We start from the raw sequence: 72,089 nt of genomic DNA, 5'->3' as shown, positions 1-72,089 counted from the left end.
TAACCTACCAGGTAGTGCATGATGTTTGAGTGTGTAACAAAAATAAATAATCTATTGTACTTCTGATTAAAGGCAATGAGACAATATCACTGAGAAAGGAGAGTGAGATTTAAGAAAGTGACTTCATGTGAAAAAAGATGGGGTGTACATTCCAGAACAACTTTATATTTTGGATGCAAAAACATTAAATTTGCTTTGTATACTTACTAGATGTTGCCTATGGCTTGTTGTCATTGCTAAACCAAACAACTTAGCAATACAACATCTTTGTCATGCTAGAGGAGGAAGTAGGAGATTTATTTATAAGAAATAAATTGCATGAAGCTATAAGAGAAATCGTAGGGCTTCCAACATGTAACATGCTGGAGAGAGATTGTTTTATGTAGCTTTTAGTGTGCATATGAATGCACAAAATGTGTTTTCCTAATGCATTTTATTTGGTTTTCTCATTAATTGAAAAACACGTCTTTGGTGCTACGTATTGCAATCTTTCAGTTTGCAGTTTATAAGTTTGGTTTTTTTTGGTTTTTTTTCTAATAATCTTTCAACAGAAAAATCTCTGCTCTTATAGGATATACAAACCTGTGCCTTCTCAGTGCTAATTGTTAATTATGGTTTTATGGGTTGTGTGCAATCTTCTGTGTAAAGATTTCTTGTAACATCCCAGTGAGCCACTTCACATAAATTAAAAGAAACATGTTAGAGGTGGATATGATATGATTCCGGTTTGCATTTGAAAACATGTACCTTCAGTAGAATTTGTGCTGGGCTTTGAATGGAAGAGTCCACTCTCATGAATTTGAGAAACATGGCAGGAGTTAAAAGGAGACTGACAGACATGTAGACTAAGCTGTGACCTGAACTACAGTTTAAGGACTTTTTTGATGTAATGTAAGCTGCATAGCCCAAGAGCCATCTGTATTCTGAGCTCAGTGAAAGTTTCTTTCACCATTTTTTAATTTTTTTTTTTTTTTGGATCAAGAGGCAGATTTAGTGAAATCAAAACATTTCAAAAACATGTTTTGCCAAATCTTTCCTTGACAAATGTAAACATTCCAAAAATTCCCTATGACTGACTTTGACACATTTTTAAAATTATATGTTGCCAGTTGAGAACTGGAATGGTTTCACATTTTAGAAAAACACTTAATTTTATTTATGGTCATCAGAGAAAAAGTACAGCCTCAAACTCAAACCAAGACACTGTGATTTTCTTGACTCCATGGGTTTTCACTAGAACTTTTTCTATTTGTTTAATGAAAAAAAAAAAGATCCAAACAACAACATTTAAGCTTTTCTATGTGTGAACATCTAGTAAGCCAAAGGAATAATGTTTTCATCCTTCTTGACAACCACTTAACAGTTTCACTTCCCTTTCCTCCATGGGTAGGCAAGATATGTAGGTGTCAGACCAGAGGAGTTCCTGCAGAGCTCTCTGCAACATGTCCATGGGATAATTGACCTTGAAAACAAGAGCCTTTGACTAAGCAGTGACATAGCTGTGGAAATCTCAGGCTGGTGAGACAATTGCATGCCAGGATGATCAGATGTAGTAGCAGTTCCTCTTTTTTTTTTTTTTTTTGTTTTTTATTTTTCTGGGAGGCCCTTTAATAATGTGATAATTGAAAATAGAAATGTTGTAATTTTTCTTCCTTTTGTGTTCTGTAACTGCTGCTTCTCCCCTCCTCCCCCACCAAAAAAAAAAAAAAAAAAAAAAAAAAAAAAAAAAAAGAGAGGGTTAAAGTTATGCTAGGATTTTGTGCCATGGATAAAATCCAGGCCCCTCCTCTGCAACTTCAAAGGAGCCATTTGCAGTGGAATGAGTGTCATTTGGTGGTGGAAGCAGGAAGCTATTTGAGCAAGAGGCACGACATAAATGAGACAAGAGGTGGGGAAGCAGGACTGGCATAGAAGGATTTCCACCTAGGAGATCACACAGGCTGTTTCAGCTGCTGGGATACAGGAGGCAATTGCAGGACACTTGCTGCCGTCCTGGGAGGGGAGTTCACTTCTCTTGGCTCTGTGCCCTCTTTCCCTGCAACCCCCTTAAGTGCTGAGCCTGGGCACAAGAGCTGATGTTCCAGTTCAGTAATAAGCAAAGGGTCATCCCATTGAAACTAGGAGTGTCCCAAAGTTCCCTTTCTCTTGGGAAAATCTGACTTCACCTCCTGCCCTAGCTTATACAATTCTGAAATAAACCACAGAGCCTCACTTGTGCTCTATATAGTTTAATGAGCCGAGAAGAAAAATGCCTTTCCTTCCCCCCGAGAAGTGGACCTTTACTTTCAGAAAGACAGAGGGACTTAGTCTTATCGCATTCATTGCTGCATACAAAAAACTTCACTATACAACCCTTTTCCATCCTCACTCTTTTGTTTGTGTGCAGGTTTTTTGGGTGTAATTTATCAAAGTTCTGCTTGCCTTATAGTGCTGCAGGCCTCATTTGGATACAATGCATACATGCCTTACTTCAGTTCCTGTAGACAGTGATGTATTTGATCTGCTGGCCTGAGATATGCATTTCTTTCAGAAACCCTAATGTAAACACTGGAAGTAGTTTATGGCTGTGAATCAGCATCCAATGACCATGATGATTTAAGGCTATAAAGAAGTGACATAAAAAAACCTCCTGCACTCCAACTCAGAGTCTTAAGGGGGTTCTCTGTTCTATTCTTGAAGCTACAACTAGAAATACTATAAAAAAAGTTTCTGGATTTCTTTTATTTTTCTTCTCTTTTGCTTTTGTTTTCTTTTTTTTTTTTTTTCCAGTTTGGTCAAGCTCAGGGAAGTATTTTTCTGCTGTGTTGAGCTTTTTTTCTGTGCAGCATACTTGGAGCTGAAACAGAGTCTTGCTGACAGGATTTAATATGAGGAAGTTTTGCAATATGCTTTACAGCTGGTGTAAAACTTCTTGGTGAATGTCAGAAGGTAACTGCTGTGATAAACTAGTTAGGTATTGTTGAGCATTTGAATAAGCATTTGAATATTTGAATAAGATGCTTTCTCCTCAAACAAACACTTTATTTGATACAGGTCTCTTTCAAGACATCCACCTTAACTGTTAAAATCTACCATTTAACCAGCAAAATAAATTTATGTGCACTCTAAAGAAGTGGCAGAGACAATCCTTGAGAATTTCATTCTGTTTTCAGTGTTCATCTGCAAATAAAAGGTAATCAATTGCTTCTTTTTGTTTTTCAAATGAATTTGTCCTAAAAATCTGAACAGGTTAAGAGTGACACCGAGCAACTAGAAGAAAAGGGTGTTGTGTTTTGCTTTGTTTTCAGAAGGATTTGAAAAGTGAAACCTGCTTTTGTACATCTTGTTAGCACATTTCACTGTAGTTGGCAGTTTGTCAAGGATGAAAAAATATGTTTGTTTTAGCTGGCAAAGCTGCTTAGTGTATTGGCCTGAGCAGAGTTCTGAGCATCTGGATACCTGGAGTTTATTCCCAGCTGTGCCACTGCTTTGTTGAGTGACTCTGAGCAAGCACCTCTTTGCCTCCCATGTAGTTTCTTGTGTCTAGTCAGCTGGTGAATGCTTGGAGTAAACACCTTCAAGAGATTTTTATCTGTACAGCACCTAGCACAGCTGACTCCTATCTCACTTGGGATCTGCAGGTGCTTCAGTCATGCAAGCAGTAGCAGCAAAATTATTTTCACTGTGTTTATGAGAAGAGAATGAAGTAAAAGATAAAGGAAAATATTTCCTTTGTTCCTGGTTTTTTTTTTTTTTTTTTTTTGTTTTTTTTTTGTTTTTTTCTTGTGTGTGTGTGTGTGTGTGTATGTTCTTAGAGTCTTTCAAAGGCTGGGAAAGACAAATCCCTGATTAGCTATTATGTAGCCAGGGAACACCATGCCCTACCCTGTGACTCTCACTGTGTGCCCTTGCAGTCACCACAGTCAAAACAGAATTATTGCTTTTTCACCCTTCTGGACAGGAGAGGAGTTGAGCAAAACCAGGGACACAGCTGAAGAACAATCAGTAATAAACAGAAAATAGCTACTGATTGTTTCAGTTTCTCGGTAGTTCTTGGAACTCCTATAGCTGCTTCTGGGTGTACACAACTAAGCAGTTCCTTGTGCACCTGAGCTAAATCCTGAAATCTTGGAGGATTATTTCCTCAGTTTATCCTGAGGATGTGTTTTCTGAGCTGCAGATTTAATTCAGATACCAAAATAAACAATTACTGCTTCAAAAGTGTTATGTTGTCAATGATTCCAACAGGATTGGTTGGTTCACTATTTCAAATTAAGCAATAAGGGCTTGGAAAGATACATCTAGGCAATTATTCCAGAAAATTTTGGACAACGTCCTGTAATAATATTAATTATTCAGAAATAACAATCAACTATTCAGGTGCAAATTTGGATGATGTGTAGTAAACAAGATGTGAGATTATCCACAAAATGAGTATCAAAGGATAGTATTTGTAAAAATATTCTTAAATGTTCTTAAATCTATATTAACCAAAGTGAATTAAATCTGCACAGCTAATGTTTTTTTAAGTTTTCCCTGCCTTATTCTGAAGTTTTAGTGTAGGCTACCATTTCAGTGTAGGCTTTTTCTAATAAAATGTACATTGGCCCTTTGTTATACTGCATTATTATTTAAATATGAAATTATAAAGTATATTTAGGAAAAAAAAAGTTAAAACTAAAATGCAGTAATCAACCAACTGTAGCTTTCTGTGACCTGTTAACCTTGCTTTTACATGCTCAGCCACTTGCAGTCTATTTTACTAATTCAAAGAATTTACAACATGTCTCTCAGCCATTTCCAGGAATTTGAAAGAGCTTTTTTGTTTATTCCCACTTCCAACAGGCTTTTTCACAAAATTCTTCAAAATATACCAAGACTTTTTCTCCTCTGAAACAAAACTTTAGGCACTTAAAAATAACAATCCTTTTTAATGGGCTAATTAGTGCATCGAATTATTGCTCAGGCTCTTTATCTGAGACTTTGGGTAAAATCCAAATGGAAATGAGCTTGGCCGGTGCATTTTAACCTACATTTGTCCGCCTCACAAAGTCACCACGCGATTTAGCCCAGTTGGCAGCTCTGGTGCAGGGACAAGCAGGGCTGGCATAGCTGAGATGCTTCAAGAGGGGAGGACTGCAGCACTCTGACAGGACTGTGGATGCACTCTCACGGCATTTCCTCCTCTGTGCGTGCTTCTAGTCCCTGCTCCCACTTCCACCCTGGCAGCAGCATCCGCTGGGCTTTGGTTATTTGAGACTTGCAATAAGATTGTTAGGAAAACAGTAAAAGCATCCTAAACATGGACAGGCTGCAAAATGATTGACAGCCCACTTCCAAAGCAGAGGAGGGATTCTCGGCTTGGTCCCATTATTTACAGCTTGTGCCAAGCCAAGCAGTGCTCACAATCCTCTCTTGGCAGTGTGGCCACCCCGGCAGGCCATTCCCAGGACATGCAGTCACAGTGTGGCAGTGGTGTGAGCACAGTGACCGATGTGTCCTGTTTGAGCTCCTGGTCTGTGCGGCGCGCAGGCTCTCTCGCTCTGGAGTAAGGGTAGTGATAGCTTGGCTGCTTTGGCTGCTTCCCAGGACAGCCCTGATGAGGAGATAAAGTATGTCAAGGAACCATCCTGTTACAAAGCCATAAAATAAATAAGCAAACAAACCAGGATATTTTATGTTCTCAGATATTGCATCACAAAAATGGCTGGAGAGAAGATTGTCTCTTGAGCCAGCCCTGAAAGAGGGGAGTTATATGAACAAAAAAACCTTTTAAAATTCTGACCAAAGCCACAATTGCATAATCTCTATGAGGTATCAGAGACATTGGAGAAATTTGTCTTTCAGTTACAAATAATTGTATTTTTTTCACTTTTTTTCTGACACCTGATTGCAAGATCCTGTGATGTGTATCTCACTGGCAGCACAGTCTTGGATAAGCTTGATAACTTGTAACACAATAAAATCAGCAAATCAGCAGGCAAAACAACCAAAAAACCTGTCAGTCTATCAGGGCCAGGATGAACATCCCTAAATAATGAGGCGCAGAGGAGGGTAGACACAGATTTGCAAAGTAGCAAATAAACTTTTACAGAGCTTTGAAAGCAGCTTATATTTTTAAGGGAGAGAGGTGAATAAAATCAAAGCCTAAAAGCATTAATAAATTATATCTCATTACTCAAGGGAAGAAAACAGGGCTTGTGCAACTATATTTTCTCAGAAAAAAAAATACAGATAAGCATTATCTATTTTATGAATTGTGAAATATTTGGTAGAAAAAAAAATGCCTCATGTTTTTATTTGTCAGTGAAGGCTTATAAATATATTAGCATACTTTTATTTAGTCAAAAAGTATACTAATATATTTATTAGTATACCCTGTAGATTTTTGTCATGCCCCTAAAAGTGTCTTGCAAAATGTCCATGGAATATGGATATCATTGACAAAAATTGAGTCAATCCTTCTTATTTATTTTTAATGCATCCATTTTTCTTTCCACTTTAGAAATGTACTTCAGGAGGGACACTTAGTCTTATACAAGATAGTGAGAATATATTCCCAAAAGCAAAATAAAGATAGAAATAATTTCATTTACTTTCACTTTATTTTCATATAAAACTACTAGTGAGAATATTTCCAAGTTGCTTCTGTTTTCCATTAAAATCCCTCTAAAGAAGTAAGTGCTATGTTTTTATATTATATAAATTGTCCTTTCATATCTAGGGCCAGAATATTTGGATAACAAATTTCTGCTGAATTAAAAAATAGTACTGACATCTGTATTCCTTTTAATAGCTACCAGCATTCTGCAGGTTTTACAGATCTGACATACACATGGGAGATGAAAAATAGAAAATTAAAAAAAATACTATTTTAAAAGAACAGCAGCGTTGATACCTTTATTTCAATTCAATGAGGGCAAAAGAAAACTAATTCTTGAAGGAAGCAATTTCATTATTGTTTCAATTTTTTATTAAATTATATGTCAAAAAGCACCTGGAAAATCACATTTCTTGTTCAGCAAATTACATCTTCTGGTTAGAAGATGTGCATTTGGAGAAAAACATATTTATCTCTCACTTATACCCAGTACTCTTTTTCTCTCATGCAACACAGCCAAGACAGGTCGTATTGATATCCTTGTTCATTTTTCAGCTTCATTAAAAATATTAGTGCAGGCAATGCAGGGTTTACTTAGCTAACACCTCCCTCCCAGGACCAGCTACCTTTAAAAATCTTTGTCAGCCTACCTTGTCAGTAGGGTGCTTGAAATACTTGGATTAAGGCAAGGTAGATGTCACAGCAGAGGTGGTCAGGGAGCTGCTACATAAAACCAGGCATATTTTTCCAGATCCTTTACTTTTTACAGTATTTCTCATTGCTCACTCCTTACACTTTCTTTGCAGTCAGGATCATGGAGCAATGCAGGTTATCCCAAGGAAGTGAGGGATGCTTTACTAGAGGCACAATGGGCTCCTTAGGACAATAGTCCTCTCTTAGTGAAAAAAGTACCATGAAGCTTTCATGTAGCACCCCTTGCAGCCCTATTTTCTGACATTCTGGGACTGTCTCATTAGTATTGTGAATGCCTACAAGCAATCATTTGTATCCAGCACAATTTTGCCTAGAGTGAGAGAATTGTTAAGGAAGCTGAGTCAAATTATAATTTAGGTGTGTATGAGCAGGTTACACATCCAGAACTGAGAAAGTAGGCAAAGGTCTGCACCAGACTGAAGAAATGCAAATCTCATTTAAGTGTGAGATACCTCTCTTTTTATATCTAGGTGGCTGACTAGTACCAACTGTATAAACTGAAAGAAGACCTCTTGGTACACCTAGCCAGAAAAAACACAGGACTATTCATGCAGCCTCATGTCCTCTATGGAAATCCAGTATTTCCAGCACTGTAAAATGGTTTTGTGTAATCTAGTGAATTATGGATGATGGCAGTTACCTGGATATTGGGAAAAGGTTCAAAACTAGCTTACAGAAATCCCATTAAGATAAAACCTGGAAGGAAGGAAGAAGACATAAGACTAATTTAATTGTTTTCATTGTGTCAGTCTCAGGAATGTTAAGCTTCAAGCAATAGTAAATTGCTTAAAATACAAACATTTAGATGAGACAACATAAGAACTAAACAAATAAGAAATTACTAATCTCCTGGTAATAGTGGCAAGTTTTGTGAACAGGTTTGCTAAGGTTTAAAGATTTATTTTCTATTATTTCAAGAATCAGATTTAAGGCAGAATGTACCCAAAACATTTGTGCTTTAGAGGTTAAAGGACCATTCATAATATTGCAAAGAGCAAAACATTGGTTCTGTGGCTGTGACTGTCATTGTTTAAAACATGCTACATTATTATTCTTTTTATAATCCACAGAATTTTACCAAAATTCTATTATACTGGTTGTTTGCCAGCAGGGACAGTAAATTATTTAAACATCTAAATAGTTGATTAAATATTGTTTTGCTTCTTTAATAGATGCTTTCTGAAGTGACAGCTGTAATCACGGAGATTTGTCTGGATCTTCACTCTGATAAAATGAGCACTAATGAAGTTGTCGAAAAAAGGATGGGTGCCCTTGCACCAGAGTAACATGGACCAGTTTGTGCCACTGTATATCACCCAGAATCACAGAATTAGGTTGGAAAAGACTTGAGAAATCACCAGGTCCACCTATGACCAAACACCACCTTGTCAACTAGACCATGTCACTAAGTGTCACATTGAGTCTTTCCATAAACACCTCCTGGGTTGGTCACTCCATCAGCTTCCTGGTTAGCCATTCCTATGTGTAACCACCCTTTCTGTGAAGAAATTCCTCCTGATGTCCAAATGAAATCTTTCATGATGCAGCTTGAACAGGCTCTTTCACCCCATCACTTGTTGTCTGGGAGAAAAGGCTGAACCCCAATGGCAACTACCTTTCAAGAAGTTGCAGAGCATAATGATACCCCATAGCCTCATTTTCTACAGGCTTCCTCAGCCTGGAGAACTCACAGCCCCAATTCCCTGAGCAGCTTCTCACAGGGCTTGTCCTCCAGTCCCTTCATCAGATTTGTCATATATGGTGCTTTGTGGTCTATGTCTGTGGTACAGTCTTTGCAAAGGTGTCAGCTGATGCAGAGAAGAGATGTTAATTGCAGGATGTTACACATGGAGTCAGTAGTAGTGCCAGAAATTGAAGGCTTCACATGGTCAAGTACTTAGCAAATAATTGTACAGAAAATTTCAAAGCTTATTTGAAGTTATGTTAAATCTCCACTTTTCATGCCAGACTCACAGTACCTTGCCTATCAGACTACTCTTTGTCTAGTCAGCAAAAAGGCTGCAACGTAACCAGCAAATCCTATTTCACAGGATGCATTGGCAACAAACCAACAAACACCTCTTCTCTGCAAAATTTACACATCATCATTTGTCATTTATGCTTTAAGAAATATCAAAACTGACACCAAACCAGAAAGTTATGGCTCCTTATCATGATCTCAGTTTTCTCAGTACTTCAAAACAGTTGTGTTTTAGCACAGTTGTGTTTAAATAGTCTTCAATAATCCTTTAATAAGCTGGTGTTTTTTGTTTTCCTACTGCAAATCCTAATAGAATGGTTTAGCTGGGTTTATTCAAAAATGAATTTGTGACAATGCAAACAAATCTACTTCACATACTTCCTTATTATCATCATAAATTCTGTATCATATGATTTGTACTCCCTAGGGGACAGATTCTCAGGTGATCTACATGGGCAAACTGTTTACTTGAATATGATTTCAGTGACTGATATCAACAGAGAATCTTACCTATATATTAAGTTGCATTTTCTTTTGTTGGTTGCTTACCTAAAGTCATACTTCCAAGGCAAGGAAACAGTAATATGGGGTTGAGTTAATTATGCAGCCAGAACAAATAAGCTGTAAGAATGTTGGTTTAGATTTGACATAAGGTAAAAGTTCTTCACTGTGTTGATGGTGAGACACTGGAACAGATTGCCCAGAGCCACTATGGATGCCCCATCCCTGGCAATATTCAAGGCCAGGTTAAATGTGGATTTGAGTAGCCTGGTCTAGAGGTAGGTGTCCCTGCCCAAGGCAAGAAGATTGAACTAAATGATGTTAGGCCCTTTCCAACTTAAAACTTTCTCTGATTATATACGGTTTAAGCTGTAAAATCTGCCCTTTGGAGAAGAGCTGCTCACAAAGAGTGCAGCAATGAAGAACATTTCTCTTGGCAAAGTTCCTTTAGTAAACCAGAAGTGCTGGATTCAAGTCAGAAATTGCTTTTTGGAGGAGGTCCTGTGGTGTCTATTAAGCAGGATACATGACCAAAATGGTCCCTTGTGCCCTCCAAGTCTATTCAATTGTTGTCTGAATTAATGATAATTGTGAATAATTTATGCAGAAGTATTCTTGCAAGAAGGCAAAAGCAGTTAGGAATAACTTCTCCAAAACTAAGCTGTAAACAAGGGTAATGTACACTCAGCTTGCCTGCTCTTTGTCAAAATTGATGTGAGGGATGAAACTTTGCACCTTTTTGCAGGTGTCTTTATGAGGCAGTGCCCTGTTAGGATCAGCACTGCAATTAAAAGACCCTGCCATATCCAACTTCAAGATTATTTTTGGTTTTGGTTTCCAGTAGCACTCTTAAGATACTGAGTTAAACTCAGTTGAGGAAATCAGAATTCATAGTAGTCTTTATGACTTTCTCTGTATGTTCAGGTATTATCTTTGACTTTTAGAGTGGTATGGATTTGGAGGATTTTTTTTTTCTCCCCCAGAGTATCTGCTACTTGGCTTTGTTGGAATATGTGGGAGGTTTAGAGTGAAAGAGAATTTTCCAATGTTTGCTTCCCCTGAAGTGTTAATGCATGTTAGAAAATTTGCTATATTATGTAAGTTTCATGTCTCTCACCCCCACTGAAATATAGCACAGAGGCCTTGATGATATCACTAATGATGAATTTGGTCTCAGATCGTTATCTAAATGTATTATTCTGCTGCTTTCCAGCCTTACTTGAATAGTAAGTAAGCTGGTTTCCCAACCCACCCAACCCTTTCTAAGTGACTTAAGAGAAAACAATCTTGCTGAGTTTGCTACATTGCTTCAGGGAGGGTAAATTTTATAGACCAAATTATTTTCTATTGGCCTAGACAAATCCAGTCTACAGTATGCAAAAGAGAAAAAACCCAAGCAAACAAGGATGTCTAAAAGGCTGTGCAGGCACCTTTAACCATTTATTAACCTATTCTAGCTATATAGGAATATGATTTTGGGTCAAGATCTATTAATTTAAAAATACAACTTTATACTTCTAAAAATAATCTGGCTCCCATCAATTTTGCATTTGATCTTATTAGCAAGAAAAGAGAAGGAAAACTGAAGCTTGTTGGATATCATACAATTAAGTTATTTAATATTATTATGAATGAAGTTACTTACATATCACATGTCAATATTTTTGTGATGGAAAGCATGGATTTTGGGGGACTGCAACATACAGTTCTAGTCAGTTCCCTAGAAGTAGGAACTGAAACTTTTAAGAAAAAGTAGAAAAATATCAGAAACTCCCGTGGCTCTTCTGTGTCATGAAGGCCATATCCTGGTTCCTTAAAACGCATGAAGCCCTTTGGAAGACCGGGATCCCCTCAGCTCACACTTCCAGTGAATCCAAACAGCGGGGATTGAAAAGGAAGGTGTTTGCAGCACTGTGAGGAGGCGCAGCCTTCTTCCTCTGCTGTGGGAAGGAAGATCACTGGGGAGATAGCACAGAGAATGAAGCAGTTGGTGGGGAGATGTGGATTCAGTGCATACCTCAGCAAGCTCTTTCAACAGGAAATGAAAGCTACCCAGATAAGGTGTTGATTGCCTCACTGACACTGCCCTGGGCTGCAGTTACTGCAGCTCAGGCTACGTGCAGACTTGAAGGGAACTTAAAAAAATTAGCTGGGAAAAAATCCCACCACACATGAAAATCAATCCCTTTTGTACCGTTCTTGCCACAACTTGAATCTAGAGTTCAATGATTAACCTTAAAATGTTGATAGCTTCGCAAACAATCCCAACAACTTCAGGAATTCAGCAACTTCATACCTCTAACCAGGGAACAGTTGTGGCAAAGACATGCAGATAACTAGCATCAACTAGGTCCACACAGAAAAAAAAAAAAAGAAAGAAAGAAAAAAAAAAGCTTAATTGCTCTGTTTTGAAGGCGGGGGTTGATTTTTTTTTTTTAACTTTTTATATATACATCTTGTAAGGCAATACTACACTGCATTCACAAGCAACACTTAAATACTTCAGAACTTTTGGAATTATGGCCCTAAGGAAAAATAAGGTAAAGAAAATCTGAATTTTACCAGTCCCATAACATGATACAGAGAGAAGTAAACCTCAAATAAGAAATCAAAATGATGAAAAATATTCAGAGACATAATGTAAGTAAAATGTTACAAAATATAAGTAAAAGTTATGAAGTAAAACACTGATTGAAAGACAGCTGAGTTCACACTGTCATATTAAATTGTTGAGTGATAGGTGATAAAAGATCAAGTTCATGTCATTTTTATTACTGCAAGCAGAGAACTTAAGATCATGAATCTGACCAAAATCATCAAAGAGTGCAAAAAATCACAGGATAGTTTTGAGTTATTTGGACAGTGATCTACAAATGTTTCTCCCATATTCCCCTTGAGAAAGCCAATTAATAAAAACCAAATGATTTTGTGGAGGAATATACAATATGGAAGATTCTATGCAGGCTCAACAAAATAAAGACAAAATATAGAGAGATAAGAGATAGATTTATTAGTAGAGATAGATTTATTACTATTACACTCCTCATGAGTATAAGTCCAAGCTGGGAAAAGAATTTTTGTAGGATCACTATGAATATTAGTTTCTGTTATTGCAATGCTGTGAAACTACTCTGAGTCTTGACTCTATATTCTTCTGGGTATAGTTAGAAACTAAGATCAATATTCTTCTGGGTATAGTTAGAAACTAAGATCAATAGGCACATCTCTACTAGTATTATTAGTTCAGAGAACATATGAACCTTAGAAGAGCGTGTTCTCTTTGTCCTCACCTATTGCACTTAAGCTCTCACAATGGAACTGCCTTGGAAAAAGCAAAATGGGTTCCTCTGGGGTGAAATGAAACCAAAAGATGTGCTCCTCTAATGTCTTTTACTTCTCATCTGAAGTCCCTGAAAATCCCTGAAACACCTTTAGCACAGATGTTGAACCTTCAGCAACAAGTGTTTTGCTCTAGAGATATACACTACCATACCACTCGTTCCTGTAGGACCCAATGGAGTGTAGCTCTTTTCACCTAAATTTAGATATATTGATGCTGGCAACTCAAAGGAAATAATGACTGCAAATGTATGATTTATCAATGGGAAATATATAGACTCTACTCAAATTAATCGTATTCTAAAAGCTACCATTTTCTCTGCACAAATAATGAGAAGAGTCTAAATAATGAGGTTCTGGGTAGAGGTTCACCCAGTGAACCATGGTCAGTTTGAAATTATAGTATTGGGCAGAGAATAGGAAATAGATTCGCAGTAAAATGGCTTGACTGTTCTGGGACCCACTTAGCTGACCTGTACTAGAGATGGTGCTTGAGCTCATATTTTTCAACTCCTTGTCAAATATTCCATTTTACCCACAGTAATTATTTAATTGGCTGCTTAGTATGGTAACTTAATCTTTATTTATATTATACTAAAAGGTTTTTTTTTCCTTTGTATTGCAGGCCAGAACTGACATATCTCTTTATTTTGTATCCATTAAGAAGAATGTTTCAATTTTTTCCAGCATTGAAAATACTTGCTCTCTTGAATTCTTTTCATCACAGTACTTATTATGAACATGTTATTAATTGAATTGCACAATCTGTACTCCATGATATCAGTTTTTATTTGTCAAGCAGTATTTAGTGAGGTCTTTTAGGAACAAAAGACAATCAAGTGACCTGGACGCAGTAAATATAAATACAAACCTTAACTAGGAAAATAAAACTGTGCCTGAGTTTAGTTTTGAAAATTGTTGCTTTTCAGTTAATTAGAAAAATATCAATGATACAGTTCATGACTTGTTTTCTGTTTCCATGTGTCAGAAATACTATTAAAAAGTGGTATAAAAATATTCATCTTGTATCATGCTAAGTGTTTTTTCCAAACTTTCTGAAAACAATGACAACAACACTTTTAAAGGTATATATTTATTTGTTTGTTTTTTATGTGCAATGAGTCACTGACTGAGGAATCTTATTTGCATTTGACAGTGTGGCAGTAGGTACAAGGACTAAGTAAAACTGAAAAAACAAGGTTTTCATGCAGAGTTTAAAAAAGTGCACTGGGAAATACAGTTGCCTAAGACTTGACTCTTCAGTTAAAGACCTATTTTAGTAAATCCATTTTATTAATACGCACCCCAATGCCTGGGCAACCTCTCTGTGGTGCTGCAGAGGCGGAACATAATTTTAAGAAATGCAGCCAATTTTTTGGGAGGAGAATACCTGCAAAGAAATGAGGCATAGTTGGGAGGATTCTGTTTCAGGTTTTAAGCTGAAGAAAGCTAAGAAAACCCACAGCAGATGGATAATGAGTGTAATCATATTTAGCATTTCTCACTTCACAAATTCAATAGCCATTTTGTGCCAGGGAACCTGGATATCCTGTTAATCCTGCACATCTTTCTCTTTCTTTCTTTCTCTTTCTCTTTCTCTTTCTCTTTCTCTTTCTCTTTCTCTTTCTCTTTCTCTTTCTCTTTCTCTTTCTCTTTCTCTTTCTCTTTCTCTTTCTCTTTCTCTTTCTCTTTCTCTTTCTCTTTCTCTTTCTCTTTCTCTTTCTCTTTCTTTCTCTTTCTCTTTCTCTTTCTCTTTCTCTTTCTCTTTCTCTTTCTCTTTTTCTCTCTTTCTCTTTCTCTCTTTCTCTTTTCTCTTTCTCTTTCTCTTTCTCTTTCTCTTTCTCTTTCTCTTTCTCTTTCTCTTTCTCTTTCCTCTTTCTCTCTTTTTCTCTCTTTCTCACTCTTCCAGTGATTGCCAGCCTGATTGAAACAGTGTTGTGAAACTACAGTTCCAAACAGACTGTTGCTCTTTCTGGCTATCCCACTGCAGAGAAATTGGAGAGACCTGTTTCTTCTGCCACGTCTGTTTCTATGCCACCTGATGTACTTCCCAAGATCTATTTTAAATGTAGAGCTTCATAAAAAACAAGTCAAAAGCTTTCTTAGTGATGAAAAATTGAGAAAAGAACCAATGTTCACTGATGAGTCTTTAAAAAAATGTCTATCCTGAGATCCAGGTATTATTTTGAACGGCACTCAAGCTAACGCTTCCATGTCATCTAAAGAAACAAGTCCAGCTTAACATAGTTTCCATTTCAAGAATAATTTCATGATGGGCAACACCATTTTTGTGCACTTTGCAAAGGTGTAGGAAGCAATTTTTATGACTGATTCAAAGTCTGTTTTAAAGGGCATTTTTTGAAAGAGGCATCTTTGAAAAGGTGTACAAAGAATTCACACATTCAAGATGCAATGTATTCTGAAAGTATGAGCTGCCAAATGCAAGTCCAGATGGTGAAAGCAGTACTATAAATGGCGATTGAATGGGGACATTTGAGTAGTATAAAGAAGCATACACAGAAAAAAAAAAAAGAAATTTTTGTTCTAAGAAAAAGGAAGAAAGACTTTCTCTTTCCTTCCACTAAAGCATGAGGCAGCATCCCTAGAACACCAAAATGTGGTCAATATGGGACATGACCCATGGAATACGTTTCTGTAATGCAAGGTGAAATTCTCTGGCTCTATCTGCTGTTTACTCAATTCCATGCAGAAAATAAAAAAATAAAATAAAATAAAATAGATAATAAATAAAATGGTTTGTATAAACACTAAAATAATATTTGTGTGTGTCATGGTTTGACATGGATAAACAATTTTCTTGGAAGGAAGAGGTCAGTCCAGTCAGGGGTCAGGTTTGGATACTGACACTCGGGGTGACCAATTGAAGGTGGACACGCCTCTGAGAACACAGAGGGGTTAAAAGCAGAATTCCCAGGAGGACTCGCTCTCTTTAGTTCTGGTCATTGGAGAGTGCAGACCTCCCCTGCCCAGCAGTGAGCTGGGTGGGGGAGGGGAAGCCATGTGGCCTGGGAAGGTAGGCCAGGGGATGAAGGGTCTGGAACCGAGCTGGGCCAGCTCCTGAGGACGGAAGGGTGGAGAACATCTGAGATGCCTTTGTTTCCCTGCCCCAAACCTAGAGGGAAAGAGATAGAGAGCCTGCAGACACCTGGGAGTTTGCTGGCAGAGGAGAAGGAGAAGTGGGGGGAAGATGCCCAGCGTGGGAGACGGGACATGGAGTCCTGGGCCAAGATTTCAGCCGTCCGGGAGTTCGGGAATTTTAACCGTTTCCTGGGAAATGAAGGCTTTGTGAAATATTACTCCTCCTCAATTTGAAGGAAAGGGAGACAGCCTGGGACCGCAGATGTTAGGGAAAGAAGGTTCAGGGGAGATGATGGAGTGGCTGTTGGCTGGACCCTTCTTAACCATAGACTGAACCAACTTCTCCTCCAAGAGAGACTGCATTTTAGGGGGATGCAATGGTGAGCCAAGAAACTCCTTCAGCAACTACCAGTTCAGGAATGAACAGAGAAAAGCTGAGGAAGGTGTGATGATTCCCTCCGTCTTCAGAGAAGAAAAGAAGAAGATATCTGTTCTTGGACCCTCGGCCCCAGGGGAAAATGGGGGGGCCTGTAGTCCCAAAATGAGACACTGGACTGTTGTTCCTGTTGGTCCTTGGCAAAGCATCCTTAAAGGAGCCCTATAAGCAGTCTCTGTCCATGCATGGTGGTGAGAGTAGTGTGACATGGAGAGGAGAGTGTCACACTGGCCAGTGTGTCTGGGCGGTGCCATGTGTGACATGGAAACACAAGAGGTGGCAGCTGTGTTTCCTGGGGGTCTGTGGTGCAAGGGAGACTCCTCTGTCCCCTGATGGACTCAGTATTGATTATGTGGAAGGGTGAAGACTTGATTAAGGGTCCAAATGTGTCTCACTGTGGTTTGTTGGAGTTGGGTGGTGGAAGGAGAAATGTTTTGAAAGGTTTTAATTTCAAATTTTGTGCGTGTTTTTTTTCGTTTCTTTTTTCTTTTATAGTAGTAGTGGTAGCTTAATAAAGTTATTTTTTCCCTTTGTTATTAGCTTAGGCCTGCTTTGCTCTGTTCTCTATCGCATTTCACAGCATTCAATTGAGAGGTTACATTTTCAGGGGGGCGCTGGCATTGTGCCGGTGTCAAACCATGACAGTGTGCCACCAGCTGAGGCACTCAATCTCCACTCTTTCCCCTGAAGCTAACTGTGTTTTATTCTGGTTTATTTGCTCCTCAGTCAGAAGTGCTTAATAGTGCGGCTTTCTACCTGTGTCAGACCTGTGTAGGAGTGTTCTAGGACTCAGAGTCTTTTCTTCCTGATGTCTTTCAGTGCTGCAGATGCATATTAGTATCTAAAGCAATCTCTTCACCTGTGCAATAAGAGAGCTGATTCTACAAGCTTTTTAAGTACTTTAATCTGTAAGAACATTAGCTTCAAAGTGAGCACCTTGGCACTTGGATTTGGAGATACACTTCAGAAGATTGCTAAATTTGCTCAAAACACTCAATCTAAATGAAAGAAATGTCTTGGTCTTGAAGTGCACCTTATCCTGAGAGTGCTGACATTTGCTTTAACACCCAGCCTACCTTTGGGACTGTGGATTGCTGGTTAGATGTCACATAACATCTAACATCAGCTTTCTTTACTGAACATATTTGAGAAGGACTTGAGGATTTTTCTTCTTTTCTGCCTCAAAAATGTCTTTAACTGCTGTTCCTGTGTGCAATGTCCCAGAAGTAAGCCAGAAACAGAGAAAGGTGACAAGTATCTTGCAATATTAATAGTAGCAGCTAACTTTGGTCTGATCTGTAAATAATTTTCCTTTAGCTTGTGTGGCCCTTTTGCTCATGGGATGTCTGAGAATGCTATTCTTGTTAATACATAAGGTGTAATAAAAATTAAATATTTAAGATGTCATTTTACTGTTGGTATCCAGAGAAACTAATATTTGAAGACTTCACTGTTGCATAAAATATTGATCTTTATATAAACACTATAGAAAAGAAGCACTTTTAAAAAATGTTTTATGAAAGATTGACATTTTTAGTGATAACCTTGTTCAAGAGAAAAAAACTGTATCAGCATTTGAATTGCTTGGTTAAATGCTCTAGGAACAAAATGCATTTATAGTAGAGAGTAAAATAATCTTTATTTAAATACTGCAGTTATATATAGCAAAATGTGATGTCTGTGAGTCAAAATTTCTCAGCAAAATAAGAGGATTTCCTCACAAAAGTTTAGAAAATTATTTACTAAGTCAGTGAAATATAAGACATCTTTCTTTTGTATGTGTTTCTTTTATATCAAATTAAGTTTATTTCTTTTCTCTTGAGCAAGACAACCTTCAAATTAGTTAAGAATCAAAACAAAAAAAGTAATTTTATCTTTTAGATAATAGAGACCAGTTTCTTGGTTAATTTAATGTGTTTGCAGGGTGTATTGTTAAATATGGTTCAATAAAATAAATATAAATTATCTCAAGATTATATTTTTTCATATTTCAGATTACATCTCTTTTGCACAAGTTTTGACACAAATTTCTGATATATAAACAATACATTTTGTCTCAGTGGAATTGTATTTATTATTTATATTTAAGGGCTTAAAATCTTCATTTGTACTACATCCTGATATTCCTTCTTACTTTACACAGCAAATACGGCATGAGTAACAGTCACTTTGGTTGTGTATGTCAAGACTGAAAATTATATAGCTTAAATTGACCATAAGTTTACAATTAGTATAATAAAAAATTCTCAGTTGCATCTGGACATTTTTTATATAGCTCTAAAACCTGACCACTATCGACAAGTTGAAACACATAGAAATTAAAATATTAACTTTGTGTATAGTCATTTTACAGAGTGAAACTATAAATCTCTCCTCTCCTCTCCTCTCCTCTCCTCTCCTCTCCTCTCCTCTCCTCTCCTCTCCTCTCCTCTCCTCTCCTCTCCTCTCCTCTCCTCTCCTCTCCTCTCCTCTCCTCTCCTCTCCTCTCCTCTCCTCTCCTCTCCTCTCCTCTCCTCTCCTCTCCTCTCCTCTCCTCTCCTCTCCTCTCCTCTCCTCTCCTCTCCTCTCCTCTCCTCTCCTCTCCTCTCCTCTCCTCTCCTCTTCTCCAGCTGTTCCACAGATTCCTTACAGCCTTCTGGATCCCAGCCTTCAAATTCTACTACTTCCCTACTTCATCTTTATTTCCAGCTCCTGCACTGTTGTCATTGGTTGCTGTCAAGCCACTTGCAATAAAAAAAATTACCAATAAAAATCCCTTCCAGTCTTTCGGGAACAAGCTTCAGGATATGAATCCCAGTGAGAATTGAGTCAAATTGAATTCCCCTTGAGGCTTCTCATTGAGAATAAGTATTGCAGGCATCTCAAACCTGTCTACAATAGAAGGAAGTGAAAGGTGAAAGAACGTCCCATTTGTTCTTTAAATGATTTTAAAAAACTGTTTTCGAGTGATATTAAGGAAACTGTGAGCCTTATTTGTACTATGGAATGCTAGTGAAAGCAGTACTGCACTCCACAATCAGCGTCAGCTTGCTCTGGTGACCCCCTTTCCCAGCTGCAGTCAGGCAGGACGTGCTGAATGCCCACACAGAGATGACCCTGCCTGGGTGACCCAGGGCCCAGCCCAGACAGCATCTGCATTGCTATTTGAGGGGCCTTTGCTTCTCACTCTGAATAAAAAAAATCTGGCACATCTGTAAAGTTTTTGTCAACACAGATCTTTGTGCTGCTTCCAGGAACCCAAAATACCCAAGACTGGCACTGCATATCTCATGTGTTGTGTCAGCCAGTTTTGACTATCAAGGGATTGCAAAACAAGAATGAAAATTAAACCCGAAACTGCTTCAGTAGGCAATTTGGAGAGACATTCCTCTACTGTTCCCTTTTTCATTTCTTTGCTTTGAACAGTTGTTCCAGTTGATGGTAAATTCCCAACCCCCAGCCTCTCTACCAGATATCTAATATTGGGTCTTTTTTCTTAAAACAAAAAAGCCTTTATGCTTGTAAAGTTCTGTATTCAGAGTGCTAAACACAAGACTGATCACTCTACTATATTCTTGTATTTAATAGCAGGGCTTCTGTCCTTTAATAATTTATTTCTGAAACATTTTACTTATGTACCATTTCCTTGTCTTCTCTTATTTATTTAATTTTTTTCCTTTTTTTTTTTTTTTTTTTTTTAATTTCTCCTTCCTTATGAGAGTAAGGTGAGGGCAGGATATTCTCATCCACCATTTCAGATTCTACTGTGGGACAGAACCTGTCTGTAAACTGAATCTCCACCATCCTCTTTCCCATGCAGATAAAAAGTTGTCTAGTGCTTGGGTCTATTCCTGTCTGCAGGAAGACCATTGCATTCTTTTCCATGAACCACAGTCCATTGTGAAAGAGTTCAGAAAATGAAAAAAAAGGCACAGAAATATTTTTATTTAGTTATCTGAAATAACTCTAGAAGAACCCTGTCCTAAATCACCAAAAGCATACCCTAGATCTGCAAAGAAAAAAAAATAGATTCCAAAACAACAATTTATTGCAAATAAAATTTTATAATTCTTAAGAATTAAAGTATAGTGCCTTTCCATTATTCCAACATTCCATTTGATTAAAAAGTGAAACATTGTATCTAAAAAAATATTTAGTGAAAAAATGGCTGATACTGAAGCTTGTGATGAAAATAAGTGAACAACATTAGACTTTCTGGTGTGCAAACTGAATTTCAACTGGCATTTTAACAGAAGTTCATTCATTAATTAACCTTGTTTCTGAGAACAGCAACCTGCAGCAGTCAGGTTACCTCTGTGAATGACGAGCATGTAGCCTATCCAGAAGTTATCTGAGTTAATTGAGATTAATTTCTTGTGAGCAGAGCTTAGGTCCCCTGGGGTCTCATCAGAATGATGGTACTTCTGATTTATACTCTTGTAGCGTTGTTATTTATAGAAGGAAGTTCCTCAAAACAAAATCAGAATATTCCTTACTTCCCCTGCATGACAGCTGCTCTACTCAGCAATATGTGTGTAGTTTCTCTCTTTCTCAGAACCTTAAAATCCTTTACTTTATATGAATCCAGAATTATTAAATGTAATGGATCATCAAAGGATACCTATCAGCAAATGATATCACAAAATGGTGTTGAATTCTGTGTTAAAATATGAGATGTGGATTGTTTGGTTTTTTAAAAAAATTTTCCCATTTGTCACAGAATCTCAGAACTATTTAGGTTGGAAAATACCTCTGAGATCATCGAGTCCAACACATGACCAAACACCAACATGTCAACCAGACCATGGCACTACGTGTCACATACTCTCTTTCCTTAAACCTTCAGACATGGTGACTTCACCATCTCTGTGGTCATTTCATTCCAAAATCTAATCATCCTTTCTGTGAAGAAATTCTTCCTAATGTCCAACATAAACCTCCCCTGGTGCAAGTTAAGACTCTGTCCTCTTGCCCTTTCACTTGTCTGGGAGAAGAGGCTGACTCCCACCTGGCTGCAGCCTCCTTACAGGTGCTTGCAGAGAGTGATAAGTTCACTCTTGAACTTCTTCTTCTCCAGGCTAAACACCCTTCAGCTGCTCCTTATCAGGCATGTGCTCCAGACCCTTCAGCAGCTTCCCTGCCCTTTTCTGTACTTGCCCCTGAACATTTTCATGCCCTTCTTGAAGTGAAGGGGTCACAACAACACAGGACACGATGAAGATGGCAAATGAAATATTGTGTTATGTAGTTTGACTCAAATGGGAAAATCTGGCCAAAAAGCCATGGATCAGAGCAAAGGTGATTCCTAAAGCAGCCATCAACACATATTTTATGCAGGTCCCAAATGCAGACCTTTGCATCTCTTTTCTTCCACCTTTATCCTCCACCTTTTCCTCCACCTGGAGTTATCCAGACAGCTCTCTCTTTTATCTTTGCAATGTTTCAGAGTTTTTGTGGAAGGTCACTGGCCTAGTGCATTTTTCCTCCTGCCTGTGAACACAACTGTTCAGAATTGCTATTCTACTCCTGAATGTTTCAAGGCATGACCTCAAGTTGCTTTATGTTAGGTATCTTGAAGCTTTTAATTTAGGAGAAAAAATCCTGTGGGAAAGCTATCCAACCTCTTTTGCAACAGGTTGCATCTTCTGTCTTTGTCTCTTCTTACTACTGGGAATTTAAAACATAATGTGGAGACTCTTTTAGAAGTGTGAAGGTTTATCTTGAATCAAGAGACACTAGGCATTTATAGAAATGGTAATAAACAGAGAAGAATGTGGATCTGGAGAAAAACAACAGAATCTGGTAGATGCCCTTTCTCAGAGATGTGAAATGCTGGGACTCAAAAATGACTATGGACCATAGATGATAAGAGGGCATATAATTAAAACACAACATGCTAATAAGTGGATAATGTCTCCACAGAGACTGTTTGTGTGTGTGTGTACACCCACCATTCCTTGCCTCTGTATTTTTTAATCTCCCAAAGGAGTATAAATACCTTGAAAACTTGAAAATTTTTTATAGCATGACACATCTTATCAAGAGGAAGAAACTTTGAACAAATTAGTTTTTCTTGTAGAGACATTGAATGATATATAGATGAATCTTTATTTTTAGCTGATCTAACCTCACAAGAGAAGAAATGCAGAAGAGAACTAACTCTTCTTATATTTAATGTAATTTAAGAATTTTTTTTTGGCACCACTACAAAGGAGTAATCCTTGGTATGCAAGTGTATGCTGGAGTTTTTTACTGGTATTTAAATCTGGAACAGGAATCTGAAAGAAGTTTGCAATCTTCCCTCTATTGAAATCAAACCCTTCCCCTAAGTCTATTCACCCATTCCAAGGTCTTCTGGAGCATGGGTGTGGGGAAGTTTCTAATTTCCTCAACTCTTTTCTAAAGCAATCTGTACCACTGCCTACAAAAGAAGCACATGGAAATCACATGCAGACAGAGGAGAAGTTCTACTAAATGTCAGGGACCTGGTGCCTTCACCAGACTTAAGACTATTACTTGCTGTTCTTCCTCTAAAAGGGAAGAGTTCCCTATTGCTGGCAGTTTGCAGTATTCTTGCTTTTTTATTAAAATATCTTTATGAAAGAGACCTTAGACTTCAATACCTGTGCACAATCTGAGCATCAAGGCTTTGCAGAGAGACACAGGAGTCCTACCTTGGATCTTCCTCCCTACCACTTGTATTTGAAAGTAGCATTTCTTTCATTCCAGGACTATAAACTAACATCCCAGGCATCACTCTGGCACCAGAAATCTGCATACTCTGTAAAAGGCTCCAAAGAGGCTTCCCTGTACCAAAAGACAGTGAGATATTGGCCTCTTATATTGAAAGGCTTCCTAAGGAAATAATAGTTTCAAACATATTAGATGAAGAATTGCTCTAACTTGCACAGGTATTTTCTAGATCCATGTGACCAGAAGTCAGGCCAGTTCTCAGATAGAATTTGCACAGACTGATTGTACTGTAAATGTTTGATTTGTTTGTATTTTTTCAGGAAAGGCACAAGGCTTGAGTGAATGCAGTGTATCAGCCTTTTTAAGATCTAAAAGCAACTCCTCTGAGGTTCAAAGCTTTACTTTGATTTTTTGTGTATAATATTTACCTAAGTTCTTGTATCTTGGAGCTACCAATGCAACCTCTTGCAGTTGCCTTAATTTCAAAATTTGGAGGGGTATTCATGTAGTGGTGGCACAATTCACCAGAGCTTCAAAGGAAATCAGTAGTTGAAAATCCAGTATGTAGAAGTCTTTTTCTAGGAAGAAGTAAAAGACAGTGGAAAGGTCTCACACATATCTCTACTGTTTGGATTTGGAAATGTCTGAAACTGGACATTTCCCCTGTATCTAAGATTTCAAGTGCTGCTCTAAACTAAATTAAAAGTCTGATATTTTTCAGTCCATCATTATTATCTCTTGTATCTTTTATTTTTATTCATGGAAATGAGATACATTTATCCAAATAAATGAATACCATTCTTTGTTACCATTATGATAAAGCTGGCTAGATATCTATCCATATGAGTGAGGATGAGACATAGTTTTCCCACAGTGGTAAAATAATATTTGTCTTTTGGAGTACAGTGTGGTACCCACTGACATGCATCACAAAATGTCTCAGCTGCTTTCACAAAAGAGAGAAAAAATTGTTAGACCTCCAAGTACAAGATAAATAAGAAATATAAATATGGGAAGAAATAAGAAGCAATTACCAGGCCCTCAGTCTTAATATGTGCTGTCTCCACAAAGTCCCATTTGTGGCCTCAGAAATTATTTCATCTATTTTAGTTTGTTTTTAAAATACAAGCCACAGAGAAAGGAGCTTTCCAGCACTCAAATTAATGTATAGAATACTGCAGTGGTAAAAGAAACTATGCTAGCAATGTGTATGTAAATTTATTTCTGTCTTTGAACTCTGTTTATACATTACTCTTGAACTCAGCTGCTAATATTTAGCACCAATATAGTTCTTGCTTACAACATTTTACTGCCAAGGGAAAAAAAATAAAGGATTTCCTTTTCTTTGCAAGGGCTTTCAATAAAAGAGGGAGAAAAGAGACTGCTTTTTTTGAACTTACCTCACACATAACTTTTTTTCATTAGCTGTAAAATGTCCACATCTGCAGTTAGAAACAAAACTGATAGATTTCAGTGATCCGAGGTGATGCTATTATAAGGGAAATATCAGCAATTCTGTGATTCAACATGTACTTTTCTTGTAAAGGAAAGCCAAAATGAAAATATTCTGCATCGGAGTTCAATAAAAATCTCCTAATTTTCAAAGACATATTCTCTTGAACTTGTCAAGAGAAGTAGTACAAAACCGCCTTGCTTAAATACTGTTGCTTTTTGGAGAACAGAAAATTTTTCTAACATCCAGATCAATGTAGTATAGAGCCTTAGTCAATTCATACTGAAATACTTTGAAGTTCTTACACAAAAGCCAGCTGGTGGAAGTGTGCAATAAAAAGAACTTGCTGAATTATTCATTGCGAACAATCTGTGTTACGAATTTACCCTCCCACTGCCCACCTCCTTTTCAGGGGTTGTCGGCAATGCAGTCCTCATCTCTGTGAGTATTTGGCAAGTGGTTTATATTAATGTATTTTTATATGTTCCAAGAGTTGCTGGATCCCTTGAACATTATTATTTACATTGCTATATTTTGTGACTTACAGCATGTGAACGCAACATCATATAGTAAATAATTTTATGGTAGTATTTCAGTACACTGATGGGCTGATTGACATTTCTAAACCTAGAGATTCATGAAAAACAGAGGCTGTCTTTATAAAATGAACTGATATATGATTATATTTTCTGGCCTGTACTTATTCCTTGAAACTTTAGGCAATAAACTAAGGTGGATGAGATGCATAGGCATCATATATAGACCCTTTCTTCAACTGAGGGTGAACAGCTGGCACTCAGAGAGGCTGAGGCAGGTCTTCTGTGTAAATATTGCTCTTTGGAAGTGCCTATGTATTTATTATATTGGGAGCATAAAGAGTCTGTGGGATAACATCATGTTGAAATGATGGAAATCCCTTGTTTGAAACTCATCCTTATGTAAAAGAGACAGAAGATTATCCAATGCAGCTAACAACAGATGACTTCTCTCTAAGGTTACCTTTACTGTCAGTAAGGAAGCATAAGTCCTTCAAAAAAGCAAACCATTTCTTCCTGAGTAGATTTATGATACAGCTAGATGGCTTATACCCTAAAGGCTTTATTTCTCATGGGGGCCTGTGATGGGAACTTAAATAACCAGCCCATATCTATGTATCTATACCAAGGACATCTACATCCATTCAAATCAATTTCTTATATGGATCTTGCCCACTCAGATTAGCACTGATAAATAGTAGCATCACCAGCCCTTTTTTTTTGCTGCTGGAGAAGAATTTCTATGGATAACACAGAGTTTTAGGTGTCATTGGTATTTACAAAGCATGCTGAAGTATTCAATGTCTCCTATTTCATTTTTCAGAGTTATCAACCCAAAAAGCATAATGAAGATATATAATGCTATCTACTTGCTCTGCAGGTAGATTACTACATCAGGAACCTACTTACATATTTCTTAAATAAGTCCTCAAAAAAACATCTTTATTCTTCTAAGAAAATTCAGGCTAAATGAATGCCTCACAGCTTAATAGATGCAACAGAAGGGTGACAAAATATCTGAGTGATAAAATTTTTGTCCACTGAGTCACAAATAATTCAGTATAAGCTTCCTGTTAATGAATTTAATTGTGAAATGAAGATAGATCTAGCCATCAAAGTACTAAACAACCTTTGAAACAGCCTTCCAAGAGATTATCAGTGATAAAAATGATGGAGTTTGATAGTTTTATGAACAAGACTACATAATATTGTGTCTGTTTTAAGAAGAGGCTGGACTTTAGAATCTCATTCTAATAGTGTGTCACTGGTAAAACCATTATTAATTCTTGGAATCACTGCCTGTCAGAAGTTTGAGCAGATTAAAGTAGCACTTTAACTATATGGAAAACTCATGTTAATTCTATTTGGTCTATTCACCTTCAAGAGTGAGCTAGCTAGATAAAAGTGTCCAACTGATTGTCATGCAAAAAAGCCACTTTCCTCTGAACACCTATCTGAGTCACTTCGGTGCAACTGTGCTATTTCTACACATGCTCATTCCAGTTTTTCAGGAATTCAAGTCTTGCTTTGGCTTATCAGCATCAGCCTGTTCATTCCTTTTACTATGCATATATTCAGAGAGGCATGAAAATGCTCAGTAATCTACATCAATTTCAGAAAGAGATATATATATAAAGGTATCTATATATGTACAGAGGCAAGTGATAAGAACTATTTGTCATATGAAGAATAAACCAAAAAAATTTCTATTAGTTAAAAAATTGTAGGTCATAGATATAGGTTCCAGGAAAAGGATCATTCACTGTTTGGAGACAAGATCAAAGTATGACCTTAAATGACTTCAGGTAATCTTTTTGTCTTTGAATTCAAAATCTATTTACTTAGCATATGGTCCAGTACAGGGGTGATGGAAGGAAAAGAGGGGAAGAGAAAATGTTATTTTATTTTTATCTTCACTTTTCTATTCTGTATTTGGCTGGTATATGACCTTACATTTTCATTTACAAAGTGCAACAATTCCAAGAGTAAAAGTCATTAGCCCTAGATAATGAAAATCTGGAATCACTCTGGCACAAAAGGCCTTCTAAAAAGTTGGAATGGTGAACACAGATTTTGCTGGCTTGTGATGTGTTGATCCTTTGCCATCAGGTGAATTTAATAGAGTTCAACACTGCTTTTGAGAGATTTGTGTTGGCTTTTCCTATGGAAAGTAGTCACGATGAGGATTATGTCCTCAAATATATGATGTCTTATCCACAGTGAAGAATGTGTTCTACCTTTGGCTATGCTTTTTGTTTAAACTTGTCCCTTGACTTTCTCAAAATAAATGGAGGATATGAAAATTCACTACGGGTGTCTTGCTAAACTTTATAGCCAGCTAAGACCTGCCAAAACTTAACTTTAATTTGGGGGTTCTTAGCTACTAGGACAGTAGTGTTGCTAGGGCTGAAACAGTGTTACATGGTATAAAATGTTTCTGCCCACAGGATGCTGGAGAAAATACAAAATCAGTAGCTTTCCTAATATTCCTCTCTCTATCTCTCTGACTTTCAATAATGTTTAACAGATTCATTCTTCCATCAGTCTTTACTGACACTAAAGTAAAATTAATGTGTGTTATGTGTGGAATGCATCAGAATCAAAACAATTTAATTTTATGTCCACCTGATACTAGTAAAGAGGAAATTATATTCAGCTTATGGTTTGATGAGCTATTCTTTAAAGATTTGGACTATGTTTTTCTTTTGAGGATTTCCTAAAGAAACACTTTCTACTATATTGATCCTTTGGTAAATTTATGATATAAAAATAAAAAAGGAAAAATTTACAGTTTAGACAAGGCTGTTTTCCAAAATAAATTTTTCATTACCATTATTTACAACTGGATTGATATAATGGGATTTGGGGGTCAGCATTGTCCTTGGGTAGGGTTTGCTTCTCACAGAGATGCTGCAGCAGACATGTGACCCCACCTTGCACAGGGGCTTTCTGAGATCTGCTTTAATTGATGAGGAGAGTATTTTTAACAGTCCAGTGGTAAACACATTCTCACTAGCCTGGAAAATTTTGCTGCTGTAACAGCCCAAAGCAAACTTGTTACTGTCTGGTGACTTGAGCTCTTCCTGGTAGCTTGTCTCCACCAAGGAAGACTTATTGATGTATTACCCTGCATTGAAGTCACAGTTGATATGTACAAGGCAATGACTTTCATATATCTGCTTTATGAAATAAATCCCTTTCACTTTCTAAGTACACATTTTCTGTAGCTGATATGACAGCTTCAACCACAGTTATTTTCATTTTTCCTTTAGAGACGTGGGAATGTGTACACAAATACTGCTACAGTACACTTGATACACATTCATAAAGCATCACAGAGAAAAGATGATTCAACAGGGCTGGAAAAGAGAGAAAGTTACAAGTGACAGTGTGAAAAAAACTTGTAGAGATGAAGGCAGTTTTAAGACATAAAAAATTATTTTATCTAAGATCATTATTTATCTTAGAGAGAAAAGCAGAGTCCAAAAGAAATCCAACTATATTTTATTGCTGGGAACTCTTCCCTGTTTCATCAGGATGAAAACTGAGGAGATGAGGACATGTCAGATATTGCATGTGCACTGTGGGTTCTACAGCACAAGGCTCTCAGTAGGACTGCATTGTGCTCAGAACAGAAGGCCCTCCAATCAGAAAGCTGTTATAATACAGCTAAGATTCTCTGCAGAGAATCTGAATCCACAGAACCTTTTATATATTCCCCACTGGTAATTCATATTCTACATTTTGCGCAGACAGCATGGCCAAAGCCACGTGTTCTAAAATAATTTTGCAAAAGCCCACAAGTTTGCAGTAAAAACCATAAGATTTAATTAGTAAACTTTAATTCATTTGCCTTTAAAGCATTTAAGATAGAAATGTTTTTCTCTTTGTTTTAAGAGATTTTTCAGGTGGTCAAGGAATATCAGGTTTAAGAAAAATGTTAATTATCATGGGATATGTAACAAAGTTCAATTAATTTGTCATAACCACTGAAAATAAAATAGATCTGAGGAGGATAAGTGACATGAACACAAAATTTATTAGATGTCCAAATAAACAACCTGACTTTTGACACTCTGCTTCCAAAAGTCTCCAGCTGCAAACTAGCCAATTAAAAGGTGTTTCTATTTTCCTAGATAGATTACAGAATGTCTGCTGATACCTTTGTTATTTTTTTTTTAAATTAGATTTCTGTGGTGGTTTCCTTGCTATATTTTCTCTTTCATTCAGAACTCTTTTTGCCTCCAGTTTTTTGTTCCACCTGTAGTTTCTTGCACAAGTTGATTTGCTTTTATGTTGTATTTTCTGCTGAATACTTTATAGCACTCTGCTTTAGCATTTAAAAGTAACATTTTTAACATATAAAAAACCTTGGGTTAAGTCTATCAATCCTTCAAGGAGAAAGGGAAAATCAGAAATCCTCACTGATCTAGTTTAATATCATCTGCTGATAGTCCCATTCTTAACAAAACATGCTTTATTGAATTTAGGGTATGAAACAAACAAACCCAAAACCTCAGCACCGTGAGCTACCTTTTTTTTCAGATATGTGAGGCACAAATACATAAAAGGCAAGACTATTCATGACCTTATTTGCATTCTACTTCTTTATTTTAGTTTGAAGATATTAAAATTAGATATCTAGAATGTCTATATTATGCTTGTATTATTCAGTAGTTTCTTTGCATTGATTTATATTACAAATGTGTTTGTGAAAAGATTTAACAAAAGAATAAGTATTAGACTTTAATTTGAGCAGTGCACTTGAGGAATCATTAGGAAATGAGATAAAGATAACAGAAAAGAGAAGAGAATTACTTGGCATTAGGCTGGCCCAGTAAAAGATGCAATTTCATTGATGGGCCTACAGGGTACTATGAACAAAAAAACAAATTTAGCTAAAACTCTCCCCGTATAGCCATATATATACCATTTCATCTCTTAGTGATATTGAAGTGCATTATACTATCTGCCTTCCATCTTCTCTTTAATTTTAGTGAGAATATGGAGCACATCATGTCTCATAATAGTGATAATGACAGATAGAGCTCTGAAAGTAATTGTATCCTTGAGATGAGATACCCAAAGGTAGAATCTGAAGAAGTGGTAAGAGCCTGAAACAAACCTAATACTGTATCTTTTAAACTGTTCTCTCATGGCCTCACATCTTGTTAATACAACAGGAAATATCTCACCATATGGTGGAAGCTAACCTCTACTGCTGTGTTTAGTCCTTAATTTTCTTTCAACATGAATTGTAAGACAACTGTGCTGTCTCTATGGACATGCTTTAGTGAATAGTGTAAGCATGAGTGTAAGGCTGGGGTTTACAACTGTGTGTCCTACTCTAGATGCACTCCAGGGCACTGCAGTCCGCGTCCTTCTCTCTTTTAAGACCCTCAGCAGTACTATACAGGGATTTCTTTGCAGAGAGGTCATCTGCAGCATTTCTAGACTTTCCAACCTGCACAGGACAAGGTTTGTTTCCAGCACCATCTCTGCTTCTTTGGGACTATTAAATGCAAAAGAAATTATAACCTCACCTGGAAGATAGGATCCAGATCACTGAGATAGTACTTGAAATATTTAACACTCAGCATCATTTGCACTCATCAAAAATGGGGAATAAGTCACAATCAGGGCTTTCCAGAGTAGATGCACATGGGTTAGCAGGGTATTGCACAAATTGGAGCACGTGGGTTAGTCGGGTATTGCACATCTCTCCCTGGTATTCTGGTTTAAGCTCTCAGTAGGGAAAATGAGAAATTAAACTACAAAAATCTGAACTAACTGGAATGGGTACTGGAAACTAAGCTAAAGCAAGGCCGCTCTGGCAGCCCATATGTATGTTAAGAGAGGGATTGCAGGAGTATTTTCCTTTGTTTCCTTCCCAATAAATTGGACCAGGCACCCAACACATGGTCCCCCACAGCAGCCAAGGCGAGAAAGTGGATGCAGGCTCTGTGCTATTGCATGCGGTGAGGTAAGAGCACAACACCATCCTACACAACTGAGCAAACCCAGCTCCTGGACACTCCAGCCAGCCTCTCATCTCCCATAGCCAAGCTGGCCCTGAGAACCAAAGTCTCCTGGTTCACAACCTGAGCTACCTGGCTGCTGCAGGATCCTCCCGAACACTCAGTGGGAGCAGGCAGGGGTGCCTGCACCAGACTGCAGTAGGTGTCAGACAGCAGTGCTTTCAGTTCTTGTCTCTGCTCTGGCCAAGAGAAACTGAGTTTCCTTCCCATAGCAGCATCTTCAGGCACTTGGCTGGGCCTGTCTTCATCAGCAGAGTGAGCCTAATGAATTTTCATGGGTATGGCAGCTCCTTAGCTATGGCTCTCTGCCTTGGGCACTGCCTAGAACAGGAGCATGTGAGTTACCCTTTTATTCTGGCATGGTTCAAACCAGCAACTTTCATTCAATAGGAGAGTGAATAAAGAAATAATGCAAATAAATAAGTCAATTACTTGTGTCACTTGAAGTAATTTCTGAAGGAGAAGATGGAGTCATTTCATTATCTGGCTTCTGCCACATTGAAGATGGTTTAAATTTCAGGAAATGAGGTTCGGGAGATGTGCTTGTTCTAAGTGCAGTTATATTTGTGACACTCCACTCAAATATATTATTACATTATTAATCCAGATAATTTATACTGATTTGTTGCTCTTTTTTCTTCAATTGTGCGCATCTTGTGAGCTGACTATCTAAAATGAGTAAAGCAGATGGAAATTCTATTGACAATACAAAGAGTTCTTAGTTAAACCTTATGTTGCAGCAAACAATTTTTGAAAATCATACTGTATAATAAAATCACAGAGATGAAGAAAAAATGTCAGAATAATGGTACAAAAAATTAAATATGTCTGTCCACTTAACTTATTAAAAAGAAACACTAATACTTTCAAGACAAAAAACCTTTTGAATCTTTCATATAAACCAAAGATATTTGTAGTCCCCTTTAGTTCAGTTAAAGGCTAATCTCTTTTAAATCTTCACTCTTGTCCATTTTTTACTGAGGCAGTAAAATCTGATTATTAACAAAGGTGATGGAGTGCTTTGGCAACCAGCTGCTATAGCTCTGTGTCAAGCAGAAAAGGAACTGGCTGAAAAGGCTCTAAGGAATACAAGGAGAAACCCGTGCTAGCATGAACACCTGACAATATTCAAACTACTTCTCAAAAAGACAGATGGTTAAGGGAAAAACTCCACCATAGTCATGTAACAACAAAGAGGAGACCTAATAAGAAAACGTCTGAAGTCATCCATATGGGTGGAGAAAATGAACTGCATTCAAATGGAAATATAGGGAGTAAGAAATTTTCCAACAAAAAACCTAGCTGGAGCTAATGCAGCTGGAGCCAGCTGAGCTCTCCTGAGGAGAGAGGAGAATGAGTCCCCTTGGTGGTAGGGTAAAGCCAAAGAGTTCAAGTGAAGGTTATGGAAACTCCTGGACACAGCATCTCAGGATGCAGCCTGTGTTTGAGAAGTGTGCAGCTCAGCATGGGACACAGAGAGGCAAGAGATTCTGCCCTGCGCTGCTATGGTCTTCATCTGACAGAGTGAACTCACCCTGTCTTCCAACATATGGAGCCCTCTGAGACTGGATCCCGCAGGCTCCTTATTGGCTCTGGGTAAGCCGAAAGCTGACAAAGGCTTTATCTGTGAGCTACACTGACACCTCCCGATGGTGCCTTTGGGCTTGCCTCCTATTCCTCCACCACAGTGGTCCTCTCCCTCTTGAGCCCAAGAGGATGACAGCGGCAGAAAGGAAATCAAGGACGTGTTAGACACCTGATGACAGTCCCCACAGCATGAGGGGAGGGAGCAAAACAAGCTGTGAGATGATCCCCCTAGGGTGAGCCACATCAGAAACAAGAGCCTCCAACAGAGGATACTGCATGCTTGTTTCTCTGGTGGGGTAACTTACAGGTATTGTAAGTGACAAGACTCCTTCACTCCAAAATGAGGTTTTGATTCCCACTCTACAGGATCCAGACTGATGAGCTTGAAGGAGAGGATAAAATTTCCTCTAACTCACTGATCCACTGAGAGTTCTCCCTGCCAAGGAATGAGAAAATCCAGTTATTCTTTCATAGGAATCTGCACCATTATGCTGTTTTGATATGAAACAGGTTGTAAGTATGCAAAGCTGCCAAATTTACTACAGAAATACTCTTGATTTCTCTCAATGGAGACCACTTTCCTAAATGAGAACCTTGCAATTACTGTGATATGAGCAAAAAGAATAAAATTCTGCTTTGGTTACACATCACAAAATGTTGCTGCAGTGGTAAAAAAATTTGCAATGTAAGTAATTCTTAATATTCATCATTGCATTGGCTGAAATGTTTTATATGTTACATTACATTTGCACAAATATTGCTGGAATATTAGATTTCAGTCTTAACATCAGAGCACTATCTTCTTTGTGTCTGTAATTTTTGGAGCACAGTGGTTGTTAATTCACACTCTTGTGCATCTCTTTTGATAGCAGAGAGGCTCATTCATGTCACTGTCTTGTCTTGAATTTAGATTGCTTATATGTGTTCATATTTTCAATTTATATTATTATATCCACTCTTGCTCTATTCTTTGCTCATTAGGGACCTCTGAAAACCAGCTTGAGGAAGTTCTGCTAAATGAATCTCATGTCCTTTGCAAGAGCTCTGTGAATGACATGTGTAATTATTGACAATTAACAAGATGCTAATTATACCTTCAAATTATAATCCTACTGAGCAAAATAAAAATCCTTTATGGAAGGAAAAAAAATGTTAAAGGCACAACATTATATTAAACCAAATGACAAAAAGTTTGGCAACTTCCAACAGTATAAATCAAACAAACTGCTGAACACATTGTGCAGCTTGCCAGAATGGCTCTCTGCCAATTAGCTTTTCCTTGCATATTCAATAAGCTGGGGGAGGGGAGTGGGCAGAAAAGTGAAGCAGGAAGAAAATTTCACTGGTGTGTCCCTGCTCACTCAGTAACAAGAAGTCCTAAAAGCTGTAACTATTTAAACATTGCAGTGTGTGTTGTCTTACAGTTCCATCAAATTGACAGAAGGGGTTTTTCTGAAGGGTTTGAAGCTACAACCACTTTAGCAAATCCTTTGTTTGCAAGAAAAGCAGCAAGAAAATGCTTCCCTGTGAACATATCTTGGGTCCAGTCTTGTAAATGCACATAATGCATTTGTTTTTTTCAGGAGTTAGCATAGGCAGTTTTGGGTCTTTATCTGCACTCAAAGAGGGAAATTTTTGCAAAAGCAATGCAGCTAGAATTAAAACTCTAAGTTCACATGCTCTCAATTTTCATTAGTTATGTTACCTCTGGTACAATTTAGCCTAAGTATCTTGTTTTTTAGTTATCCTGGATCAAGTCAGTCCTAAAGGACTTGTTCAGTTCTGTTATCAGACTAAAGTGCTCACAAAATAAAAAAAAAAATATGTCCAATCTCTTGAAAACTTAAAAAAAAAACCCAAAAAACAAAAAAAACCCAGAGCAAGCAATGAAAATACCACCTACCTCCCCCCGCCCCAAAAAAAAAAAAAAACAACATTGGTTTTCTCTAAAAAAAAAATAAAATAGTATCCCTACCACAAGCTAAACCAGAGATTTCAGGTACAGTGACAATTCTCTAACATGCTTGGATACTTTTATGGTAAAAGATGTGATGTAACTTAAGGAAAAAAAATGAATTTACAGAATTTTCCCAATAGGGTAGAATTATCAATAGTCTGCCCTGCAAGCATGTCTGCAATTTTGGGCAATAAATGTCAGAGAGGGAGAGGACAGATTTTGCTGTCTATATAATTGTTCTTCTGCAAACACACAGTGGGGCTCAGTTTGGGTTTTGTGGATTTTTTTCGTTTTGCTTTGTTTTCCTTTGTTTGGACAATTTCCTAAAAGCAGGAATTGTTTTCAATCACTCACTGAGGTGTATTAGGTGATCTGGTTGGCCAAAGTAGGGGCTGGGATATGTGCCATGCGGCTTCTGGAACTGTTTTCAGGTAATGAATAGTGATCTGCAAAAACTCCAAGTGAACCCTTTGCAAGCATCTGACAGGCTGGAATTCACACACAGCTGATTTGCCAGCCTCCACAAAAGGCTCATTAAAAAGTCGATTTGTTTCCAACAAGTTCCCTATCCAACTGAAATTTTGAAATTCAGAAATCCATGGAAATTTTAAACTCTATTCATTGTTTTACTAAGAGGAGTTTCCAACCCAATGCCTAATTTTTTTAGCTATTAAAAAAAATACTGCTTCCTTTTCTACTGCATAAAAAGTTACAGCAATTTTTTTTTCTTAAGTAAAAGTAGAAACTACTCAGAAATTACTTCAGAAGACATGCCATCAGGAAAGCAATGGGAAATTGGATGACAGCATTTGTCATATTCCATCTGTACTTAACTTTTCATAACCTATCTTATCTAAACATGGGAAGGGAAGACATTGTTTAATTTAGGCCTCATACTACAACCATTTAATAGTCATTAATTACTTTCTTCTCTAAGAGAACGCAGGGAAAAGCAGACTCATAATTAATCTAGATTTAAATATCCAAGAAAAAAGACATCCTGATCTGCCAGGGCTGTATGCAGCACAGTAAAATGAATCCTATTTCCCTGCAATCGTCTGCTGGAAACCAAAGGGGCTGATCACTGATGGTTGGCAACCAGATTCTTTTCTGTACCTCCCACACAGGAACTTCTCTAAGACATCTTTAGTGTCTATTCTTTTTAAATCACTGTATATATCAATGGAATTTTCCAAAACATGCTAAACTCTTCTGCTTTTCCTTGTTTGTTTGTTGCTAGATTATCAGTCTATTCTTATGTGGATTGATAATGTAGGACACTGTGTTACTACCTCTTTACAGACCTGTAAGAGAAAGAAGTATCCTATCTTGACTTATGAGACTGTGCCTCTAAATATTCAAGAAAGAGCAAATGCTCCTGCATCCTCTTGGTAGAAAGAGAATGATTTTGTCTTCTAGACAAAACTGGTCAGTGTATGAAGATGCTGAGCTGTTTTTGCAAAGAAAAAATACTTTTCAGAAAGTCAAGTGTTCCCAGATGGCCTACTGCAACCAAGTGCTATGAGCTCCTTAATCTCTTCTTCAAGAATTACCTGAGGAAGACCTGTCAAAACCAGGACATTTAAAGTAGTGCATTCCATACACAGAAAGTCTGAAATCTTTAAATAATCTTTTCAAAAGAAGAGGAGGAGGCATAGGAAAGTAAAATGTATGAATGAGTTCAAATGTCAACAGAAGAATTACTAACATGAATTTGTAAACATACTCAACTGAAAATAAATAAGTTTCTTCATAAATTCTATTTGCAGAAAAAGGAAGTGTACATTTTCCCCCAAAAAAGGAAATAAAACTGATGCAAGAACATAAAAAAACTTATTTGGTTAATTTAAGGAACTTCAGAAGAACAAGAAGGAAGAATGAAAATATAGTTACATATAATATATTAATTGGGCAAGACATAAATCAAATTAAAATATTAAGCAGAAAATGAAAGAAAAAATATTACACATCATCCTGCTAAACAGCAACAACAAAAAAAAAGCCCACTTCAACAAACTCCATCTACTAAAACAATAAAAATTGTATTACCAGAAAGATTCATAGAAATAACATGACGTAATAGCATGAACCAACACAGCTTTAGTTATATTACATAAAATGACAGAATACAATGCCACAAAGAACTAAAACATGCGTTGTGCGTTTCCTATGATAATGTGTGGTGAGTTGGAAACACTTTTCTCCTTAACTTCTTGTTTTCTTAATAACTTCCACTTTTAAGTTACCAGTAGATTTTTCTCATGGCTTCATTACTGGTCCGACTATGGATATACCCCTTTTCTGAAATATTTGTGTATTTAACCACCTAGTGAAGAATCAACAGGGACATTTAAGGATGTTTTTCCCAGAAGGAAGTATACTAAAGCAAGCCACCCTGGTCAAGCTCATGTATAAACATAAGGATGAGTATATAACTTTTTACGGTGTCTGCCTAAAATGACAGAGCAGTAAAGGAGCTGTGTCAGATTTCCATCTGGAAAGCATCTTTGCAGAAAAGGTCTGGGGGTTCTGCCAGTCCCTGAGGTAGCGCAGCCTCATGGCAAACAGCCTCCTGGGCTGTGCTCGGTGCAGTTGCCAGCAGGCGAGGGAGGTAACCTTCCCTTCTGCTCAGCACTGGTGAGACACACCTGGAGTACTCGACCCAGTTCTGGGCTTCCCAGTACAAGAGAGGCATGGACATGCAAGAGAGAGCAAAGGGCCACTACACTCCTGGAAGGATTGAAGCAGCTCTCTTTGGAAAGGCTGAGAAAACAGGGGCTATTTATCCTGGAGAAGAGACAGCTCATGAGGGAGTGATGGTGGGAAGTAAAGAACAAAGAACCAGACTCCTCTTAGTGGCACCCATTGATGGATCAAGAGGCAATACATAAAATCTGAACCACAGGAGTATTTATATTCTTTTTAACTGAAAGCTTGGTCAAATACTGGAAGAGGTTGCTGTTGTGGCGCGGCATGCGCTCCTCTCGCCGCGGCACTCCGAGCCGTGCCAGGCTGGGCGGTGAGGGAAGAGAACGGGCGGCCGCTTCCCCCTGCAAGCTCTGCAGTTCAGTTCGTGGCGCGCGGGGACAGACGAAGGCGACACGGGACTTGGAGGGTGAACGGGATGGTTTTATTCAGTGAGCCCCAAGACCCCCTCGGGGGCGGGAGCAGAGGTTTTATACAGAACTCAGGAGGACGGGTGTAGGAACAGTAACCAATAAGGGAATAGCAGGGGAGGAGTTTAGGGCAGAACTAACATATCACAAACCTATCAGGGGAAACAGGGGAGTGGAATAGTACAAATGGATCAATAGAGTGTTGAGCCTCACTAAATAGACAGGGAAAGGTCTGGAAGCTGAGGAGGGGGCTAGGATGAATGACAGGGAAGGTTCCAGGGAAAGGGGCAGGGAAAGGGAGGATTGGCAACTTGGAGATGAGGGGGTTAGGGATGGGGGGGGTGAACAGATATTAAACAAATATCAAATGAAAGAAAAACACACCACCGCAGGTTGCAAAAAAGATATTCTGGGGACTTCATCCTAGGACATATTAAAAGTATGTTTGAATATGGCTGGCTATGAGCAACTTGCTCTAGGTGACCTTGCTTGAAGGGAAGGATTAGATGATCTCTGCAGTTGCCTTCCTACATCAGCCATGCTGTGATTCTGTGATAGTGAGTTGAAAATGAGAGAGACTTAGAGAGGACAAAGTCCTACTAGGTGAGTTCATTTTTGCATGTGTATGTAGGTAAATTTACCTAAAGAGTAATCAACTGTAAAGGACTTTAACAAGTTTCTTGCTTTTGTAGAGCCTTTCCATTTACAGAACTGTGAGCTAACAGACTAGAAATAAATTCAGCCAGTTTTCATAAGCCTGAAAAACTAGATACCTGCTTGTGGTGGGTTGGATAGACTGAATTTCTTTTCAGATATTGTAATAACAAACTACCATGAAAACTAATAGCATGCTATTTTTAATCTTGAAAAGGAAGAAGCAGCAGGAGAAAGAAAAAAAGAAACAAGAAAACAGACTCATGATGAATCCAAAAGTGTAGATGAGTGATAGAAAAAATCATACTGCTCTTTTTGGCTCAGAATAACCTTTTATATTCACTTGAAAAAGGCTGCAGAAAAGGTAGGTTTGTGATACTTCAAAGTCCATACAGGTGACTAATCCACCTATATACCTTATCAAGACAGAAAAACAGGCGTACCCTCTTTCATACCAGCTTGCAAGCATTGTACGCAAACAAGGAAAGCTTTTTTTATGAAAGGGCAATATAGTCATAGTTTAAGATAACCAGGTCTAATTCAGTAATTTTAGAAGCAATCTTTCTAACCTTTCTTCATCACTGTCAGAACCTACCTCAAAACAGTTCTTTTACTGCATCTTATTAAGTGCCCAGTGAACATCTTTCACCAGCAGGAAAAGGACAAGGACATTTGGTTTTATCTTCAGCGTGGCTGATGTCAGACTGTTTGGTAAACCAGATTCACCAGACTCTATTCCATTCCCATCTATGTTGTATTTAATAGGATATTTATTTTATCTGTTCTGTTTCTCACCATAAAAGTGGTATATTTGCAAACAGTTTTAGTAATTAATGACTGCCCTTTCCTTGTCTGTGGAAACTAATTTCTTCCTATTTAACAGTAACTCATGAGGCTATGTACTAGGAGCACTGGTTGGCAGCTTATACAAAGTAAGTTGTCTGGCATCCCACTTTTTATTTGCAGCAGACAGCTTCTCCTTCTCTGGTTTGATCTGGATTTTGGGGAATGCTTGGGTGGAATTTGCTCCAGTTCCTCCCTGCAATCTTGCAGCAGGATTAAGTATGTCATTCTCTTAGGCTCATTTCTGTAAACACTTAGGCATATGTTTAACACTTGTGAGCAGTTCCACTGAGACCCACAAGTAAAGTCCAAGTGACAGAGGATCAGGGTGTGATTTACAAGGGAGTGTATAGAATGGCTGTTTAGATCCCCCTCTAATCTAGCAAGGGTAGGTGTTGATTTATGCTTCTTCTGAATGGCCTTATGAATTTTCCTCTCCCAGTGCTTTAGGTGGTATTTTAAATACAGAATATTTTCCTCTTTTATGCTGAACTACTAATTAAGCTAACTGAACTCAGTAGCTGACTTATCTATACAGGGAAGTAACTGGTAAATTCAAAATAGAAGGAGAGAAATCCTAATTTTCTAGATTTTGAATGAATATTTCACCTTCAGACAAAGGAATGGTTCAGTGGAAAATAGCCAGACTACTTACTCAGTCATATGAACTTCTGCAGTGACTGCTGAGTAATCTAGTGCTGGCTGAACCAGGAAAAAGTGTTGACCACTAAGAATCAGATATCAATTATCTCTGTATGCAAACACCACATGTAACATTCCTCTGTCTCGTTGTCTTTTTCTCTCCCTTTGCAAACAGTGTTTCTCCTGACTGCTCACTCATTTCCGCATGCACACCCGTACCCTGTGTATGCACACCACTAGCCAGACCTCCTTGGACTTCTAGTTCAGCACTGCCATCTTCATCTCATAGAACTCCCTGTCAAGCCTTGACCAGTGGACTATTCTGGCATGATATTTAACTAGCACAGAATCAGGAGAAAGTACTGAAAGGAATGCCAGGTCAAGTAATACAACAAATAAATATTATCTTCGGACACAAAAAAAAATTCTGAATCTGCTGGTGCCTGAAGAGCACCAGCAAAAAAGAAAAAAAAAAGGAAGTAAAAAAGAAGTAAAGAAAAATTGTGAAAAAATAAATACACAATGATTTTCTAGAAAATAACAAGGAAGATTAAATAAAATACTTTGAAAATATGAAAATACATAAATAAGATAGGTAAGGGTAATGTATTTCTTAGCTATGAGCAATATTATACAGCACCAAAGCTACTGGCATAATTTAAATTATTTCTGAAATGTCCAAGGTGACCAAGGAAGCTTAATATACTGGAATACTGAAAAAAATAGAAACAGACTGTTAAATAAACTTTGCAATGTACATATACACTCGCAGACTCATCTGTTCTACTTAAAAACATCCTTTCACCTCTAAAAAGAAATACCTATGCATTTCCTCAGATTTCTCAAAATGCTGTTCAAAAACACCCACTTTGAAGTTTGCCCTAGCCAAGTGAAGACAGCTAATAACTTAGCCACCAGAAAGATAAACATGAGGTCAGAACAAAGAGTGTACATTTTTTAAAAGGAAATGGATATGAGGCTTGCACAAGATTATACGCTAAAATTAAAGGCTTTTTATTATTAAGTTGAGGGAGCTGAAAATAGTTATGGGTGCTGTAATGTTTAGGTGGTAAGATGTGTAAACTGAGGTTGGTTAATGCTGGCTCCACAAGTGGTTTCCTTGATTTGAAATTATTGTGCTGATGGGAAGTGCACTTGAGCAACCTAACTGTAAATGCAGAATTTTGGGAGATTTGGGGGTTTCTTAAGGTTATTTTGTCTTCTTTTAAGTTTAGAGAAAGTATTTTTTGAGTCTCAAATTTTTTAAGCTCCTGATTTCCACATGAAACTTTCCTGTACACCCACTGTGTTCCTTCCCTTTCTACTTGAAGTTATATCCCTTTCCCCTCTGCCTTGAGCAGTTTCCTTTCCTCATAAACTGCTCTCTGACACCATCCTTCCCTATTGTCATTCTTCATCTTTCTCTGTATAACTTCTATCCACTAAAAATATGCCGAGCTCCACATGGTCTTTCCTTGCTGTCTCTATTCCACCACTGTAGATGTCACAAAATGCAGAATTACAGGTAGAATTTGAGTGTTAGAGAACCATGGGCAGAGAGAGAAAGAAGCCTGAAAAGGGAGTAGTGGTATGAAAAGTGAAAGGTGGTAATGGGAGCAGATCTTTAGCCTGTAGGAAACTGTCAGGCTGTAGAAAGCTTTCTTCTGTGTGCAAAATACTCCTGCCATATCCCACTTATCAAAAATATTATTTTTTTAAATAGAAAAAAAATTATTCCTGAATACTTAATTCCTTTACCACACCATTCACTTGAGGGCATGATCTAGGATGAAGAAAGATTAGGCAGCCTTTTATTAGAACATTGACCACAAACCACCCTTTCCAGCTTTCAAACCTTCAAAGAGTTCTAATATTTTACTCATCAAAATAATTTCCAGGCTATACTTTACTGCACTTATTTCAATTACAGTCAATCCTAGTAACCTCAGCCTGCCAAAGATTAATACTCAATTACTTACATATTGTTTACATTGATAACATGCCTGTTACTGTATTTCCTCAATAATAGAAGAAAAAATGGGTTTTGGGATGTTGCCTTAGTCTGTCAAGTCAATATAAATGTGGGATATTTTAAGGCTGTTTACACTTGATATCATCTTTGCTATAAGAGATCTGTCTTAGTTCTATTTTTAAGTGAGGTTTATACTATAATTCTAAGTGCTTTAAAAACATGCTACTGGAAGTTATCTGGCAGCTTGTACAACATCATCTGCTATTAAACCATAATATAATTTACTGTTCAGAGTAACTTACTTTCTTAACAAAAATGTCTCAAGAATGCGTATTCTCATTATTTTAAACATATACACAAAATGTTGTTATTGGAATTTAGAAGCTTAACAAGTTCTTGTTCAATCAAATGATTCTGGAAAGGAGACTATATCCTGCAAACACATCCATGTTTAAGTAGTGTACCAGCAGGTACCTTCATAATTAAATCTCTTCATTCTTTATTAACAGTACTCCTGTCAATCTCTGGAAGCCCTTCTGTAATCATAAAAAATAGAAAAAAATAGCAAATGTTTAAAGGAAGTTTTTTATTGAAATGCAAAATAGGGCTATGATAGTTGAAGGTAACCAACCTCATGGATCAAGTGGTGGGGAAGTCTACAATGCATTATTTTAGCTTTGGCACAGAAAAATTTATAGAAATATGTCAATATGATAAAAAAGATTCTGTGATCCTCCCAGAGATACAGTCCACTCTGAAATATAAAAGAAAAAATAAGAAGGTACTACCTTTGTGCTCTATACACACACCCCCTGTTTATAGGCCAGATCATTCTATCTGAACTCTTGACATGAGCATTACAGCTGTCTTGAATATTTATCTTTTTTTTCTTTCTATAAGGAGAATGTGTACTAGCCTCAGTGCTTCCATAACACCTCTGATCAAAAATTTATACATGCACAGAGAGCAAGAATATTAGAATTACTTCTGTTTGAAACTTTGGGAATATGGGACTGGACAGGACATTTACATTCCAAACCAAATGCACCCAAACACAGGTCAAGTTAGATGTAATTTGAATTCCAAAAGCCACAAAACAGCTTGTTCAGCAATAAGTGGGGGGAAAAAAGAGAGTGTCTCTGATGTAATCTGATAGTGTTACTAAATACAACCCCCCACTCTCTGCTTAAGCACTGTTGATATTGTGACATGAGCTGACAAAAGCCAGAAAATTCAGCAATACACTGACACCTCATTCTTTGCTCATGGCTTTATGAAGAGAAGGAGAAACAGATACCAAAGCATGAGCTGAAGACACTATCAATCAGCCCTAGTTTTCTGGCCTTATTCAGTTTGCATCACAAATTTAATGTTATTTAAACACAAGCTTCACTGTAGTGAAACTTGAGGGAAAGAAGATATTATGAAGCAAACATGCTCACATTGCCTGGAGGACAGAAATAATTTTAAAATATGTTTTCTCAAACAGAAAATCAAGTAATTAAAAAAAAAAAATATTTTTTCCAGTTCTCCCCCCCGCCCCCCCATCAGTAAATTCACTTATTATACAAATACTACTTGCTAGGTTTGCTTCTTATGTTCCCTTATTGTATAAAAGGCAATTTTGGTTCAGGGTCAAAGCTTTCTGTATTTACAGTATTTGTCAATTTATAATGGTTTCTGTGAACATGGTATGGTTTATTAGTAAAAATATTAGTTCATGAATTAATTGACTGTATTGAATACAATCTATTTTACTAATCCAGCTGTCCCATGTGTGTATTAAGCCATAGATAAGATGTGTATTATTAAAAGTAAACTAACTTGCTCATTCCCATTCTGTTCCTCAACCAGCCTCCCCCTTCCAAATTCCTAGACATGCTTCTCTAAGCTAAAAATGAAGTATTTGTTGTAAGCCTGCACTTTATTTAGCTGTATAGGAAAAATTCGTATTTCACATAATCCAAATGATATTTTAACATGTCCTAGCTTAAAAAAAAACAACCAAGCAACCAAAAAAACAAAACCCATAGAAATTATTTCTCCCCTTTTATTAGTATCAGCTAGAAAGTCACCTAGTTTCTAAGCTAAATACACTCCACACAAATTTAAGAGCTTTCCTCGTCTCCCCAGACAAGCCTCTGAGCGATAGTGCCATACATCCCTGCTGTATTGTGCTTCCCACAGTTATCTTTGCCTGAACTAGATTAAAGTGGGGCAGGTAAAAGTAAAAACTCAAAGGGTTTGACCTCTGCTTTTGGCCTCACTCATACACCCTCTTGTTCAGGCACAACTTGCACTCTCGCAGACACACCCGTGCAGCATTCAACAACAGAAGGGGCCTGGGATTATTCCCAGTGGGCATTTTGGAGGAGGCTATCAATTTTTTGACTGAGAAGAATTAATTAAACTTGTACATGCCAAGAGTATTGTGCAATTTGGCTTAATGACAGAAAGGTGCAATCCAGTTTTTAGTACATATGTAACTTAGCTTATATATGATCCATCCATACAGTATTCTCTTTGCCTCAAACACCACACATGAAGAGGAAGGAAAGTATCATGGATAATTTTTTCTGTTATCTCATTGCAGAATTTATATACTCTAATCTTTCTGATTCCATGAGTCTACATATTTGAAAAAATAGGCAAATTCGATTATATAGCTTATGTAATATAATGATGGAGAAAGTACCCTCAGGTTGACCTCAGGAAGGCACTTGGGGAAACCATCTGGCTCAAGTCAAGCTAACTTTGAAGTCGCATCTTTCTCCTCAGGACTCTGCTAGGATGCTGCTAGAATTATTTATGGATTAAAAAATAAAATATTTTTATTCTATTTGAAAATGCCCAGGCAAATTTTACTGCCAAAGAGTAAACATTATATCATGAATCCTTTTACATCAGGATAGACTAGTTGCTTCAATGTATGTGCCAAAACCTTTAAGTTAAGAAGAGAGGTACAAAACCACCCAGCTGATAGCAGGGCTCATAGAAGAGCCAGGAAAGACCTTTGGGCCTGAATTCCCTTAATATAAAAATGTTCTCTCTCAGTTTTCCAAAAAAGCACTTTACCTCTAGATAAAAAAAACACAATAGGGGAGAAATATCTGAGGGAAATCATGTGAGATGTGTTCCTTCACACAGGAAGGACAAGGTACTCTGAGGGAGAATACTTGTGGGAACTGTTCTTGGCTGATACTTTAAATGTGAAATTATCCCTCAAAGTGTCTGATACTATTCAAAGTTCCAACAGGACACTGATGTAAAATATAAATGATATAAAATGAAATGTAAAATCAGTTTTCCTCAAAATCAAATACATTTTCCTGTAGGAAAATATGTATTTGAATGAGAGATAGGAATTTTGTTTTAAAAAGGTATTTTTCTCCTAAGAAAAAAAAAATATTTTCCAATCAAAAAAGTGTTGAATACAGTGGAAAGAATGTTTACCTAATGTAGGTTCTCAGTATAATTCCTGAGACCTTTTATTTACAGAAACAGGAGCCAAGAAGTTAATGAAATTCATGAAAACCCAGTTAAACACAGATCATAAAATTAGACAGATGTGAGAAATGTTTAAATCACAATTTTCAAAGTGGAATGACAGCAATACATGTGAAGATGCAGGGCACTGTAGATGTTGCTAAATGCAATTACATTCAAAAATATGTCTTTTTACTTTCTTATGCTGCCTCCAGCACTCTCACAGCAGAATATTTCACATGCTTTTGTTTTTTTATTCCCCACTTTGTCTCAGAAGAAACAACTTGATTGGTATGTAGACTGGGTATCTGTTGTTTCCTGTGAAAAATTTATTGTTGAGCAATAAGGTTGAAGAAACTAGCTCTTAATTTGAATCAGAAAGAAGATTTGCAAGCACTTGTAGCTTGCAGAACAAGAGATTTCAAAGCATATGAAAGGCCTATGGAGATTTCACTGGCATCACAAAAATGTTCCAAATAATTCAGTGTGTGTGTGTATGTGTGTGAATCTGTCTGCCTGTGTACAAGTTGGGGCAAGAAACATCTTCCCGGAGCCAAAAATATTGAGGCAACCAGTTGTGAATATCCAGCATTCTTAGAGGCTTCTGCTACGTGACTGAAACAATATTAGGGTGATAGGTTGTTGTGTGATGCTGCTGTTTTGCTTTTTTTCCCCACAGGGCTATTCCAAAGGTAGAACCAAAATAAAACAAAAATACAGATGTTGAGAATCAGTTTAACAGTCTGAGGGCAATGAACCTTCATTGCAGAGGACCTGGAGAAGAGATTGTACCAGTTACCCAGCTACTCTTCATCCAGCTGCTGATCTGGTTAAGTAAGATAGGACTGACTTCATATTTAGAGTAGAATTACATAACGCAATGTAGCTTCTCTAGAGCTGGCTATCATTGTGCTGACATTGGCCAAACACTCAGGGAGGCCAAAATGGGCCATATTTGATAGCCCTTGGGTGTTGCACAACAGGAATTGGAACAAGATGAAATACCTGCATTGCAGAATCAGTCCAGGAGGAATGCTTTCCTGGCCATTCCAGAACTTACATAAGGAACAACAGTGATTAAGACTCCTGCCTTTTCTAGGAAATTAATTATGAAAAATGAATGTGATCATTTGATCAAACTCATGAGATAGATCCTTGATTGTTAATGTCTTAAATTAATACAGGACAAAGCAATGCAAAACAATTCCAGATGTTTCTAGGAAATTTCTAATGTTTCAATAATTTTCTTGATGATCTCACTGCTTTTATTTATTTGTCATAATACCATATAATTTATGGTTATGTTGGATTATATTTGGCAGCTATTTTCAGTGAAATTACATATTTTCTGGTCATTAACAGATACATTGATCTGCACACCTAGGGGATATAAATAAAAGCAATCAATGAATCCTAACAGTCTTTAGACAATTGAAAGTGAAAAGTTTAATCACTTGAGGCACAAAGAATCTTTCAACAGTCAGTGAAGTTTTTCCCATTTCTAGACATGGTCAGACAGACTTGTCATAGTATATTTACAGAGGCCACAAAATCATTAAACCTATTAAATGATGGAAGAATTAGACTCAAGCTACTAATGAGACAGTTCCCATGTAAAATTCTGCTGTCTAGGAACATTTCTTTCCTTTCCTCTCTGCATAAAAGGAAGTAGATGAAAGGAAAAGGAGGGTTTTGAACTGAATGGTCCTTAGAGCTATCCACTGTTACCATGTAATGGAATTTTCTAGTGTTATGCTCAAAAGGTCTTCATCGTTCTAGGGATTTCAAATAAAACTTCAACTGCCATTTAAACTAATATGTTAAACTGACTTAAACACCACCTTTCTCTGCAACAAAATGGATGGAAAGCAAAAGTAGTCTATAAATTATGATTTGAGAAAAATCTTCTCGCAGAGTCAGAATAAAAATATAACCCTGCAATAGAAAGATGGAAAAAATTCTAAAAGCATTCTAGTGCATTATTATATTCTTTTGCTACCCCTGCTGCTGCCAGATTATGAATGGGCAAAGCAAACTGCAGCATGAAGCATACTCTGGCCTCACTCATTACAAACTCAGAAACTGCAGGGAATAATGTGAGGAGAAAAAACTTGTCTTCTGTGCTTCAGTAAGAACAAGGAGAAGCCAAGTTATCTACAGATAGATCTCCATTAGTACAGAGAGAGCCTGCTTCCCATTTGGTAAAAGGGTACTTCTTTTCTTCCTAATCCCATAAATACTTCCTGATCAACTAGCAGCAGCTTGGGCATTCAGCTAGGTACCTGAACACTAGCCATGGAGTTATTCATGTGTTCCAAAGCAAGATCTTGCTGCAGCTCCTTGCTGCATCAAGCCTCCTATCACCTGGAGTCTGGAGTTACTATTCCTGCTGCCATACTGCTTCCATTCTTCCTTCAAAAATGAGAGGGAGAAACAAGTGGCTTCCTGTTGGATAAGTAATGGATCCGTTCTGTCAGAAAGGCTGTCTCAGACCACACAGAGCCAGTCTGGGACATCCTGAAAACTTTCCTAGACACTATCCAAAATACATGGTGCCCTGCTTTTCAAATTTCACACCATTTATCTGGTGCTTTCTGGAAACATTTCAGACAGACACACAACATACAAAGATGATTGCTACAAAATAGAATATTCTTTATTCCTATCTAAATAAAAAATTATGGCAGCTCTTTCTTTGGAGTAAAATTAATGTTCACCAGCACAGCACATGTGGAAAGATCAAGTCATACACAAATTACAGAGTGAGTGCAAACATAATGGGATTTTGCATGAGGAGGGAAAAGGAGGATGGAGATGATATTTGGCCAACATTTATATGATCCTCATCATCAGTGTTAGATCTATATAAGTACTGTATAATTACATGCATATATAACTTTTCACCTTTTTATCTATTTTAATTATCAAGGAAATTTTGGTATTACTTTTGGAAATGCTGAGCAAGAAACATGACATAGGGCAGAAAAAGGAAACTTTAATGCATTATTAGTGTACTAGTTTATCATATTTGATTCTCATTTTTGTGTATTAATAATCAATACATAAATGCTGGCAATACTTCGGCTAAAACATTAACAACTGTGCCTACTTAGGACACAATCAAATAAATAGGCTTAATTGCAGCTATTGATATCAAATACTTCATGCAAGTAGGCTTAGGAAGAGCCCTGCTATTACTAACTGCAATCGTCATGCAGTTCATTCTGGGAGGAATTCACAAGCTATCCAGCCTGTGGACAAACAGTAAATGGGAAAAAATGTTGTAAAAGTTCTGCAAACACTTTCCCCTTATATGCAGTGGTTTTATTTCTTTGTATAAGACATATTGTAATTTTATCGTAAGTTATTTTTTACATGGGACAAGAATAATAATTCTGTTATTTTAAAAATATCAAGCTGTTGTGTTTAACTCTTGTAAATAAGAAGTGAAAGGATGGTGCAGATTTTTCCCTGAGTTTAACTCAGGTGTGTAAGTGAAGGCCCTTGGTATCCTTAAGCCTTTTATGTTGTCAATGGAAAAAGAGAGAAGCTCCCACCAGGGAGTGCTTCAGAGCAAGGATTAATTTTAGTGTTCTGAATTACTCCCTGGGAAAGACCCTTAGAAAAATACAGAGAAGGTCACCAAGGGTGAGCAATGCTTTCTCTACAGGGAATGAGTAAATAAGCTCTTCAACGTAGAGAGAACTAGCTAGGTCACAGATACAACACTGGCCTATGGAAACATGAAGGACACTGAAAGGGTGAACGGGGATCAATTTTTACTTGTCCTCTCTGCTTTATAAGTTGGTGGCCATCACATAGCAGCTGGCAAGTTCAAAGTACAGATGAAAAGGCAATTCCTTATTCTGTAGTTGCGGAGCAGTGGAACTCATTGCCATGAGGCATCAATTCTGTGAAAATGTTATATATATCAAAAAGCAGGGTGAACAAGATGATGGTAGGGAATTACAGTGCAATTTGTGAGACACTGCTATTCCTATCTCAGGAAGTCCATAAATCAATCTACTAGAGAATAACTCCAAACTTCAGCAGCCAGAATTTATCACAGTAAGAATAACAGTAAATAAAACATTTAACATATTTAGATTTAAAAGTAGATAGAGGATGGAATTTTAAAAAGTGAGTTTACATATTTTTTATTTCCTGAAAGGATAATGATAACATATTTTATTTCTCCTGAGGCACTTAATTGGTAAAATAATCTCTGATGGTTACTTTCTCTTTAGCAAATAGGTCACTGGTTTGAGGCAGTCAGCAAGGCTGGATCATGTCTTGAACTCTAATTGCTTTGGTACAGCTTTGACTAGTTAAGAGTCCATTGTGATTAATTTGAATTTAGGCACCTGTTTTCACAGATAACTACTGAGATCCATCTCCTGCTGTGGTAGAAGTTTGAGCTGCTTACAACTAAAAAACATTTCTCCTAAGTTTTGGAGAAATGGCAGCAATGAGAATTTCCTGTGTTTTCAACCATGATGTTATAGACTACAAATTAGCAAAATAGGCAATTTTTTTTCCATCTCAAAATTTAGGAATCTATGACAATTGTAAGTTTCAAGATTTATTTTGAGGCAAATGAGTCCTCTAGCCAGAGGATGAAAATCTTACCAACAAAATTATGGAAAACCGGGAATTCTGTTGGGTGAAATTTGGAAAAAAAACTACTTTCAAGAAATTACAATGTAGTTCTTTCTATAAACACCTATGTTTCAAAAAGATAAAATCTGATGCTAAAGAGACATTTACAAAATCGTTTATATTAATTTAAAATAGATGTCTAAGGTAGTTGAGATGATCTATTCCAGGAGCGCTTGTATTTTTGTACTGACTATGGGTGGAGCATATTTAATTTAAACTAGATGCAAAACTTCTGGGTGACTGAAATCAGGGGAATTCCATTTCACTTTTCCTGTTGCATAGTTTCTTTTTTGGACTTCTTCAGCTAGCTGTGCATATCAGCAAAACTGTCCCAAGGATTTCTTGATCTCAGGGCTAAAGAAAAAGACACTGTATGCTTCCATGGACTTTTAGGCAAAAGCAAGTGAGTGGCAGATTCTGAGGGCAGGAATAAGCAAGAATGGGCTTCCTGACAGTAAGAAAACAGTAGTATAACATGCTGGAGCACTATGACACTGTTTCCATAGGTAGCTGAGGACAGACAGTTCATCAAGGATGTTTAATTGCCAAAAAATTTATTTTATCTCTTGGAGTAGCAGGGACTGAGGAAGCTCTTTTTGCTGTAGAGTGTGTTTGGTTCTGCATCTCTGGAAAATGTTAGGCTTTCCTTGACACAGTCCCTAGAAGGGAATGATCACCTGCACCCGTTAATGTGTAAATCCACAACTGTATTACTCTTAATTCACAATAAATTTTCAGTGAATACCATGGGCATAGGGCCACAAGCCAGTTGACACCACATGTGAATGGTATGTGGGGATGACAATGGAATTATATAATGACATGTCACATATCATCTAACTGGGACAAAATTCTACCAATTTCAACCAAGGTGGACAGGCCATCTATACTTATCCTGGAAAAGGAACATAAATAAATTAATGGGTTCTATAAATAATCTGTCAGGTAGGAAGTGTAACCACATCATTTAATGTGCGATCCTTATAAATAAAGATTATTTGCTTATAAAAAAAGATTATTTGCTCCACCTTCAATTTTACTGGAGATTTAAAGAACAGTTTGAAAAATGTTGATGGCAAGAAACAAGCTGAGAAGCTGAAATAAAGCAATGCATGTATGTCTGTGTGCTACATATATATATGTAGCATATGTATATCTATATAATGACACATATTTGTTTCATGTTTTTCTGCATTAAGGGAAAGTGTTAGTGGCACTGGTATACAATATAAGCTCTTTCTGGGACTCTCAGTACTTACAAAAAATTAAATCCTATAAAATCTCTGTATGGCCTAGTTCATTAGTTGACAGAATGATGAACTTCAAGAAACAATTTAAGCTTCTTTTTAATTACACAAGGTAAAAATGAAGTGGTTCTAGCTCTGAGCTAGCCATGAATAAGGTTAATGTATGGCAAGCAATAATGTGAAGAAGGAACCAACAGTAGTACCATGTGAGCTTTCGCCATGTAGCTCACTCCTTGAAAGCCATAAAATCTGGCTGGTATAACAGAAGTGTTTGTAATTAGAGTTAATGGAGTTAGTTGAGACCACAGGAGGGGGAAAGTAGCTTTGATCCCAGGTGGCTTCATAGCAAGAAGGCTCACAGCAAGGGAGCACTCTGAATTGGAAAACATCAGAGGCATTTACTGCAAAACCAAGAAGTCACTGCTGGAAAATGCCTAAGAATTTACAAGTAGAATTAATTTAGGTCCCCATCTCTATCACTTCAACTTTTTCTCCAGTCATTACATTTAAAATAAGGATGAGTTTTCTCCTATGATCTGTTCTTTACTATGAATGCTAATTGATTCTTACAGTTTATACTCTCTTGTCCACATTTTCTTGATCAGGAAAGAAAAAGGTAGGATGAAAAAAAATCTACAAAATCATTTCAGAAAAGGAAGAAACATATTAATTTTTATTAGTCACGTCAAAGTACAACTTCATAATAGCTTAATTATTCATTGTCAGAGCTTTTGGTGTTTCCTATTGTCACTGTGACTGAGTGCCACTTTTGGAAAGCCTGTGACATAATATTGTATTTCATTAAAACCTTAGTGAGATTCCAACGGACTAAAAAATAACATTTAGAGACTCTCTATGGTGTGAAAATTCATTTGGAACAGAGTTTAGAACATTATTTAAGAGATTCAAAATTATTCATTACTTAAAGCTATTTGTGACTTACACCAATGAACTAAACATTCACTTCAGATTAAGCAGATAAATTATTTTCAGAATATATTTTTTCATCAAAAATATCGTTTGAACCGGATTTACACTTACCTTTGTTTTCATCCTTCCATGCTCAATAAATAAATTAATTTAACAATCTGTCCTAAATGTCTTGAGTAAAAACAAAAATAATCAAAACAAAGTACAAATGAAGGAAAAACATGAGAGAAAGTGGGGAAGGACTTTGTCTCTTGCTGATAACTAAGGTTGGAATGGGAACTGCTGAGAGGGAATGCCATGCTGTTATTTCAAATAACAGAATCTATGAAGACAATCTGTTTATCAGTTCCAGCAGTTTGCTGCCATCATTATTGAATATTAAAGAAAGAGAATTATGTTGAGATGTTTCAGGGTGCCTCAGGCTCATAGGAGTTTTTTAAAATGGGAAGGTGACTTTAAGTCTAACATGAAGATATATGGGAGAAGAGCAGTAGCTATGATTTAGTCTCACAATTCTGCATTTATGATAAGGCAATTTGTGGGTCTGGGCTTTGATGAACTCTTAGCAGTTTTTAAGGAAGGGAACCACAACAATCTGGCAGAGGAGACAAAAAGCATGTACAAGTGTTTTAGTACATCAAGGCTGATGTACTGTGGCTGAAGAAAGGCATGAGAATTGTAAAAAACCTCTTAGGATCTGGAGGTTTCAGATGAATCTATGTGTATAGATATTTACCAGTGAAAACCACTTTAGGTTTTATGCTAACTAGGAACAATCATATGAATGGCAAAGGCACTTTTGGTAGCAATTCAGCAGCACAAATGATGGCAGAATGGAGAGTCAATTTGCTGCATCAGCAGCTGCAAAATACATGATCTGTGAACACACAGCAAAAAATGATTATGCTATGCCAAGAAAGGGCTTAATACACTTAGTAGAAACAGAAGTCAATTTTTTATTTAATCTAAAACACTGGTAAATTTTTCTAGTAAAGAGATAAACCTTAGAATGAAGTGATAATGATAATTTTCTGAGAACATTTAAGCAGAATTTGAGCCTTGGAGGTGTTCAGCATTTGAAGGGTGTCTTATGTTCAGACAAATAAAATGTTGGCTTTGGGAAGTAGAATGAAGGCAAAGGGAATCTCAGTGCAATTAAATATAGAATCTTGAAGAAGGAATCTCAGTGCAATTAAATATAGAATCTTGAAGAAGCTTGTAAAATTTTTTATACAGCCTGTTGTCAGTGTTCTCATGTTGATGACCTCAATATCCTGCATTAGCAACACTCATTTAAGTATAAATATTTCAGCTTTACATTGAGTGTCAGAAAGACAGAAGGAAAAAGACAACAAACAGGCTGACCTCAGATCTCTGCTAAATTCTCAAAGCTCTCCACTGACATTTCATTACTTCTGTCACAGACATACAGAGAGATTTATGTGTCCATCTAGTCCTGTAACTGGATTTATTAAAGATGGTATTTCCGGCTTAATGGAAGTAACTGCCAGCTCCATCCATTCCCACACTAGAGCAGCATTTGGCAAAGATAAAAAGGAATTTATCAGTAAACTTTTTGTTTTGGTTTTCTGTGCACCTTTCACTCCCCCATCCCTTATTTTTTCACCAAATATCAATGCTGTCTATGGAAAACAGCCACTTCCTTTCTCTGTGATTAACATCAGCAGTGAAGGAAGGGGAGGAGGGGGATGGAAGGGAATAAAAAAAGAACCACCCAGCACACTGGGAAAAACCTGAGAGTAATCAATTAATCTGTTTTCAATTTATGAGCTGTGCTGTCTTGAACTCCATTATCTTTTATTTATATAAATAAAATTTTAGAAATTGGATCTGATTGAATATGCTGGTAAAAAGGGTGAGTAAAAAAAACAGTAGAAGTTTATAAATGACAAAAAATCCTCAAACCCATTATACAAATTCCTGGGAAATCTGACATTTTCAAAACAGTTTTTTTGCCTGGTGTTCTGATTCCAGCATGTTCCATGTACTATGGCTTTGATTACAGATGAGCCATCTTTTCCTTGGGCCATTGCAAGTGCATTACCAGTATTTAAAAAGGAAGGGTTTTTACATGCCAAAATCTTCTGTGATATATTGCCTCGTGGGCTCATCTGGATTTAGTTTTGGAGTCTGGCACCAATTCCTTAATTGCTTTGGTCAGTTCATTCCATTTCTCCGTTCTGAAGTTCCTCATCTGCAAAACCAGAGGAATGATAAACACTGAAAGCCCTGTGAGTGACTTACTGGAGCCCCTGTGAAAACAGTAGGGACTTTAGCCTTGGTCTAAGGGAGCAATGGTGTTACCCTGCAGGATCTTGCCAAATTCCCATCCTTTCCACGCCAAGTCATGGAATGTCATCAGGGAGGTAATGAGTGGGCTCTGACACACTGAGGTGGAAACAATTTGCAGGTTCTTGCTTCTTTTGATTTTTTTCTAGAGCACAGAAAAGGGAATTCTACCATGTCACCACCAGTCTGTGATCTCCTGTTGAATAGTGCCCCTGGCTTCACATAATTACTTTCTACTTGCTGACAATGCATATTTGTAGTGCCTGGGATTGGGTGGAGATGAGCCATAATTGTAAGAATAACTATTATTTTCCTAATATTTTAAGAGAGTTTCATAGGTGACTATAAACTGGCCTGTAATTTAAAATAAATGCTGTTTACTTTTTCTCATTTGATGTTCATTGCAAGTAAGCAGAGAAAAGGAAAAGAAGCACAGGGACTGACTTTCTTCTATGGCTCACCAATAACCAAAAAAGTATTCCTCCAGGTGAAGGCCAACTGATATTAATTTCCTATCAAATGAGGATTTTTTTACAGCAGTGAATAAGGCAGGAGATGACTTTCCTTGCAGGAAAGAATTTATTAATATGTGCTGAGCCAGAGCAGGAGCAGGCTTACACTTTTACTAGATCTTCTTTATTTCCTGGGTTTGGTCTCACCCAGCCTCAACCAGTCTGTGACGACATGAAAATTGTAGCAGAAATGAGAGTAGATTTCATGAATCAGCTGAGAAAAGGCACTAGAATTTGCCCCCTTTTGTCATCCCCCTTTTTTTTAAGATTTTTTTTTCAATATTTCCAATAGTCAGTACAAAAGCACATGGAAGATTTTCCCACTGGCTTGGAAAATAGAAGAATGTGATAGAAACCTTATCAGGAAAAAAAAAATCAACAGTACAGGCCCCAGAACTGTAAAACAGTGACACTAGCTTAGAGATAGCATAGCCTAAGCATAGATGGCTGATAGAAATGTATGTCTGATACAAACAGAACTTGGGTAAGAATTTCTCTTACCCATGAAGCAGTGTTTATACTTGAGTAACATTTCCTGTGATCACACTTTCAAATATAAATATTATTTTTTATGCTGATAGTGGGCAGAAGGAAAAAAAATTCTTTTATTCTGAAAGATAAGAAAACAAGCAAGTATAACTGGACGAACTTTTGTCCTGGATTCAAAAAAATGTAGCAGATGCTTTCTCTCAGTTGCTCTTTATCAGAAAGAATATTACATACAGATGTATTTTGGAATGTTTATTTTTCTTTAAATTAAAAATAAAAAAGCTTCATGGGATAGAGAACACCTCTTTCAAAACTTGACATGCCAATATTTTAGTAGTCATGGGGGAATTTTAATATATAAATTCTTTGCTAGGAAATAAAAAAATGAACTTATATATTCTTTGTCTGAAAATGTGCAGAAAAATTCAGAAGTTATTTTCATAACTTTAAACATAGTGAGAATTTCTGTTGACAGCATGTGCCTGATTTCCAGACTGCTTGCTTCTACCCATCTTGGTTTCTTCCTGCTGATGCAAGATGCCATTGTTCTCTCTGATGTATTCCTCTAAGATTATTTCCATAATCAGAGTTTCCCCAGCCATGTCCTCCCTGTCCATTACAGAACATTGCCTGGATGGCATTTGATGTTCCCAAACATTTGTCCATGACTTTGGTAGCAGAAGGTCAGCAGAAGAAAGTGGGAAAAGCCAGATGCATTCAGTCAGTCCTGCTGCCAGTGTGGGAGCAAGGAACAGGGCTCCTCAAGAGGAGCAGGGAAAGGATCAGATGTGCCCTTGCTGACTGCACAGCACACACATGAGATGCCAGTGCTTCTGCAAAGCACCACAGGCATTGTTCCCTTCTTATCTCAGTCCTGCATGGGCATGTCAGGTTTGCTGTACACATGCAATGGATGTGTGCACGTTCATTTCTGGCGTGCCTCAGGTGCCAAGGCAATGCATCTCAATTAAAAGTGACTGAGCAGCAGGCACATTAACAGGTACATCAAAATACTGAATGAAATGCCTGGCAGAGGCAGATGTAGGTTGTCCTCAATGTCTCATCTGCAATGTATCACTCCTCCACTGCAGAGTCGTCTCACCTCAGTCCTGTGGTTTTTGTGCCCTCTGTAGTGGCAGCACGGATATGTCGTGTGCACCCTTTGTTTCATGTGCTGTTGCACAATTCTAATACACAGATATTTGGTGACTGGTTCTATTAATGCTTAAAAAACACAGGTTTATATCAGATTTTATTTAAAGATGCTCTCCAGAGCCACAGTAAAGAATTGACCCTTTTTTGGACTTTCTGCATGAATGAAAGGAACTACATTTGCAATTATAACAAGGAAATGACAATTTCTTAGTACGACATGAAAAAGAAAAATCTTTTCCTTTGAAAACCATTTTAAAATGCACACTTCCTACCCAGGGTGTCCTCTTAGTCTCCTTCATGTGTGAAAACATCTGAGTATAATAAATTAGTGTTCTTCTTTAGGGAGTAGCTGTACCATCTATCTCAAGGAAATAAATTATTTTAAACATGCTCCAAAGACAGAAATATCATTGCTAAATGTGCATTCTGTTTAACTTAAAAGAACAAATATATACTAAAATTATATTTTAATTTGTCTGAAATATTATCTTTTTACTGAAAAGTAATCTAGTATTTTAATACAAGAAGCTAGTGCTCAGTATTCCTTCTCAGTATGCCTTTTTTACTTCAAGGAGGTAAAACTGAATGTACTTATGACTAGTTCACCTCCCCCCTCATCCCCCAAAACAATCACAATACAATTCATTCAGTGAAAAGCCTTGAACTTACTTCTTTTTTTTTTTTTTTTTCACACAAGGAAAGCAGAAAAAGCAAAGCATTGAATTCTCATCTCTCATCGCACACTAGGAGGTAAATCCTGCCTCAGTGTTGGCCAGCCTGCCCTGAACTTTGGTAGATAATTCTGGTAGTACCACTCTGCACAGCCTCCTTTCCCTGCACAGAAAAATAAAGCTGCTGCTTTTTATGCAGCTTGGCAAACTTTATTGAGACGGCACCAGGGGAGAACAAACCACAGTTTTTATTAGTTCCCACCTTACAGCAGCCCAGGCCCATTCAGAGCTCAGCTAAGTCAACTAGAGGTCTTTTGATACCAAAGAGCTTTGAATCCAAGTGCCTGGAGAGAAATTATATGTTGAATAAGAAATAAATGGGGAGGGAGGATGGAAATAATTACTCCGTAAAAATGTGCTGCTTGTTCTATGACATTTTCAAGTGACTTTCTACAGAGGGAGAAGTGAGCAGCTTGATTTGTGGTCATTGTTTTGGTCACCCAAGGCTCTTGAACTAAGAAACTGCAGGAACTAAATTTCAGGGCACTGTGAATATTATAATTTTATTAATTGCTTTTACATGTGTTTATTTTACATGTCTGTAAGCAAATGCAATTGAAAGTCGTGGTTTCTGTGGCATTCCTGAAAACAAATATTACTAACACTGATGATAAAACCTTAACAGAATATAGCGGGGAGGAGCAGCAGTTATACAAACAATAATTCTTTTAGAGTGATTTACACATTTCTGAAAATGTTAAAAAATTATTATTACAAGTAGACTTTGAACGAAATGTGTTTATTGGATGGATATTACACCCTTTAAAATATATACTATAAATCTTTTGATGTTGTGGAGAAAGTTAATAGACAGGATATCACAGAGTTCTATATAAAAAGTACTTTAAAATCTACAGAGAAACATGTTTCCCACTGACTTTCATCTATGTCTTGCAGGCAGAAGATTTCTCAAAATACAACAAAGACAATAACAAAACAGGAATTACTAGGGAATGTTATGCCTAGAAAATATATGTCTTGGTCATTAAAGATATCTCATGTTTATCATGTATGGACATTTTATGAAAACATATTTGAATTGCTCTCTCATCCTCTCTCAGTTGTTTTCTCTGATTTTATGAGCCTGTCTGTATTTTTTCATAGTCAGAAAACAATTAAGAAAAACATCTTTCTTTTCTGATCTGTTCTCTAGTGAGAATTGTGGGTTAGTGAGGAGATACATGTTTCAGAAACAAAGCAGAAGATTGCCTAACAACAGCATGCTTTCTTTAGAAAAATCTGTGCTTCCTGATTTGTCTGCATCACACATCACAGAGGTTGCAAAATATAAGCCTTTTTTCCTGATTCTACAGTGTTTCTGCTTTCTAACTACTGCATCAAGGTCACTTCCCCAGACAGGGTGTCGACAACACATTTTAGAGAGTTATATTAATACATGAATACCTTTAATATTTGTGCAAAGCAACTTCTGCACAGAGAATTAAAAGTAAGTCTGAATAAATATTCAAGCAAGACTTGAGATATTAATAGAAAACTAGAAGTGTAACTGACTTAAAACTCAGTAGGCATATGAATAAATTGTAACACACAGAGACAGAAGAAATTACAGAAGAATTCCTTATGAACAGGGACTGTCTTGTTTGTATAGCAGTCAGAATAGTTGAATATCATTTTTACTGGGAGTTTTAAGTGTTTCAGCTACATTGGGGAGAATAATAAAAAGAATAACAAGAAGTATAATGTGGGCATACTAAATCCAACAGTACCATGCAGTGATATTCAGCAGTGTTCATTCTTCTTTCAAACGACAGTGCTTAAATAAGGAAGCAAACCCTTTCTACTCCAAACAGAAGAAATAAACTCTTCAAGTAGCTGAGAACATGAATGTTATTATATCTTGGGACACTTTAGCTAGTAAATAATGCAAACATCCCTTATATGCAGAGAGTGGTTATTCAGTAAAAGAGAGTATTTTAACAGCAGACTGCCCTTTGTATCCAATAAGGCAACTGCTGTCAGAGGGCATTGCCAGGCATTGCAGTCTCCCTCTCCAGCCCCCTGCCTTGGTGGAGGGCAGGCACACAGCCAGTGTATCCCAAATCTTGGTCTGCCTGTCTTAATCTAACACAAACACAGCATGGCTAGAAAGCTTCGCTAACTGTATCTGCAAAAGGGAAACACTTTGCAGTTCTTCATGTGGGGTCCCTCTTCACAAACAGTGTGCATCCTTTCAGAGTGTATGGATTCTTCTATTTAGCCCCAGTGAAGATTTCACTATTGAGCTTTTTTCATTAAGATTAACAAAACAAGTCAGAGGCCCTATTTTACATAACTGTGAGCAGCTCCTTATTCTGCTTTTCAGAGTGGAAATTTACTTGTACTCTTCCAAGAGGTACCCACCCTGCCTCCCTCCATTCTGCTGCTTCACCATTCCTTCTCCTCTGCCTCCCTGGCATTAAGAGATGCACCATTTTCTAGGGTTAAACCTAACTGAGCTAAGAAAAAAAGAAGAAAAGGGGTGGGATCATTTTCTGCTGACTGTGCTTCATGGAACAGCTCACCATGTGGCCAGCTGGGAGCAGAGCTGGTGTGAGGGAAGGGCAGGCACACAGCCAAGGGCCTTGGTTTGGAGAGAATGCTGGTTTGGACGCACAACCTGTCAAATCATCTGTAAAGTGAAACCTCACCTTGGCTTGAATGAAGCTACTTGGTAAATTGTGCAGCAGTGTGATGAGAGGAGGCAGAACTCAACTTTCAGAAACAAAGAGATTTGCCTCTAAGGAAATTTCAAATACCTGCTATTTGGCACAGGAGAAATACAAACTCCTGTAGTTCTGAATTTTTCCAGGACTAAGGTTCAGTGACTGGTTTTGGTCTCAAGAGTTTTTTGTATTCTAGAAAAGAAGTGTCACTCACTATTGCTGAGGCAGCTTTAGTGTTGTCTTTCTTCCATTAAGTGATATCACTCTTTAAAAAAAAAACAGATCTCTACAGTTCATAAATGCAATAAATCAAATTTTAAAATCCACACTAATATTGCAGCATTTTCTAGAAATTTCAAAGCAGTAATAGAGAGCAATGCTTGATATTCTACATTGGCAAATGAACAAGGGTAAAGAGTTATCCCTACTTGGATAACATTCACAAGACATGCTCTTCTTCTTCATTTGTCCATATTCCTTACCTTGGCTTTTTCACCTTTTCTTCCTTTTGGGAACTGCTACTAATTAGGATGTACAAGAGATTTAGTTGTTTAGAAGGAACCTTGCTTTGCATGGGTGAAAATGCAAGTAACTTCTAACGCATATCAATACATAGACACAGACTTTTTCTCACTATCCCCAAGGTTACTATTGATGCCCTGAAATGTGATTGAGCAATAAGGAAAATAGTACCTTTAAATGAAGGTTGAAAGAAGTCAAAGCATCTCTTTATGTTTTAGCAGGAATATAACTGACAAGTGTAGTATGCAGATATATTTCCTTTTAAGAATCATTTCTTCTGCTTTAGTCCACGTGAAACTTTTAGGACAGGAAATCACTATCTTGTCCCAGACTCTGTGTTTTAATCTTTTGATCTTAGTTATTGTTGTGGTTTTACATGGAAAAAGAATTTTTCTGGAAGGAAGAGGTCATTTTGGATATTGACCAATTGAAGGTGGACACGCCTCTGAGGACACAGAGGGGTTAAAAGCAGAATTCCCAGGAGAACTGGCTCTCTTTGGTTCCGGTCAGCACGCAGTACAGCCTCTCCTGCCCGGCCGTGGCTGGGTGGGGAGGGGGAGGCCCATGGCCTGACTGAGGTGGTCCGAAGGGTGGTGGAAGGACTGGAACCGGGCTGGCTCCTGCAGATGGAAGGGTGGAGAAATCTGGGATGTCTCCGTTCCTCCCCCCAGAGTTTCTCTCCTGAGAGGGAGAGAGAAAGAGACATCAGAAGTTCTGTCAGCAATTCCACCGCGAGGAAGGAGGAGCAAGGGGGGCCGCAAGGTGCCCAGCTGCCCGTGGGAGCCGGGCATCGAACCATCCTGGGAGTTGGGACTTTTAACCCTTCCTGAGAAATGAAAGCTTTGTGAAATTTTTCTCCTCCTTGGTTTGAAAGAGAGGAAGAGAGATGACAGCTTGGACCCTGGGATGTTAGAAGGAGAAATTCTACATGGAAGGGGGACAAGGAGTGGCTTTTGGCTGGACTTTTCTGTGTTAGCCACAAACTGAACCAATCTTCTCCTTCAAGAGAGACTGTGTTTTAGGAGGATGCCGATGAGCCAAAGAGATCTGCTTCAGCTGGGAAAAGACAGAAGTGGAGCGAACAGAAAAAAGTTAGGGGGTTTGTGGTGGTGCCCCCTGTCCTGGAAAGAAGGAGAAGAGAAGAAGATCTCTGTTCTTGGACCCTCGGCCCCAGGGGGAAAATGGGGGGGACTGTAGTCCCAAAAAATGAAAAACTGAACTGTTGTTTTCTCCCCTCTTGGCAGGGCATCCTTGAAAGAAAAAATCCTAAAAGCAGTCTGTCCATCCATGCATTGGTGGTGAGAGCACTGTGCATGGAAAGGAGAGGGTCACCATGGCAAACTTTTCTCCGGGCGGTGCCATGTGTGACATGGAAACACAGGATGTGGAGCTGTGTTTTCTTGGGGGCTCTGTGGCACAGGAGAGACTCTGTTCCCTCGATGGACTGAGTATTGATTGTTTGGAGGGTGGAAACCTGATTGGGGTCCAGATTGTGTCTCACTGTGGTTTGTTGGAGTTGGGTGGTGGGAGGAGGAATGCTTTGCAAGGTTTTCATTTTGAACTTTGTGTGTGGTTTTTTTTTCCCCTCTATTCTTTTCTTTTATAGTAGTAGCTTAATAAAGTTTTTTTCCTGTTATTAAGCTTGGGCCTGCTTTGCTCTGTTCTTGATTGCGTTTCACAGCATTCAATTGAGAGATTGCATTTTCATGGGGGCCCTGGCATTGTGCCAGTGTCAAACCATGACAGTTATGAACTTTAGAACAAAATCAGAAGTAAAGCTTCATGTGCTTCCAAACTCAACAATTCAAAATCTGGGTTTGCAATCCCGTTTTTTAGTGTGATTACTTTGATTCAAGCCATCTATTAAAGAAAATTTCAAAAAAGGTCAGCATGAGCCAAACCCTTAATCCTGTGCTTAGATTCAAGTTTTTTGAGTTTAAACTTGGTATTATATTGGTATTATTATTTTTGAGTTTATACTTTTGCCTCTTTTCTCCCCATATTTATCATAAAAGATGAAATAATTTGATTTCTGCAAATGAGGGTTCATGTATTGCTAGTTCCCTTGTGCATGTGCAACATACAGTATTTCAAAGCAGTTTCATACCTGTAGCTTAAGCTGAACTGGAGGTAATTATAGCTTACAGCTTTAGAGAAAATGGAGTGTACTTAACATAATATGTTAACAACAGACTTAATTTTGTTGTTTTTTTAATTTTTTTTAAGAAATCATAGCATAGCCCCAAGAAGTACATTTCTCAAACTCTGGACAAATGACACTAGAAAAAAAATACCTTCCAAAAGCTATTATATTTTGATATAATGAAAAATAATATGCTTATGCAGTAACTGAATGTAATTCTATTGTGCAGGATCACGGTAGAATGAAAAAAAAAATCTCAGCTCCACCTGAATTTAAACACTGCCAAACTGTACATCACAACTAATTTATCCTGTGCTTCACTCACAACCAGTTAGCATCTCCTTGGTGCCTCATCACAGCACATGCCTCCTTTGTATTTCCATCCACTTCACTGAGAAAGGCATGTTTCACAGTTTGAGAAACAACACTATGAAATAAGTGCACTCTTTAAATACACTTAGCTTAACTGTTTCCATTCTTCTTGGCCATATCAGAGTTCTCTGGCTTAGATTAATTTCCCCAGTTACATACAGTATCTTGCAATCAAGTGTTTTAACTTTTTTTGGCTTGAGAGTGAAATGAAAAAATGACTTATATCCCCATTCCAAATGTATGGGTGGTGCAGGAAAAAATATCTTTATTTTCACTGGGACATGTTTTGCTTGCCCCAGACCCCTTCCTAATCAACTTGTAAATGACAGATCTGCACATGCAGCTGTGGTATGTTCACTAAGCAAAGGCATGTTAGAAGCTGGCCTGGTGAGAGATATAATGACCTCAGTAAGTGGTCTAAAAGTGGTCTGAGCTAAATGTTTCTACTTCCTTACTTTACAGTAATCTTCCTCTGTAAGGAAGAAACTTTTTGCATTGGTAATTCTGCAAAACTGTGGAGAAACTAAATTCAATAAAAGGACTAGGGTGTTGAGGGACAGTATTAAAAGAAAATTTTAGCTGAAGAAAGCTGGTGTTGCCCTGTAGCCCACATAAGCAGATAGATTTCTTGTGGGAGGAGCACTGAAGTCAATGTCTTGGTGTGGAATGCCGTGGGGGAACATGCCTCCAGCTACTGGTCACAGAGACTTAGAAAACTCTTCACTATCTTTTGGAAGTTGCCTTGAATTAATAATGCAATAAGTCAAGTTGGGTTGCTTTTTCAGGCTTGTCTGAGTGGTGACTGAGCCATGCAAGAGTGTGCTGCTTTCCTGTACTGTATTTGGGAGTATGCTGTGTGAACTGGGATAAATGGCAGAGAGCCAGCTCCTCTAAAAAATGTTTGCTATCTCTAGTAACTTCCTTTTATAAAGGAGTGGAAGTTTTGATAGGAGTATCCTATAAACCAGTTTTTGCTTCAAAATACTTTATGTAGCTCATATTAAAGAGCCCTTAGGACACCTCACCTTGGCTTTAATGGAGATGGGAGATGAGATTTTTCTTTCTTCCAAGCAAGTTCTTCTAATTATTCAACTAGGATTTTCTGCTTCAACTTGTGCTTTTTAGTCCTGCCCTAATTACTTCACAATTATTTTCTATGCAGTGTAAGAACTTGCAAATATCTATGTTCTGGTATCAAGCCAGAATATATACTAATAGCTTGCACAGTCACATGGAATATAAAAGATGCAAAATCTCAAATGCAGAGCTAATTTAACATGGATTTTTCAAATCCATGGGAAAATAACCTGACCATAAGATTCCTATGTAAGCATATGAAGAAGCAGTATTGTGAATTGTTTCTTTCTGTCCTGATTTAAAAAGAATGTGCCATCACAGGAACATATGCTTGGGATCCTGTTCCTACAGATTCACATTTAATGTGTATTGTCGGTATGTTCTGACTGTGAAAAGGATTTCAACAACTGCATGAAGAATGACTCTGCTTTGACAGTTAATGGAATCAAGAATTTATCTAAGAAATGTGCAGATCTGGGATAACTGGATTAAAACCATAATGAATTTTTGGAAAGCATCCTTGTATAATGCATTTTGGAAGGCCAAAGGAAAATGAAGATTGCCTAGAGACTTCCAATTCTAAGTAACTAAATTAAATCACATAAGCATTCCTCCTTAACACCCATAATGAATTGTTAAAAATTAGAGGTCATTTCACCTTTGAGATTGGCTGTGATTAAAAAACCGAAAACACAACACTTAAGCAATTTACGCATCCAAGGACTGTAGCTAAATATTCTTGGATATTTGTGCAATTTGTCTTATGCATTATTCAAAATGCATTGCTTGGGGATTTGACTAGAAGAAAAAGAAAACTAGAAATAAGGATGGGTTATGGACAAAAATTCTAGATTATTAACTGGACAATTATTAACTGGCTAAACAATAATATTGGTTTTACATTAGGAGTGAAAGTAAAAATAAAATCTACACAATAGCCAGTATTGGTCTCACTGGAATACAGTGTCTCTGAGAGCTGTTACCATATGTCTGGGCTGCCCTTGACACGTCTCTATTAGCACAAAAAAAACCCAATCTGGGAAGAAAAATAGGACTATGTAATTAATTTGTAGATGAACACAACATAACATAAATGCTGGAACTCATTTCCTGGACGTGAACACATACACAGCATATGCAAATGTTACAGAAACCTAGCAGCTGTATTTGCAATTAGGACTCAAGAGTACACTGAGGCACAATCTTGCCACCTTTGTCCCTAACTTTCAGAAGTAGCAGTAACATTGATTGACTAAAATGACACTTTTCCCTTCATCTTGTTGAGTGAGAACTCTGAGAAGCATAAATGAGATCTTTTTCTCCGTTTTTAATCCAATCCATACTGTTTTTGGCAACTTTATTTTTTCAGTGTAAAGACAGTAGTTTGAAACCCCAGAAATAGATAGGAACAGTCTGAAGAAATGAGATCAGAGAATTACTGGCATCTCCACACACACACACACAGACACACACACACACAATCTCTTTGTTTGCTTGCTGTTTTTTTAAAAGGGGAGCCCCAGTAATAGCCAAAGTGTATTTTATGTGTATTTTATGGGATGTTTTTTCTAGATGTGGCAGCCTGTGAGATGTCCACATTTTAAAAGAAGAATGGAGCATAAAGTTAGAACCATCTTGTTAGAGATGTGGAGAAATCACAGGTACAGACATCTGCCTGGCCTTTGTTTGGATGTCCACTGGAAAAAGAACCATAACTGGCTTCAGGGAAGAACACACATCTCCTCATAACTGTGAACAAGCTGCAATGCTGTTGGTAAGAATAAAATTAAAGAAAATTTCTGCCTGCAGGTGGGTAGAGAAAGGAGGCAAGGTAAATTCAATATATAAAAAGTCAAATGCATTCTGAAAAGAACACAGGAAAAACAAGTAACAAAAGGAAAAGCTTAGATTGCAAGGGAAGGCTAAATTGCTGAAGTGGCTCTTCAGAACCCATTCACACCTTACTCTGAGCAAGCAGGGGCAGCCTCAGTCAATTTATGTCAGGTAGAGGACAGGACATGATAGTGGCTGTGTGGATACTGCTAAAATGGAGAAATCTTCAGCTCAGAGAAGCAGACATATGCTTATGGAATGAAGGCACATATGGACAGTCTCTTGAAAGAAATTGAAGCACTTCTTAGCAGACAGGATCCCTGATGCATCCAGTCTGGCATCTTGCCTCTGGCAATAAATCATACTCAGCATTTCAGAAACAGCTTCCAAAATCCTATAGTATATCTGCCCATTTATGTAATGTGAAATATAAGTAAGCAAGAGGAAAATTCCTTTGTGGTCTTTTTGTCAATCATTCACTATGGATCATTAGATTTATTATTACTCTTATCTTAACATGAATAATCACTTATGTTGTTACTGGCAATAACATTATTCCACAGTTGAAAAAAAGTCAAGTTATTGTAGTTAAGGCTGACCAAGTGATGCCTACAGTCCAATATTTCTTTTTATTGACTCTATTTGTGTCTGATATAAAAGAAACTTGCTTGTATAATTAAAAAAAAAAAAAAAGACAGCTAAGGAAAAATTACTTTAAAAAATTGCTTTTTCTCAGGTTATAGTTTAGCTAATGTGACCCCAAATATTGTATGCTGCAGCTCTACAGGCAAAAAGTAACATTTGATCAAACATCACTTATTTTCATCTGTATCATGATGCAGGTAAAAATAAAACATGCTGGATCAACTTTTTACAACACTCATAATTATCATACAGTAATCCTTTTGAGTTAAGAGTTTTAGCTGATCCACTGTTATACATATCACAAAGCAGAAAAACTGCGGGGAAGGTAACAAATTCCAAGGCCAAAATAAAACCTAAAATTGTTCTGGAAGAGCCTCTTTTTAACTTTCAGACAAATAAAAACTACTGCAAATAAATACATTACCTGTAAATAAAATATATAATAATTACCACTCTGTAGTAACAAAGTTCCTCTTTTGTGTTGCTGTTCCTGAGAGAAAATTCCTGATTTGTTTTCCTACATCTGATGTAAAAGCCAGACACCACTCTTTCTAATTTAGTTACATTTCCAGTGGGAAAAGAGGCCATTCACTATTTCTATTGCACCAGTATGCTACATATGTAACATCCATATCACAGACACAATAATCAACATAACAAACCAAGTCAATACAGTCAAAGTGTCTTCAGAAATTCATGGAACTACAGAAAAGACATTGTGTTGTGGAAAACACTATATAATGCACTGTACTGTGTATTTATTTTGTGCAGTTAAGGTGGGTAACTAGCAATTCCATAGTCAAATAGAAAATTCAAGTTTTCAAGAAAAATACCTGCGGAATTTCATCTAAGGCAACAATAAGAACTTTGGGTTTTGCCCTTTTTCTTGTCCCACTCCTACATAGTGTAGGCTGATTTTAAATGAAAATGAAAGATACTTCAAAAACCTGTATTTGTTAAATTGTATATAGAAAATAAGGGTGTCAGCATTTTCTAACTTAAGCTGCTTGTTACCCTGTCAAGCTTCGATACAGTTAATGACCTTATTTTCTTTTTCCCTTACTGCTAAAATTAACTATTAATTTGTCTTTCAAATATTATTCCAATCTAAAATTTTATTTTCAATTATATATATATTGTTTAGTCCCAGAATTGCCTAACTGTGCAAATAAAACACCGTGCTTCAAGTCAGTTTTTCCTACATATGAAACAGGAAATTTCTTCCAACAAAAATTACATAGCTGTACTTTAAGGTGCACATATTTTTTTTATTTGTTACTGACTACCTGGAAAAAAATACTTAAATATAGACTACTGGAATTTGTGTGAGTGAAGTTGAGAAAAAGGATGTTACTGCACCAGATCAAGCAGACACAAGTCTTTAAAAACATTTAATTGATTTACTGGTAGATGGATCAAATCCTTTCACAGATTAATCCCATTTTGTATTTTTTGTAAAGAAGTTATCTTCTGTCTTTACACATATTTATAACCCTTGTTTGGTATACCTCTGTCAGCAATAGTTTATGTTGGCAAGGTGACAGAAAGATGTGACAGATGATGAAATTAGCAAGAAAAGCAAAAGCAGAAATTTGTAAAAATCCATATTGCCTTTATCTATATATTTAAAGTGATTTGGAATATGGATCTGAACTGCCCACGCATATTTTGTGACCTCAAAATAGTTAAGAAACACTGAATAAATAGGAATGTTTTATTAGCAGGGACTTATTAATATTTCAGTTTTGATAACTGGGATGAAATAAAGTTCCTTGTCCAGAATAACCAATTTGTGGGAATTGATTCTGCAGACTCTAGAATATCCACCCTGTCTATCAACCAGACAATCTGTTTCGATTCTACAGCAACAGGTATGGCCAGTTTATGGCAGGACAAGAGGGAATATGAAGTTTGACAGCAAACTTCTAGAAAACTAAAAGGTAAAGGAGAGGACACAGAAACTGAAAATGATTTTGTTGATTTAATATTGAAAAGCAACATGCAATCAGAACATGTTGTTTAAATTCAGCATTAGGGTGAAGCATTTTACATTCTTTGCAGAGGGTCTGGGGAGGAAGAACTTTTTTCAGAATAAAAGTATGACAGTTAACTATTCTCTCTGCTAGGTTACTTCTGCTTCAAAAAAAATATAATCTGGAGATTTTGGTTTGGGAGGATTTTCCATATGATTTAGGAGCTGAAGAACTCAATACAAGTTATGGTGAATTGGATTCTTCAATCTGTAAATGCTACTATCTGTGACCATACAGCACTCCCTTAGTTCTCAGTGCAGTGGACTATATTATTTTGCTGCATACTTAATTTCATAACATGAAATGTGCATTTGTACTTCATGCATCCAGCAAATTGCCCTGCACAGCATGGAGCATGTGGCCTGATCTCTCATACTGCAAGATTGCCTAGCAAAGTAAGTGAAAAATGAACAGTTTGGGAAAAACTAGGTAGTGTCACTTCACTGCCCTGATCATAATAGGGAAAAAGGTTTGTAATTTACTACCCTTTTTTTCCAGTCTCTGAACACGTACCTCTATGTTCGGCAGTCCCCAAAGTTCACTGAAGCAGTGGTGCTTGTGCTGATTTCAATTCATTCCTTCTGCAAGATTACCTTAGAACATCTGGTAAAAATTAGACAAGCAGATTAGTTACAGTTCTGTCTTCAGTTAATTATTGGAAGCCTCTGCCCTCACTTGTCTATTGCAGAGGAAAGGAATAAATTTCTGACAGGAATAGAGGGTCTAGCTAGGGATTGTGCAGCCAGTGTCAAACCTAATAAGAATTCAAGAACTCCAGGACCATAATTTAGGATGATGGTAGTGCTGCTGCTGCACCTCAGCTGAGAGCACTGCTTGTCCAATAAAGAGAAGCTCTCTAATCCAAAGAAATGTGTAACACAATTGCAGTTTTAATGGAAATGGAATTAGCCTGACCAGAACTACATTTCCTCTGTATTATACGATACAAAAATTTTTAGTGGTCTACAAAGACAGCAGTGGACTACTTAAAATGCTCAGGCATGAATAACTTCCTGGTTTTTAACTCATCAGTGCTGAAATTTTTCCTCTTACTATGAGACAGCTGATAGCTACAGTAGGGTTGCTTGAGCAGCACAAATAGAAAAGTAAACATACTGTTTTCTTTGACACCTGGCAGCCATCAGGCTGTACCCAATAAGGTTGTGCAGAAACATAAGAAACATGAAGCAAAATCTGTGCCCAGGACTGCCACCTGCATGCTTCTTTCACAGTTCTGAGGCTGTGCTGCACCTGAATTCCTGTAAGGAAAGGACACCATTGCTTTTTGGCAGTTAATAAAAATTAATATCAAGAGTGGCAAGAAAAGCTTTAAACATCCAGCCTGCCTGGAAGTCAGATGCTTTGAATGAGGATACAACAGAGATGGTGAGTGAAATGTTACCTCGAGCAAAGCCTTTTGTCACTCCCTTTGTTGCAGACTTTAAGGTAGGAGCTGTCAGGAGTTCTTGGTGCACACAGAGGGCAGCCTGTCTTTCAGGAGAGACTGCTCCCTCAGAGTACTGTGGGCAGCACTTTCTGCCCCAATAACTTTTAGGTTTCGCTTAATTCCATCGTCCTTGTCACTTGGGACTTCAGCTGACTGCAGTCAGACTCCCTTTCTGACATTCAACTGCTAGGCTAAATGTATGCATGCATATATATATTTTCACACACACATACACATATGACAGTTATGTTCAATAGCCCTATATTTAAGGTGCAGTTTCTGAGGATATGTATACAAACAACAAGGATATATTAGATCTTACAGTTATTTTCCTTGATTTTCACTTAATAAAGAAAGTTTTGTTTATGCTTTCAGCTATAAACTGACTATTGCCAAAACTGCAATGTCCTGCCTGTGGTTGCAGAGAGCCTGAAATCAGAAATGAGTTCTGCTCACCTCCTCCAGATGTCCTTCACCTCTGAACGTACCCTGAGAAAGAGAAAAGTGTAGTCATAGCAGAAAAAAAAAAAATCGTTATTTTCTTTGTATTCAAGCTGAGGTGAAAAAAAGAAAAATTAAAAACCTGAGTCCGGAATGTTAAGTACTAAGGCTGGGGAGGATGCAGTTGACATGATTTGAGGCTGGGGTTTCAATTTCAAAACATTAGTAACTGAGAGCTTAAATGAAGCTGATGAAGAGCTGTCAGGAAAGGGCCAGTTCCCTTCAGGAAGAAATTATAGCAGCTTCTAAGCCTACAGTGTTACCTGACTTTCAAAGCAGAAAATTTGACATGCAGTCATGACTTGCAGACGTGAGTGGGAATCCAGTAAAAAGCAAAGGTAAGAATTCTTAAATCCTCCATATATCTTCCTTTTCCTAGGAGATTTATTTATAAAAAGTATTACAATGCGAAGTACTCTTATTTCTGTTCACCCATTCCATGTAAGTAAAACAAATGAGGCACATAATGGATGCTGAGCTTTCACTCATATTTTTTTTCCACTTGAACCTTTTTATACTTGCATGAACACTTTCTCTATACAGTGATTGTACAATTATATAACACACACACACACACACACACACACACACACACACACACATATATATATATATATATATATATATATATATATATATGCACGACTAGATGGGTGTTGACTTAAACATGCTTAGGTTTTTTGCTTCTGCATTTTCCTGTTTCATTTCAGAATGAGTTGCATTTCAGAATACCCTGCTAATGTGTACTGGCAAAGCATGAAAACACTGCACTACAAGATAATTATAATCATTAGTAGTTCCCAGTTCCTTTAGATGGCTAATATTTTTTCTGATTTTAGAAAATATTCTGATTTATAAGGGGACCTCTTAGCACTCTTTGGGAGTCAGATAGAAATGAATACAGACATTTAATTAACAAAGATTTTATACTTCTCTGTTACAGTGGAATTTAGTTCTCTTAAAATGTGTCATGCCATTTAATCAGTTGGAAGGCATCCAGCCTACAGCTGTCAGGAATATTTTGATACTGAACTACTTTGCAGCCTCAAACTGTAGACTACTAAAGAAATTATCTCCATTACAAGAACTTTGCTGAACTTTTTACATCTGTTTGATCATTTCTGTTCCTGTGTCAAAGCTGATCATGATGTTGCCATCTGAAGATCATATGGCTGTATTTGAATTAAATAAACTGCTTCTTTTTTTTTTTTTTT

The sequence above is a fragment of the Lonchura striata genome, chromosome 3 (genome assembly GCF_050655825.1).
Source record: "Lonchura striata isolate lonStrDom1 chromosome 3, ASM5065582v1, whole genome shotgun sequence".
Classification (NCBI taxonomy): Eukaryota; Metazoa; Chordata; class Aves; order Passeriformes; family Estrildidae; genus Lonchura; species Lonchura striata.
The sequence above is the reverse complement of the archived record's forward strand: the minus strand, read 5'-3'. Positions refer to the sequence as shown.